Consider the following 72,089-nt stretch of genomic DNA (forward strand, 5'->3'; position numbering starts at 1 on the left):
GGTTGGGTCAAAATCTTTCTTTCCTTGTGTACTAAGATGTTTTTCTATATTTGCCTCCACAGGGACAGCTGATTCTGCTTGACAGTGTGTTTCACAGACACCAAGAAGGTATCATTATGATCTCATGTCTAGAATTCAGAGGTTGTAAACGACAGCTTTCCAAACATCCGCATTTATATTTGGAACAAAGAAGTCTCCCACCTGAACTAGGATTCATAGTTATTTTTCTTTCCCGTTGTCATAAGTCAGAACCTGTTGTTCTGTGTGGCTTTATACAGATTGAAAAATTACTTTAATAGCCTACTTTAAAACTGAATAAAAGTTGTCCTCTTTAGGTTGGCTGTATTACATGTGGTTATTGAAGTTTATCACTAATCTGCAAGTAGTATATGCTTTTGAGAGTATAATTAAAGTGCACATTCAGCAATATCCTGCAGAATGGGTAAGTGATATAAAGGAACATAATCTCTTCAAATATTACTTTCCTGATGGTCAGGGAACATGAATGAAGCAGAAGAACTTGTTTGATCATTACTTTGCTAGAACACAATTATTTTTTTTTCACAGACACACAAAATTATACAGTTTACATAGCTCTCAGGTATACTAGCCCTGAATAATTATATTACTTCTGGTATTCACTTTACTTCTCTGTCATATTTCTCTCCCCTCATGTTTGTGTGGAGGAAACAAACTGCAGAGGATAAAAATATTTTTTATTACTAATTCTTCTTACATGCTGAACAGGAAGGCCTTAACTTCTTGCAATAAGAGTAGATACTGATCATTACTGAAGTAGGAAAACCTTACTGTGGAGGAAGGCAAATTAAGATACTCTGGATTTCAAAGGTGCTGGAATTTTTCAGACAGAAAAAAAGGAAAGCTTAAAATTTGTCCAAAGGATGGCTTGTGAGACTTAGCACAGCATGTAATTCAATGCAGCAGAGCCTCACTACTTATTTTGTGATTTTGTGGAATGGTATGATCGTTTAATGATCTATGACTTTTCTGACTGAATTGGTATGTAGACTATATGCAAATTCATACCCAGACAATCTGCTAGAGTACTGAGGACAGACTTAATCTCTGTGCTTGACCATGGACCAGAACAACACAAGTACCAAAAGAAGGAGAGACAGAGGCAAGACCTATAAGCTGGTGGGCAGAAGGCACCTTTTCATTCCTCTCACCCTAGTCGTTTGTGCCCCAACTTGTGCCCCAGTTATTGGCATAACTAATGTAAAGAAAACATTTCTGTCATCAAAATATCATCAAAGATAACCTGTGTCTTACCTAACCATGATGAAATCACAAGAAGCCAGATAACTGGAACTGCCCTGTTCTTTGAATGGCATACATTCCAATGACCCATCAGTCTGGGGAACACTTTTCCCTTTAAGCTCTTCTGAAAATTGTGTCCAGGGCTTTGATGGATGTGAAATGCTGAGTATCACAAAGTGCAGTGCAGTGATCTGGTCACTGTTATCAATACATAGATAATTCTTGTAGTCCATTAGTAGATTGGCAGGATATATTAAATTCCTTTTACTTGCAGTAAAATTCATTACTGGCTTGGCAAAGAAATTGGCCTTGTCCATTTCCAAGTAAGTACAGGAATTTTAGTGCTTCAGTCATAACCCATTATATAACCTCAGCAAATTCTCTTCTCAAATCCTTTTCCATCTTGAGGGCTATTCTATCAACTTTCACCTATTCTGTAGCAAACATTTTCATATCTAGTTCTAGTTCTACCACCTCATTACCCAGGTTTCCTACACTAGTCCACAAACAACTTTGTTGTTTTCTTCTGACTTCAAAATGCTTTCTAAATCAATTAAATACAGCCAATATGATCAAGTCTCTCACCCACAGAAGTACTGCCTTTATTTCTCCCTGCTGTTCGCTGCCTTATTCTGTAGCACGGCCTTATTTCTGACTATAGCCTCCTTTACGTTGTTTTTCACTTGTTATTTACAAACACCAATTGTGGAGATAACATGTCTCTCCCAGCCAAAACACATCCCTTCAGACCTAGATTGATGTTACCTGTTAATTTGTTTTCATAATCTTGGTCACAGAAAATCAGTGCTCTAGGCAGTCAGGTGCAAACCCCCCTGAGAAATATGCCCTTTCTGTAAATGCTTCCTAAAGGTTAAACACCCCAAAGACCGCTCCTAGGACCAGTTTCTCAAAGATTGGTTTGGCGTACTCATATTCATTGCTTCAACTTCCTTCTTATGAGCAAGAGTAGGGAAGAGAGCCACATCTCACCAATGTTTAAACATCTTCATGGATATTTTTATGGTTTGATCCGTCTCACTACACTGTGTGCATTAGGGTGAGATTAGTCATGATTTATACTTGTCAGGTTCTGCCCTTTGGTCCTAAAGGGAGTCCAAAAGGCTGGATAGGAGTGGAGAACTGCTGTTTACTTCTGAGACTGTATCCCCACCACTAAACTGAAAGTGCTCAGGCATGTTTCTAGGCACTGAACCCATCTGGCAGGAGGCTACATTTACAATCTCTGCCAGCCTTGCAAAGGAGAGGCTGCTTGCAAACCTTCTTTATTTCTTTATTCTTTATTTCTTTATTTCTTCTATTGTGAAAGGCCCTCTGCAGCCCTTGAGAAATCCAGCCTTCAAGCTGTGCCTGGTTTGGGAGAGTGACTTCATAAATTTAATGTAATTACTTGGTATTCATTTGCCATCAGTTCTTGTGTGACTAGTGGAAAGTGATTAGTTCAGGATTCAGTATTAAATATTAATTAAAAATGCTTATATCAAACAACTTCATTCTCTACCATTTACTTCACTGTCTTTACGCCCACTGTGAATTTGATGGGAAAATAAGGAAAAAAATCTCCTTAATTATTCCTTACCAAGAAAAATCTGTCACTGTTAAAAAGAAAAGTCTCAAACTGTTCCTAAACAGAAACTCCTAAGTAGGGTTTTGCTGTGGTTTTGGCCACAGGTGGCCTGCATGTGGTATTTTACTTAGGATGTCATCTGGCAATTAATCAGTGCAATCATCAGTGCACTCTTGCTTTATGCTTTTGCTTTTTCTTGTCTTATACTTCAGGTTTCGAAAGGTGTGGTTTGGTGTCAAATTCCCAAATTGCAAGAGAGACCAAAGCTTTATGGCCTCAAGGAAATGTCTATGCTGTTCTATATTGTTTGAAAATCCCAGTTTGTGCTTAACTCTATGAGTGAAATCCTTAGTGCCCTGGAAAACATGCCAGTGTGCCTTATTTTCCCCATCCAGAAATGGACAGTATTGGCCACTGTTTTTGCAAAGCACCTGGGGGTTAAAAACATTGTATATTCGGCATGCATCATGACAGTAGCATTTGGATAGTCCTCATTTGTGACTTTCAATTGAGTTCAGTGGACATTAGATCAAACTCTTAAGAGGAGGATAAAAGCACTGATTTAGTTTTCAGCCAGCTAAAAACTTGACATCTGTGGACAGAATGTGGAGTGGGCTAGGCTGCCATCCGGCGTGCTGTAAACGACCTTGATGGTGAGAATGCCTCCCCGCTTTGTGTTCCTTAAAAATGACTAGCTTTGCAGCTGGGAGATAAGAGGGAGGGAGGTTTTTGGTGGTGTTATGGGAACCAACTAGCAGGGAAGTAAAAAGGTATTTAAAACCAGGCTTTGTAGTCATTAAAGAGCTGGCAGTGCTGGCAGTTGTTGGTGCAAACGCTCCTCGTCTCGGTGTGTTTATTGCAAGCGGCCGCGGGCACTGGGCTGGGGGGGAGAAGCCTACGAAGAGCTCCCGAGAAGCCCGGCCGGATTCTCGGAGGGCCTGCAACGATCTGCAACAGATATCTATTGTATTTCTAACACGTGTGATGCCCAGGATGACTTTATGTCCCACTATAACGGACTTTTTCACTATATGAGAAATTACCCAACCCTTGTTCCAGTCTGCACATACAAAAGGTGGAACTCGGCTGCAATCTCTAGGCACATGCATTCCTACTCCCACAGCACATGGATCCTTGCCAAGGCTGCAGCCCGAACCACAGCCCCTCTTCAGGTCCAATCCTCCCAGTGCAACACCCACAGGAGGACATTCCCTGGCAACAAACATACAAGGGGGAGTCCAAAGGGATGCAGACTTGCCTTGTGCTCAGAGAAATTTGTTATTCTTTGTGGTGGTGAGGACAAGGAAGAGATGACTAAAATGAGAGGCGTTTCCAGCATGGGAGATAAGTTTTGAGACAGAGCCATAGCCACAGCATGGCCCTACTGATCACCTGGGCAAGGGCCAGCTGCCGAGGCCACCTCACCTCTGCAGGGCTGTGCCTGTGACACAAAACTTCAAGTGATGCTGAGTGATAATAAAATAAACATCTTTATTTTTAATAGATGGACAACAAAACAGACCCAAACCCAGACAATATTTTCCTGAATTTCATGGGCATTACTGAATACAATACAAATGAAGTTAAAACATATATATTTATATTAGCTTTCTATCTGTTTTGTTAGGTATAGTATAGTCTTAATATAACATTTCTGGCACAGACAAAAATATACCTTTTTTTTGTTTTTCTTTTTTAAACAACAGCCACAAATACAGCCCTGATTAATAGCAGACTTACAATAACTTACTGTCTAACTGCACATGATACTTCATCAAATACACCTGAAGGGCAGAAGGAAAAATGAATAACATTTTTTTTTTTTAATGATAATTATATATGAAATCCTAAATTGTTGTACTATATGAAAATAAAAGACTAAATATTTTACTTTATTTGATCCACTTAATGTGTACATTTATTTCAGGTTCACAAAATTATGTTTTCTTTATAATACATATACCATCCTATATGGACAAATATGGACGAAATTGAACACATCTCATGCAAAGGAGGTAAAAAACCCTGTCGGATAAGTGTTATTCACAAATGTTGTTAGCATTATGAAAGTAAAATGGCTGTGATATTAATATTTCATGGAGAAATTGTAGGCTCAAGAACAATAACCTCAGTGTCTGAAAATCAGCTGCTTGCTTCACTGATTATAGATCCAATTTAGTGCACAGTACTACCTACGAATTGCAAAAGTGGAGAAGAGCATGAAATGGTCTACTGAAGGATCAGGTCTTGTTCGCATTTTGCCTGTGAAATTAACTTGGTTGTATCTCTTCCTTTTTTCTTTCTTTTTTTAAGCTTTTTATCCCCCTCCTCTCCCCCCAATGTCAATCATAGATATGGCCTTTGGTTACCTAAACAGCTTTGTATAAATATAAGGGTAGGGTAGCTGAACTAAGGCAATAAACTTGTAAACAGACTTTGCACAAAGCTGTTTAATTTGGCTTTTGGAATTGTCTTGTCCACTACACAGCCCATCACCACAACCACAGCAGTCGTTGCTGGACTCATGCAATGACATGCACAGGGGCTCAGTACATAGAAAGCAGAGTTACAGTCACACAATAAACAGTCTTCACAGCTACCTCTTTTCTTTGTGTGATAAAGCTTCCATGGTGTGCTACTTGTAAAAGTGCAATAACCTCCATACAGAGGACTGGAAAACTTTGTTGGAACCATTTTCTGCCAGAGATTGCATAATTCCCTCTAGTTCCCTCTAAACAGGAATAGTCTGTGGCATCACAGTGATTTCACAAAAAATATTTTATAGGATATAGAGTATAAAATATTCTGATGATGTTGAAACCATCTGATTTGAAATTGTTTGACTAATACATTTTAATTTTTCATTTTGAGCATTTTAAATGGATTTTTTTGGTTTTGTTTTAATGTCAACAAGGGAATACTAGGGAATTTTTTTATTTATCATTCAGAATTTCTTATATGATTTACCTTCTCTTTCCTTCCCCATCCCACTACTGGGAATTTTGAAATAAATAGCACAGAAGTGCTGTTATATTCAAAGCAACTGACCACTATGCAGTTTCTTACAGTGAAATTGTAGCAATTCCTCTACAAAACTGAAGTCAGAGAAAATTTTCAAGAAGGCCTACAAGTGACTGTAAAATGAGATCCCCTACTTAATTTGGAGTTGTAGCATAAGGCATTGGCTATGTAAGCAAGCAAAACTGTGGCCTGGTATTTTCTTGTAAGAAAGGATTCAGACTAGCAGATTTGGGCCACAATGAATAATAATTCAGCAGTGACTCTCTTTTTTTTTTTTTTTTTCCATCATAGGATCATAGGATGTTAGGGGTTGGAAGGGATCTTCAAAGATCATTGAGCCCCACCCCCTCTGCCAGAGCAGGACCATAAAATCTAGTACAGGTCACACAGGAACATATCCAGATGGGTCTTGAAAGTCTCCAGACAAGGAGACTCCACAACCTCCCTGGGCATCCCATTCCAGTGCTCTGTGATTTCCATACAATTTATTTCCTTTTCTCTTTTCCATGATTTATGAAGGAATGAATACTGATTGGCTCACATCCACTTTGTGAGATCCTCAGCACCCTGAATTTCCTCAGTGGTTTGTTCACTCACCCCACAAGAATTTTTCATTTCTTTGCTGTATTGGCTCTTCTAGGTTTTTGGTGCAGATCCTGATTTGGATTCCCTCCACCCAGAGCACACTCAGTATTTGTTATCACAGTAGTACCACAGTTCACAATGCATATTCAGAACTGAGATGCAGTATTATTTTTAAATGCAATATATGGAGGAAAAAAAATATCAACATCTCTAAAATTAATTTTTCTATGTATAAAATAGATACATGCTGTTAAGACTCCACAAAAGGAGTAAAAACATATCTAAGGATTCAACCTTGTGAAAGTTTATGTCAACAATTGAATGCACAAGTTGATGGCTTCTTCCTTTAGCAGCAAAACCTATTCTTACATCTCCTATCCTCCAGTATAGCTCCTTGTCCTGTGAACATTAAAGGAGAGATTTCACCGGTGACCAGTGACAGAAGGATATCTGGATTTCAATTGAACATGATGTCATGCGTAGATATTAAAAAGAATTATTGGAGCATAACTCCTAATTGTACAGAAATCTAGCTATTAGATCTCCCACTGTGAAAGGCACTACCAATGGGGACAGACACAATCATCCTGGACGTGGGCAAATGGAAGCAACATTGCATGCTCCCTGCTGGCTCAGGCAGAGGTGGAAGAGGCCTCATCTCCCTGCTTTGCTGCTTCTGTTCAGCACTGCCATCGATGTGTGAAGCTTCGTCTGTGCCTGGCCACTGCTGGTGTTCCAGAGTCACCAGGATGGCCCAGGAGGATGGCCAGCATTTAGTGGAAGACACTGCTGTGCCTTTCACTGCACTGGTGAGTTCAGTTTTCCTTCCAGTTTGCCTCCAAGCTGCAGCTGCTTTTGGAAGTAAACACGGTGGAAATCTGTCCAGCAAGTCTGTTTTTCCCTTGGGAAATCAGATTTTTTTGAGAAACTGTGATTTTCCATGGAAAATCTGGATTTTCCAAAGAAATTCCATCAAGACCAACCCAAAAGACTTTTTGATGTCCTTGAGAATATATTTTTATTAAGTGAAAAATAGGGATTTTTCCCATGGAAAACCCTCTCATCAATTTTTTTCAAGCCTTCTAGATTCTTCTTTCTTTTTAATACTAGTTCCACTGCTGCAGTTGCATGGTGCCAGACTGCTTTTGCTCTGTGTTAATTTTGAAAAGAAGGTTTCTTGTCTCAACATTGAAGAGTTCAATTTAGTTTATAAAAGTTTTGTGATTTCTCAGAAGCTGTGTTTCAAATCCAATTATTGCTTTAAAGATTTTGATATCCTCCACTGGTGACAGCCACTAACCACAGGAGAAAGAGAACACTTATAGTAACATACTTTTTTTAAGGCCATCTTGCACTAGATATAACATCATTTTAAACTGGTGACTTAATTTTAAAATTCATATATGATGTATAGCACTCCTATAAGGATTTTATTACCATTTGCACATTTTGCTGTCTTATACAAATAGTAAAAGACTAGATTTGTATTATTTGAATTTCTTTATGAGGAAAAAAGCAACCAGACCAAAAACCCAGGGAAGTTATCTATCTGTCTTTGCTCAAGCAACTAACTCTTTAGCAATAAATCACTTACAGCTCTAACAATGTGTTTTCACTTAATGCCAATAAAATGTTGACTCATAGTATTTCAGAGTGACTGTGTAATAGGATCTTCATATGATGTCCTAGCTAAATAAATAACTGTTGCACTTCTGCTACATAGAGTCTCAGCTGTAAATATTTTTTAATTACACAGTATATAGTTTGGGTGGAAAGAACAGGATCTGTGTCTTTTGTTAAATACTCTATGATCTAATCCAGCATCTTGGCTAGTAACAGAAAAGCATTCCTCCCATGGAATGCTCCTGCTCGTAGAAACAACTTAAAGAATTGTGCAGTGGCATTTTATTTCCAGTTCATTCTTTTCTTCTGATGAAATGCCTCTTACTATTCTTTGTGGAATCTCCTTCTTCACATTGCTGTGCCTGTGGCTACCAGATTTTTTAATTATCTTCAGTGTTGGACAGCTCTGGACTCGAATCAACATAATTGAAGGCTTCCTTGTTTGTAAAAGTTGAGCTCAAAGTTAAACTGTGCCGAGGATTCACAGGTGCAAGTTCATTTAATACAATATTGTCACTTTTTACAAGAGTTGCTTTGTCCATGTGTTCTCTACTATACCTGGCAACAACAGCATCAAGGAAGTCCAGCTTTGGTGGCAAAGTCCCACTCTCAAATAAGTATTTGGCTAAGTAGGAGACTATAATGTTAGCAAAGAAGGAGGAAAGCATAGCGAGTGTTTTAAATGGGAATCGCTGGATATAGATATTATTTTCATCTGGATAGCAGCCAGGATAGTAGATCAAGGGCTGAAGGTAGAGGTAGGGTTCTCCTCCAGTTATTCTGAGAACAATTCCAAACAAGTATCCTGCAATGGCACCGTAGGTATTGGTTCCTTTAATAAACAACACACAGAGGAGCTGGGGGAATATGACGATATAAACAAGGTCAGAGCTGAGGTACCACAGGCCATACACTGATGAAGCCAGCAGGGCCATTGTTGTGGCTGATGCTCCAAACAGCAACACAGTGATTCTCATGACCCACACGATTTCCCTGTCTGAAGCCTGCAAAAAAAAGAGAGCAGTGTTAGGTGTTTTTTTATGGCAATATATTTATGCCTACATTTATGCATCTAGACAATACAAAATACTGTGCTGTAAAAGGAAAATTGCATGACATAGTCAATAATATTTATCAATTATTATCTCAGCCCACTGATCCAGCCTGTCCAGATCCCTCTGTAGGGCCTTCCTAAGCTCAGGAAGATCAACACTCCCTCCCATTTTAATGTCATCTGCAAACTTACTGAGGGTGCATTCAATCCCCTCATCCAGATCATTGATAAAGAGATATTGAAGACAACTGGCCCCAGTACTGATCCCTGGGGAACATCCCTAACGACTAGCTGCAAACTGGATTGAACTCCACGCACCACTGCTCTTTCAGCTCAGTCATCCAGCCAGCTTTTTTACTCAGCAAAGTGTTCACCCATTCAAGCCATAAGCAGCCATCCTCCTCCAGGAGCATGGTGTGAAAGACAGTGTCAAAAGCTTTATTAAAAGTCAGGTGAAGAGCATCCATAGCCTTTCCCTCATCCTCACGGAAAGTGCCCTGGTGAACACTTCTGCCAGGTCTCTCAGAACCCTTGGGTGCGTGTCTCCATAAACTCGTGTATGTCTAAGTGGTGCAGCAAGTCACTGCATCTCCTCTTGGATTTATGGGGGCTTCATCCTGCTCACCATCCCTATCTTCCAGCTCAGAGGGCTAGGTATCCAGCAAACAACTGGGTTATGGTTGCCATTCCTAAAATTGTTAATCTTTCAGCATAAAGAAATGATTGATAATGTGTCAAAGAATAAACCAACAGTAGAGTGTTTGAAGTAATTTTAAAATATAAGCACAATATGGCTTAACCAGAAAAAAACTGTGAGCATCTGAAGTATTTCTTTTCCATTTCCCATGAACAAACTTGGACTCACGAGCCCATTCTGGTGTCAAATTGGTTTCTGCTAAATCAATAATTCACAAAGATATCTCACTTTGTTAAGTATTTAAGTAGAACATATTTGCAGCAATAATTAGGAGCTGTGTGGATAAACTACAGTGCCATGAGAACTTTATCCATGAAAGCTGCCTTCTTGAGCTAGCTTTGTAACCTCTGTTGTTGGTCACAGCCACAATTATTTTTATGACTGTTAGTTTATTCAATCTACTGTTAGGAATGTCCTGAAGGGACAAACCCCAAAACATGCTCTATCACAGACAATGAATTAAGCACCTGTGAATGTGCAAATCTGGACACTTCCTGGGGTCCAGATGGTCCAGGTAAACATGTAGCATGTGTAATTAACCTTGAAACACACCTGTGAACTGTGTGTGCCCCTGGCCATGTTTGGATATGCCCCATCCTGTAGGTTCAGTTATCAGGTTTCTCTGTTACCAAAGGGCATTAATTGTCTTGGGACAGTATTTAAACCAGGCAACAAGGCAGGCAATTTACCTTGTTCTCACCCAGGCAACAACAAGAGCCGACTGCTGCCCGAGTAGCAGCAGAAGAGTCTGCCCTAGCAGGTCAGCTATACCTGGGCCTTGCACCTGGACCAAGACAACCAACACTCCTACAGCCAGGTGACGGAGCACAAGAGAGAGGCCCCTTATCCCTCTCCGAGCCAAGGAAAAGCTCCAGACTGTGAACTGGGCAAGAGAAGGGAAAGACTGCTTAGCCCTCTCTGAGCCAAGAGACACTTGAATTATAGATACAGTGTCTGGGAAGGTACTGGACAGAGGGGCAAGACGTGAGTACCCAGCTAATTCTCCCCCTCTGCCTTTAGGGAAACTGCATGTTGCGGCACCTTTATTTCCAATTTAAGTACTGTACTGGAAATTTTCAGAGTTGTGCTTGAATCATTTAGCTGTCATTACATATGCCATGTAGAGCCTGCAATAGCAGAACCTGCAAATATACTTTGTAAATAAGTTATGGTGGTGTCTGAAGACATCTCCACCAAAAATATTAAATAGTAAAATATATAAAATTATACATTTTATTACAAGGAACAAATACAATACTTTTGCTAGTCATAGATGGGAAAGTGAAAGAGGTGTTTCATTACGAAATTACAGTTTATGCATCACCTAAAAGCTTCACCTAAAATTTTCTCTAAAAGTGACAATAAAAATGTAATCTCACGTTTTGCCGAAAGGAAAGCTGGTAAATGTTCCGAGCAAACATGGAACTTGCTGATAAAATTGAAGAGTCAGCTGACGACATCACAGCAGCAGATACAGCACCGAGGCCAAAGAACGAGATATAGACTGGGCAAAGGTACTGGAGCACGATTGGTAAAATCATATCGGCTTCTTTTTTAGACATGGGGTCAGGAACACCATACTCCGTCTCATTCCAGGCTGTAATATGGACACCAGTATTTATCAGTAACATTTGCAGACATGAGCACCTCTTGTTTTCACGTGTAGTGAGCTATTCATATTGCCTCATTTTCACCCACATTCAATGACCAAACCATTGCTAGGGTTGGACCAACAGCATTTTGAAGAGACACTGTCCTACTGGTTTCTGTTAGGCAGATTTAATTTCACTTAGCATTTCTGTATCGCTCCTAAGTGTCATTTTCCTCCATAAAACAATTTGGCTGGGTTTTTTTTGTGGTGGTTTTTTTTTTTTGTCCATATTTGTTTGTGATATTTTGTCCTTATTTGTTTAAGCATTCTCTTGGAATGTAGACTCAGAGCTCAAAGACAGGTGTTAAACATTTCTAACAGAACATTTGTAACAGTTTAGCTACACGTTCACTGTAATGGGGATCACTCTCACCAGGAGAAAGAACTTGACAAGGATGTTTCGGTCAAGATAAGAAATTCCTGATAAATGATTACAACATGTACACAGTTATTTTGCAGTTATTACTTTTAGGACCAAATAAAAGTACCAGAATCTAAATCAAACATTAAATAGAAATATTATGTTTGTAGATACCTAGAACATTCAAAATGAGTTAATCTCAGCCACTGAGGTAGGAGCAATTTCCCCTGGGAGGAGCACTCTATAATATTATTTTTTCATTGTAGTCTCCTGTTGAACAAGTCATGAGGTGATTATTGATGTCACCTGGCTAGATGATATCTAACATAAGCTTTATGGGGCTTTCACATATTTATTGTACTATTAATTTTTAATAATTTACCTGTAGATGCTCCAATTGCACCAATGAGCACTGCAGGAAGAGCCATCACAAGACAGCCAAAAGCAGCCAGAAATGACAGAACTTGAGCATATGTGGCAGAAGATGAGGAAAGAACTCGCTGGAAATACGCTTGCCATGGGATTCCTCCTAATGTCTGCAAACACAGTGGGCAGCATCCCGTCACTGGGGGCTAATACAAGGGTTATTTTTTTTGATGCTACTATGTAGAGAGCATGTAGAAGCATCACCTGAATGCTGAGTTAGTGATCTTTCATTTATTTATTGGTTATCAGTCAGTCAGTAATAGCTATAGCTATCATTCTCACACGAAATGTTAAACCTTCGTAAATCCACTTAAATTCCATTCTTTTAGAGAAGTTATTTGTTAGTGCTATTAGCAACAACATTTTGCACTTACACAGAGCCTATAATCCCTGTGTATTGAGCTGCATAAATATTTGATAAAGCTGAACAAAAGGTTATAAAATACTATTGGTCTATCTCATATTTGAAGAACTTGACCTCCAGTACCCTCTCCCTGACAAAATTAGATTATTCTCTGATGCAATTTGAAAGCAAGATTTTATCTTCCTTTATGAATGCGTGTGGCCATGAAAACAAAGCAACACATTCTGCATACATTGAACACAAGAATCTCCAAAATTTTTCTCCCACTGTCTTAATCAAATATGATATCATTAGGATTTAAAGACAAAGCAGTAAAAGAAAGTTTTCCTTTATGGTGGCAACCCTGTTCTTTGTTTTGGGTATATAACAGCAAAGATCCTGATTAGACTTTAAATTATATCTCCAAAATATGATACGAAAGTGTATTACCAAATGTTATTACCAAAAGTGTATTACCAAAAAAAAAGTGCTAACAATTCTGTCCTGAGAGCAGGATTTGAATAGTCTGCACTATGTAAATAAGTGCCTGTGACTAAACAGCATCACAAGAAAATGAAGCAAATTTCTCACTAAACAAGCACAGTCCATTTTTCCACACCAAATGAGGCAAGAGTCATTTGGACCAAATCGTGTGTATACAGGTGTTTCATATATGTTTCATGCACGCACAGGGACCAAAGGAATATTTCACAGACAACTCTAGTATCGACTTGCTATTTATGACTGTTTTCCATTAAAATCTGAATAATTTTTCTTTAGCAAAACTTTCCAAGCAAGTGTAAATTTCTTGAACTATAATGAAACAAATACAATGAAAATTGTCACAATTTGGCAACATTAGAGCTTTCCTTTGGACATCAGCAGAGATGAAACCTTCAGGCTTACCAGACAATACAGCCACTTGAGCTAATGCCACACTTTGGTTTTCTGAAAATATCTAAAAAATTTTGGTTGCTTAAACTAATATGTTTTAACAGCCCCATTACCAAAAAATTCTGGTTGAGAATATTTAAAAACACCACCGCCACCATCACCAGAAAAGAATCCAAAGTAAAACACGGTAACAGTTTAGAGTTGCTCAGGGACACCAAGGATGGAAAATATTAGCATATGTTGCTAGATCTTCTAATGGAAAGTACTTCATAACCAGTGATCCCATGTGTAATACAGAGGTATTAAATAATGAAAGCTTTCAGTTCATTCTGGCATGTGTGCACATATGAATTCATCCACCCATCTCTGCAAAGCTTTTTTTTTTTCCTACATCCCCTATACCTAAGACATATTTAATCATTAGTATAACATATTTATTGCCTTCTGCAATATATAAATTCCTCTGCCAACAATGACATCAGTTAAGTATTAACTGCACACTTCTAATTAATTTTAGCATAAGTCAACTCTTTCAGCCTGATGATATTTAAATTGCATTCCTGGCAATGCTGACTTTGACAGCTGTGCTACAATATTCTGCTGATATTTCACTGAAAGCATTCAAATGTGCAGAAATATCGAGTAGAAGTCAAGAGGGTAAAAGTTTCACGTTTTCTGGAAACTCTTAAGTAGACTCTCCATTATTTTCAGCTGTCACAGTTACACAGTGTGAGTACTTAAATGCTTCATTCTTTCATACAAGCCATCACTTACCAGTAAAAGGAAATTGTCCAGCCATGTGTAAATGTCAAGTGAATTGATAGATCCAAGCCAAGGTTCTTGGTGCACATGGTGCACAGCCGTCAGCCCAATGTCTGTTACTGCAGGGTGGGACATAGCAAAGGGTACGCTGATCCACTGCAACCAAAGACAAACACTTTGCTCAGGTGTAAAGAAGGTATTCTAAATCAGTGAGCTCTTAATATTAACATTGATCTGTTTTGCTTCTTCTTTCATACTGCAGATTAAATGCTAAATTGCTGAGTTGATTTATAGAAAAGTCAAATTATATGCTGGTGGAACACCTTCAAAATCCAGAGAGCCTGGTAATGGACTGCTTACCTCTCTCCTGCAGAGTTCCAGTGTAAGCAAATAATTAATCAGTATATATAGCAAAATCAACAGGAAAAACATATTTATACATCTTTATTTTATTTTCCCTAAACTCCACATACATTCTTTACACCGTTTCCTAGACCACACTGAAGAGAAACATGTACATATAAACTTGTGTGTAGTAGCATCAGGATTTGCCAGTATACAGAGTTGAGACATCACAAATGTACCTGAAAGCTTAGGACTTAGTTTTTAAGTCAACACAAAACTACGTCATAACAAGAGAAGGGGATTGAGGGTGAATCTCTGTCTTTCTTGCTCCAGACCACCCCATAGCCTAGTGTTACAGCACTTCTAGTGCTGATCTGGTTGAGGATGCCCCTGCTTACTGCAGAAGGGGTTGGACTAGATGACCTTCAGAGGTCCCTTCTGATCCAGACCATTCTATGATTCTACGATTCTCTGCCTCAAGGATAATTTCAGTCTGGGGTCTTGACTGTTTTCAGTCTCCCTGGTTTTTGATCTAGGAAAAAAACCCCAACAAACCAAAAAATCCCAAAACAACAACAAAAAAGTCCAAAACAATTGAGAAACCCCTTTCAGAGACATTTTCTGCCAGAGGGTTCATTTCCTTCACAAACTGACTATTTGTGCATTTACTTGCCAACTTACTTTGCTATGGTGTAACTCACCTACTTTCTATGACAAGAACCTCAGCAGCTCCTACTGATATGAAAACCAGGCTTTGTGCTGTATGGAGTAAACCATCACATACACGGCACCCTCAAGGATTCAGTGATATCCAAAACCACACAGATTACAACAATCCGACTAATCACATTTAAGTATATGATAACAGGAGCAAGGAAGGCAGAAACCAAACATCTTTCTCTACTTTGTTGCACAATTATTCCAATAATGGTATTCTGTTCTATTACATGTTAAGCTTTGCCAATTAAAGTACTTGGGCAGAAATATTCCCTTCTCACTGTTTGCTTGGTCGTTTCTGACAAAGATTGTCAAAATATCTCCACTGTCCCCAAGGTATTTTCAGAATAAAACAAGCATATTGTCAAAATTAATGGAAGTTAATACTCTTCTGGTTGAAAAATTCACAGGGAACAAAGATGTCAAAGGGATTTTTTTATTAATTTGTGAATCTCAAACTTCAAACATGTCCAAGTGATGAGCTTCTGAAGAGCTGTAGTTTGCGCATACTCGGTTGAGGTTTTCAGGACGTTAAATTTGTAAAGGTTCATCTGCAGCCTACATGCCACAGACCAGGATTTAATTAATACTGTATTGCAAATGCATTATGTGCAATCCACTCCAGTGCCTGGCAGTAACTTAGCTCTTTGTGTTCTCATGGACTGCCTCTACATTAGTAAATAAAACATGTCAAGACATTTTCTCTGGCCCTGTGATTCACTGACATGTCATGCTTTACATCCATATATCTAGACTCCTTTCCTTTCAAAAAGGACAGCTATGAACCTTTATGGGAATTATCTGGGAAAAAAATTGTTGTGGTCCAAAACAGTGGTAGGACTGTGTTAAAAATTAAGCAATACAGATAAACCTGTATTTTCCTCTTGTCACTGCTTAACTTACTCAGTATAGACATAGACCAATTTTTTTTTTCTTTGAGCCATTTCTAACAGGAGTATAAAATTCACTGTTTTGAATGGATGACAAATAAAACCAGGGCCTGCAGAATTGAAGCAGTAACTTGGACTTTATGTTGGGACTTGAGGCTTAGTGGTAGAAGTAGGAGATAGACAGAAGGATCTGGAAACCAGGAAATTAAAAAAGGACTTCTGCATGGTGGCAAAGAGTTTAGAATGGGAAATTACTAGTACAGCTGAGAGTCAGTGGGGATACAGTTCAGGATTTGTGAAAGACTCACCAGGCAAGATAAAGACCAAGAGCTGAGGTAGAGGTTTTGGAACCTTAATGAAGAAGCTGTGTCTGAAATGAGGAGCCAGGATGGTGAACAGAATCTCTTCTTCAGTAAGGAGCAGGAGGGGAATATACATTAGAGAGTGAGCAGTAAAGCTCTGTGCCTGTGGGAACACAAACTTCTCCAGAGCCTGGAGGAGAAGCTGGGATACCTCAGCCTGTGACATCTTCTGCTGTGACATCGACTGTGAAAGTGTCCCATCTCATTTGAAACTCTCACCTAGACCATGACCATTTAGATGCCCTCTGAGGCTTCTAGTCCCATCGATGACTCTTGAGGCTACGAATTACATGATTGTACATTGTAATCTCATACATTACATGATTGCTATTTCAAATGGAAAACTACATAAAGAGCCAAACCTGAATTAAAGGACTTGAATTGAAATAACACTATTGAAGCAATGGATCCAAGCATTTAGAAGACTGCTATCCCCTCTGCTGCCTTTGCCTCTCCCTATCGGGTTCATGATACCTTTAATACAACATCACATGTTATTATTCCCATTGAGTCAGGGTCTTCAGCAGTGCGTGAATGCATTCTCACTGAAAAATAATTTCTTTGTTTTGGTTTATCTACAGTGTAGGGAATTTCTGTAATGCACACCATCTGTAGAAACTTAATAGTTCACAAATATTAGCATGCATGTTAGGGAAGGAGGTAGTGTTCTCCCCACTGTGCACATGAAGAACAAAGATAGGAGAATAAGTTCTCATTTGAGGTGGTCAGCTGGAATTTGGATTTCCTTTTTCAGCGTATTTAGCACTATTCCCACAAAGTCAGTTACAACAGGGAATGCTTAACACTTCTGAAAATAAAGTCATAGGCCTCACAGTAGGATGTCACAAAGTGAGGACACACACAGGGTTGGTTAGTGACCACCTGTATGAGCACTGGCTCAAGCAGTTTCCCTAGAGCTGCCCAAGACTCTGGTGAAAGCAGAGAAACAACTTTGGATCCCCAAGGTGCCATTCAGTTCCTTCACTGTGAGCCACCCCATTTATTTTAGCTTCTCTTAGTCCTCTGCACACCTGTGACCATCTATTACTGCCACTGGCAAACAAAGACAGCAACTTCTTTGATTTCACCCCTGTGATCTGAGCCCTGCTGCCTGGATGTTTTTCAGAGTAAGGCTTAAAACCAGCTGTAAATAAAAGGCTACCCACTAGAATATCATTGATTGCCGATAAGGGAATATTCATACCACTGTATGCAAACAGCAAGGTTGTCTGGTGAGACTTGCTATGCTATGGTCTCCAAGGATGGTGCAGGGAAATGAGGGAAAAGCCAAGAAGGTTCAAGATTGAAAGCAGGAGGTTAACTAAGCTGCATGAGTAGGAAGGAGAAACAAGCAAGCCTCAGCTCTGCAGGCCCAGCGGCAGTGTTTCTGGGCTACTTTACGGACTCCTTCTTACATCTCATGCCTCCTTTCAGTACCTCTGCCACAGTCCTGCGGGACAACAGGAAAGGAGTTAGCTTGAGTACTATGCTGAATTGTAAACTCAGCAAGAAAACTGCAAATGTTTGCTCTATCAGACTGATTGGAAAAATGACAGTCAGACGTCCTGGGTCAGCATGTATGGGCTGCATGTTGATGTAAATGCAGATTCTTTGAAGTTGGGGCTGTGTGAGTGGAGATATTCCCTCTCCATGCTTTCAGTGAAGACACGGCTTCAAAACTGAAGCTGGGCAATAGGTCTCAGCCACCATCATGCTGCACTGAGCAAAATCCTGAACAAAAAAAAAAAGAGAAAAAAGTGCAAACTCACCAGTCCCAAGAAGATGCAGAAGAGCTGAACCACATCAGTGTAGGCCACAGAATAAACCCCACCCACAAGTGTGTACATAGTTGCAATCAGGGCAGAAATAATGACTGAAATATTGACGTTAATGTCAACGATCACACTTATAGTGGCACCTACAAGGAAAAACAAAGCACTGTGTGTTAGTGTGTGTGTCCCAGTATGTCTGATGAGAAGGATCACCTTTGTTAAATTGCATATACAGCTGCTGGTCTGACACTTAGCAACAGCACAAAGATATTCTCCCCTCTACCTTCTGCACACCCTTTCTGCATCTTTGAAGAGAAGGAAGGTTCACAACAGCCTTTTCTAATGTTGCTCAAGCTCTGGTAGGACTACATTCTCTTGTTCTGTCTGGAGACAGCTGAAGTCAGCCTGGGTAAGTTGCAGCTGCATGGGAACAAACGTATCATTGCAGTAAAGATTGTGCCTAGGGAAGGTCTGCTGCAACATACATTCCTTTTGTATTTCACTTACGCTCTGAGCTAGTCCCTTTTGACCAAGGAAGGAATGGTAAAGGAGGCATTAGCTATGGGGACAATTGTCCACTGACCTTTCTAAAAGTGCCCTTGAATTGTTTACATGGGACAAACACAGGTTTCTTTGCAAACTCCTTTGCTGACCTAGAAACCAAGAACCTTTCCAAGTACCGTAAGGCAGATTTCATTTGTAGAAAACAAACTACAATGTTGAGCTGACCAGACAATTTCCACAAAACAGCTCATAGAATCAAAGAGTTGCTGACACTGAAAGACAACTCTAGGGATTGTCTAGTCCAAGCCCCCACTCAAACAGCATCAGCTGTAGCAGATTGCTCAGGACGATGTTCAGTCAGGTCTTAGATATATGCAAATATGGAGACCACAGCTTGTCTAAGCCACTTGTTCCAGTGTTTGACCTCTCCCACTGTGAAATAAAATAATTTTTTTTCTTAAGTTTAAATGAAATTTCCTATAGCTTTGCTTGTGGCAATTACCTATTGCTCAGTCACTGGGCAGCACAGAGATGTGCCTGGCTCTGTCTTCTTTGTTTTACTCCTCACCACTGCCAAATTAGGTATTTCTGCATATGGATAAAAACCTTCTGAGCCTTCTCATCTCCAGGCTGAGCAGCCCCAGCTATCCAAGCCTTTCCCTTATATGCCAGATATCCCAGTCTCCTAATGGCTGAATTATTGACATTAATGTCAATGATCTTGCTTAAATGGCTTTTCACTGTGCTTCTCTGTTATGTTCATGTTTCTTGTACTGGGGAGCACTGGATCCAGTACTTCAAATGTGTCTCATCGGTGCTGAGTAGAGGGGAAGGATCACCTCCCTCAATCTGCTGGCAATGGTCCTTCTAATACAGCCCAGGATGCCACTGGCTTCTTTGCTACAAGGGTGCATTGCTAAATCATGGTCAACTTCACAGCCATCTAAGACTCCCAGGTTCCTTTCTGCAAACCTGCTTTGAAGCTGGTCAGCCCCAAGCCTGTCCTGGGACATCAGGTGTAACCTCTCCCCAGGTGGAGGACTTAGTGTTTCCCTTTGTTGAACTTCATGAAGTTCCTGTTGCCCCATTTCTACAGCTTGTCAAAGTCTTTCTGAATGGCAATAAGACCACTGGTTGGTCTGTCAACAATTCCTTGCAGGCTTTATTTTCTGCAGGCTACGTGAAGGTGCATTCGGTTCCATCAGCCAGGTCATTAATGAAGTTGTTACACAATATAGGACTCAGTAGTGCCCCTGGGGTACACAGGTGACTGGCCACCTGATGACTTCCATGTTGCTGGTCACAACCCTCTAAGTCCAGTATTTCAGACAGCTTTCAGTCCTTCTTACTGTCCATTTATCTAGTCTATACTTCATCTGTTTGACAACAAGGATATTATAGGAGATGGTGTAGTAAGCCCTTTCTGAAACCCACAACATGTGCTGCTCTCCGTTTGTGAACCAAGCCAGTCAGTTGATTATGGATGATGTCAGGTTGGTCAGAAAGTATTTCCTCTCCATAAATACATGCTGACTCCTCCTAACCCTCTTCTTGACCTTCATTTATATGGAAATAGTTTCCAGGAGTATTTGCTTCATCAACTTCCCAGGGATTGAGGTGAGTATGACCAACCTTTAGTTCCTCTGGTATGGCAGTGACATTTGTTTTATCTGAGTCTTCAGGAGGATCCCTGATCACCATAGTCTTCAGAAGTTACTGACAGTGTCCTTGCAGTACTATCAGCCAGCTCACACAGCACTCACAAGGTGCATCCAGTGAGGTCTCATGAAATTTTGTCTGACCAATATATTTAAATGTTTCCTGACTTGACCTTTCTCCAGCAAGTCTTACTCACCCTGGAATTTCCTAGGGTTCTCAGAGTCTTAGGATTCCTGAAGGCTGGTTTTACCCATAAAGAATGAAGCAGAGAAGGTACTGAGTGCTTCAGCCTTTTCCTTATCCTTTGACACCCGGTTCTTAGTCCTATTCAACAGCAGTCCACATTTTTGCTAGTTTATGTACTGACAAAAGCCTTTCTCGCTGCCTTTCATGGCTATAATCAAACCTGGGTTTTTCAATACCATCTCTACATGCCTGGACACTTTCTCCTTATTCCTTCCAGGCTAGCTGTCCCTGCTTCCACCTCTTTTTGCCTCTTCCACCTTTTTGTGCTTGAATCTAGGTAGGAGCTCCTTTTTCATTCATATAGGTGTCCTGCCATCTCTGCTTGCTTCCCTGCTTGTCAGGGTGGAGGAAGTGATCCCTGAATATTAACCAGCTCTTCTGGACTCCTCTCCTCTTCAGAGCTGTCTTCCATGGAGTTCCTCCAAGGAGATCACTGGAGAGGCCAAATTGTACTCTCTGGAAGTCTATTGTTACAGTCCTGATTTTTTCCTTGTTCCATCCTCCCAATACTCTCCACTCCATCATCTCATGACACTGCACTGCAACTAAGTCTGCCCCTGAACTTCACATTCCTAACTAGCTCTTCCTTCTTTATAATAGGTTCAACAAATCACCTCCCTTCCTAATTTTTTTAATTTTTAAAAAAAAATGTAATCCTATTTTTTTCACGAAGTTGTTGCCAGTGCACTCAAGAAACCTCCTAAATTGCTTATGCCCTCCTGCACTGTTCTTCCAGCAGCTGTCAGGATGGTTAAACATTTCCCTTAGATGTATTAGCTATTTCAAGTGATTGCAGTGTTTTAACACCATGTGGTTGTTGTTTTTTATCTGTTTGGGTTTTTTTTGTTGTTGTTGGAGTTTTTTGTTTGTTTCTTTTTATGTGTTGGTTTGTTGGGTTTTTTCCATCTCCTTCTAATTAGGAAGATTTAAATCAACATGTTGCCATAACTGTCAGACCTTGCGAGTATTTTAGGTGGACATTCTTGATCACAGAGGTGGTAAAGTTCTAGCGGTAGATTACAACATGATGTTGCTGGGAGCTGCTGGGTGGCTCTTTGTTGTACAGTGAGCCTTCAAAGTTCATGTGCTTAAGGATTATAACCTCAGGCCTCTTTCACAAGAGGGAAGCCCTGTCTTTCCCTTCTATACCCCTTCCAAGCAAGAAATCATGAGGAAGATAAAGAAGTGGAGTACTGGGATTAAATAATTATCAGTGAGGATAGGTGTGCAAATTAGGAGGTATAACATAAACAGATTATGAACCCCCTCAATGACCTTCACAGCCATTGACAGTCTTTAACTGTCTGCTAATACAAACCTACTAGAAAGGTACTTGCACCACTTGCTTTGAAATATCACAGATTAACTTGTCCTCAATCAAAAAGAAAGTATACTCCAAATACTCTGAGTGGTCTTCAAGTTATTCAACTCCTATCACCTCAGCATGCAGTTTGTTCTTAGTCCTTTAAGGGTTTTGTGATGAAATGTGGCAAACAAGCTCCCCATTGCTTTGCAGTTCATCAGAGCACAGTTGGAAAGTACCTTCAAAGTTTATTTTCCATTTAAAATAGCTTGTGCTAGAAAGCATTACCACATGCATATGCACTCTGAGAATGATTAGTTGGTAAAAGTCAACTACTGGTGCTTCAACACAAGGGCCTTCTCATTTCTTGAAGGGATTGCTAAATTCAGGCCTGAAATATAATTACAATCCCTGGAAACTGATTTGTTTTTCAGGACTGGATGAATAGTTGGGTGATTTTCTATTGACTCATAGTTCCATTAATTCTCTGATTCCTTTCTTGACTTCCAAGTATTTTCTGCATTTTGTCAATTAGAAAGCCATTTAGAATTGAAAAATACTTCAATTTATTGATCAGCATCTGTTTTACTTCTATTATTTGTGCTATGGAAAGTTCTGTACATGTAGGTCTCCTATGTGCAAAGGATTATTTTGTTTAGATTCATTGGCAATAATGTTTCATATCTTGTAATTTTGTCTGGCTTCTGTAATCTCAGTGGTGCAAAAGAGCAACCTTGATATAAAAGAGACATAATCACACCTGTTACCCTCACAGTTAAAGGAAATTTGTTGCTAAATATTTTCATGCTCTTTGAAAAGGGACAACTTAAAGGTACCTGAAAATGAATACATACTTTGCATGTCTTTCCATTACCAAGGTATCATTACCAGGTTTAATTACTAGCTAGCATGGGTCTGAGACCTGTCACACTTTGAATCATTTTGATTGGGTAGTTAGCATTTGAAGCCAGAATTCTAATGCATTTATGATTTTCTTAATCCTTTCCCCTTGTGACACTTTAATACTTATACAGCTTATTCCTTACCTAAGGCAGAGAAGATGGCAGCAGCCCAAAACATTTCTCCCATTAAAGCCGGAATAAACAGCAGCCCTCCCATTCTCTTTCCATAAAGCTGCTGAAAAGGGTCTAGCATTGTCACATAGCCTTTGGATCGCATGGGTTTTGCAAAAAAAAGGCCACCTGCAAAGAAAAATAGCATAAGACACCAGCTGCTGCGGAGAAATGCATTGCCATAAAGGGGTACAACACTGATTGTTATTTAAGGGTTCAAAAATATCAGTATTACTGCTTGGTAAAAGAAGTAAGCGCAGTTAAAATATCCTCTAAGAACTCTTACCTTCCATCTGCCTACAGAATTACATAAACACATCCGCACCACTAATGTCTACGATCTGATAATGAAAAATAAGTCTGTCTTATTTTGTCTGGTTCACTTTACTTAACCTGCCTTTATGGACGCTGTCAGTTTTGTCTAATTTTGGATCAGCCTAAGGGAATGGCTTTTCTGCCTAACCCTGTTCATTGTTAGAGCAGAATCCAGCATGAATTTTCACATGGCCCTACACAAAGAGAAAACTCACCAGGATTCTTGGGCCAGACACATGGTTTAGTGCACACACAGCAAATCTGATTCTTTCATGACAATTCAGATTTATTGTGTGTGCTTAAATCAACCTTACTACACCTGCAGGGTAGGTCAGTTGCCTTCTGGGCTCTGCAGGTGTCAGGCTCTCTGAACATTTGTCATACATTTATTTCACTTGTGCATATTCAGGAATTTTGATGTATGGCAATTCTGCTCTTCCTGGCTGGCATGTGGCCTAGATATGTACATAAATGTGCAAAGGCCTCACTTTTCTAATGTACAATCCTCAAATTCTTTCTGGCTAGGGAAAAAAGAGGACATATCTCAGGAAGGATGAAAGAGCCCCTGATTGGAAACCTGTGTATTTGAGATCTGCACATGACTATATATAAACTAAACAGATGTCTACTCCAGTAAAACTGCTGAAAGGCAGTATTTGAGGTCCAAAAAAAAAGCTAAAAACTTGGACAACCAGTCAGTTCCCAATAACTTCTACTGTGCAGTATTTGGCAACGTTAAGTATTTTGTCACAAGAAATACAATATATTCATTGTATTGTAGAAAATATTTTCCACATTTTTATTTATTGCCTTAGATCAGGCATATTTCTTCATTTCAATCAGTTCCCCAAACAGAAAGTACTGGTTTACCAATCACAGTTTGTTTATTTTGCTCATGCTATGCTGTCTTTAGGCAGGTCATCTGGATGCAGAAACACCAGTGTTTTTGCACTGTTCTTGGATTGGTCATGGATCCTGTTTCTATTCTACTTGTTATGTCATCATTACAGAAGACAGCGAAAAGAAGGAGAAAAGTGTCACTGGTATTATAATTTGCTAGGAGGCTAAAGCTGCCGTCAAAGGAAATCAGAGATACTCTAACTGCTAAATTACTTGGAAAATTAGGAAAAGTGGTGTGCAGCACATTACATCAATCTTAAATCCTCCTAGTCTGAAGCAGTAATGTTTCTTCTAGCCTTATATTTATAATTTTGAGAGATTTGTTTGTTTGTTTTGTTGTGGGTTTGGTTTTGGTTGTGTTTTGGTTTTGGTTGTTTGTTTTTTTTTTTCATAAGAAGGATAAACAACTCCTTTCACCAAACCTGCAGGTACAGATGATGATACAGCAGTGCTTTCCTCTCTGTGCTCTGTGGATATATATATATATATATATATATGGTCACAATACAGACTTCTGTTCTCTGTAGTGGTCATCAGAATTTCCAGGAAAAAAAAAAAAAAAGCTTGGATATCTTTAAAAACAGCTGAACATGATGGCAGAGTCTCTGCCTCTTCTGGGCTACTATAAATTTGTGTCAATTCTAGAAATCAATGGATGTTGACCCTTTTGACCTCAAAATCACATCATCTGATCTCCAGGCAACTGGAGACTGCTGATCTATTGTTATTTTTTCCTTACAGGAAATAGAGCTGATCTCAGAGATGGGAACTACTAGTGGAGATAGAGCTGGTTGGCACAGGCCAGACAGGAGTGTCTGTGACGGGGAAAGTTTCTGCCTAGGAAGAAAGGAGAACCAGGACAGACCGCAGGAAAGCATTTCTGAGGAGAAAAAACAGTACAGGAGGGCAGTCAAATTGTACAAGAAGAAATGAAAGGGGTGAAAAGACTAAATGTAACCAAAAAAAAGAAAGAGACAGACTAGGTGGAAGAACCAATAGAAAAAACTCAGAGCAAGAGGTCAAGTATTATTAGAAAGGCTAATACACCAGTCACGTTAACGAAATATCAAGACCACAGGACCTTTTTTGTAACAAGAATATTTTTAAACAGTTCCACCAGCAGTCACCTTAAGGACACGATCTGTTCACAAATTAGAGAGGTGTTGTTGACAACTTTGTGGTGTATCATCATGGCTTGCAAGGCAATACTGTTGTGAGTTGCTTCATGTGGTTGAGACATGGTGAGAAATTTTTTATTGATGTTATTTTAAAGAAAAGTAAGGACGCTCTGAGACTATGTTTCAGGAAGTGAAGGCCACAGCATTAACATTTTTGATGTTCCCTCTATATTACACTCTCACTCTGCATACAGTAGCATTGTGTATTTGTAGTTTGACATGTGATTTGGATTTTTGTATTGCATTTAAGAGGACGTTTGGCCCATTTTTAAGACTGATTCTACCACAGCCTTCCTACACAAAATTAGGCGAGTTACGTAGATGCTTAGTGAAGACCTGTATAAGTATCTAAGTTCTTCAATAACCCAATAGCCTGAAAGGGTATTTGCCACTCTTGATTTCCAATATTTATAGATGCCCTGATACTATTGTATTGCAAATCATGCAAGTTATATAGGCACTTAAAGAAAACCTGAATGTATAAAACATAGTATAGATAATTTTAAAAAAATCTAACACAAATCCATTCTTACTGTGACTTCTGTAGACCACTGTGGTTGTAATAATCAAATAGGTCTTGCCAAGGCAGTCATGAGACCTAAGATATGAAACTATTTGTAGTGATTCTCTGATTTTCTTTTTAATAGCCAAACCTATCAGCAGAAGGGATCCAGTTTACCCGAGTGTCCTTTTATCAGACTCTAGTTATTTCATTTCAAATGATAAACTTGTCATCAGAACTGTTTAAAATGACAGACTATTAGCTTCAGTTCTTTGCTTACCTAAAATCAGACTAAGGGAATATCCAATAGGTGCCTGAGCCCAAGCTAGACCATAGCCTGGGACATACACAGCTTCTGCTGTCCCGTTGATGTAACCTCCTCCAACCCATGTGGCTGAAAAAGAAGAGATGTAAAAGTTTTTAATGTGCACAAAGAAAGAAAACCTTCTATGCTGCAAAATGAATTTGTCATCACTTGTGATATTACTATTTAAAATTTATTTAGTGTATAAATGCCAGCCTTGGTGTCCCTCTATAAAAGATAACCATAATTCAAAAAACCTACAACCTACGCATGCTAAAAAGTCAGATGGACCAGGACAATCATCAAGGTGTCTAAATCTCTGTAGTCAGTGAAAATGAGAGGGCTGAGTCTCCCACTACTTGTTTACAGGTGAATGAAGCACATCAACTCATTAACTTTTACTTTTTCAGTATGTTAGTCCAAATGAGGGAGAGATGTAGAGGGGGGGGTGGGGTTTAGGGTTAGGGTTAGGGGTCTGAAGAAGAGCAATAAAGATACACTGATAAAGTCACCCCAACTGGGAAAGTTCAAAGCATTTAAATTAAACAAGAATTTAATGAATTCATCATTTACTAGGGCCTCCATAAAAAAAAAAGAAAGTCCTTAAAATTCTGATAAATTTTAAATTGTGGCTATATAAAGTACATTTGGTAAACACTAACTTGACTAAATGATTTATTTCCATATTTGGTTGTGGTGGTTTTGTGTTTCTATTTAAGTTCTAAATTTTGACTAATTAATTTTTTTGCTTTGTGAAGACATATTCCAGAGGTTAGTTGATCTATCTGTAATATTTCTGATTTTATTAGTCTAAAAAGAAGCACTTTCAGTATATCAACCTCAGACACTTAATGAATTGCTTCTCTGCCTTGAAGACAAGTTTTGATATTTGAAAATTTGGCCTCTACATTACATATGAAAGAAAATCTCCAACACAGAAATGTATTGTGATTACATCTGCAGAAATAATTCATCACATATAATAAAGTTTACCTCTTCCTGTTTGCAGATTTCATGCAAAAAGTTCTTGATTTTCTCTAGTGTATAATGAGTAAGTCTTAGGAGTCTGGGTCTGTAGTTTGAACATGGGCAGGCAGGTCACATCAAGTACCAGATTTTTGTAATGCCTTTTTGATTTGTCTCAGAAGTTTCTAGCTTCTCATATAAGAGTAGTTCAATCTTTCTGTGCAAAAGTTCACAATTGTAAGACATTTATTTTCCTCCAGTATTCCTCAGAATTTTTCCAGCATCCACTGCCACACAAGTAAACTTCATTTTATGTTTAAGACCAACAATTGGAGACAAAAACGTATGAGGATAATTTAATTAAAATTCTTAAATAAATTTAATGAAAATCTAAATGACCACCCTTTTTTGTTTAACTGTGATATTTCTCAAATACTACCAGAAGGCATTTTTTTTGAAAACTCAATGTTAAATTATACCATAGCTTTAGAATCAAAAATCTCCAGCAACCAGAGCATCACAGAAGCAAAAGAATGGGCCACTGTTGTTGGAAATACTATAATGGGGTTGTATGGGGAACATGCAAGCAGAAAACTTCTGCAACAAAAGAACTGATCCAAAGAACTCTGCTATTGGTAGACTTCCGGATATTGAGATCTACTGTGTACTACAGAGACAAGAGGCAAGCAATGTTCATGTGGGACTACATGGAGAAGATAAGCGAACACTGATCCTTGATGGGAAGAACAGGGATGCAGAATCTACGTAAAGAAGTTGTTAGACATTTTAGATTTTTCACTTAGTAACAGTGTGAATTAGGGTAGATGGGAATAGGATACTTTGTTTATCAGAGTCCTAGAATCATGAAATCAGTAAGTGGTTTGGGTTGAAGGGACCTTAAAGATCATCTAGTTCCAACCAAGATGCCATGGACAGGGACACCTTCTACTAGTCCAGGTTGCTCAAAGCCCCATCCAACCCCACCTTAAACACTTTCAGAGATGGAGCATCCACAACCTCTCTGGACAACATGTTTCAGTGCCTCACCACCCTCACAGTAAAGAATTTCTTCTTTACATGTAATATAAAACTACCTTCTTTCAGCTTAAAGCCACTACCCTTTACCCTATCATTGTACTCCCCGATAAATAGTTCCTCCTCATCTTTCCTATAGACCCCCTTGAAGTACTGTAAGGCTGCTATGAAGTTTCCCTGGAGCCTTCTCTTCTCTAGGCTGAATAACCCCAATTCTCCAAGCCTGTCTTCACAGGAGAGGTGTTCCTGCCCTCTGATAACTTTTGTGGCCCTCCTCTGGATCCACTTGAGCAGGTCCACGTCTTCTTCATGATGATGGGGGTGCCAGAGCATAAAACAGTGCTCTGGATGGGCTGTCATGAGTGCAGCATAGAGGTCAACTCCCTTGAACTGCTAGTCACACTTCTTTTGATGCAGCCTAGGATGTGATTGGCTTCCTGGGCTGGTAGTGCACATTGCTGGGTCACATTCAGCTTCTTGTCAAACTAGCACACCCAAGCCCTTCCCTGCAGGGCTGCTCTCAATCCACTCATCCCCTAGTTTGTATCTGTGCTTGAGCTTGTCTTGACCCATGTGCAGGACCTTGCAACTGGCCTTATTGAACTTCATGAGGTTTGCACAGGCCCACCTCTCAAACCTGTCATGATCCCTCTGTAACGCATTCCTTCCCTCCAGTGCATCAACCACACTACAGAGCTTGGTGTAAACTGCAAATTTGCTGAAGGTGAACTCGATTCCCACTCTCCATGTCATAACACTGGTCCCAATATAGACCCTTAAAAGACACCACTTGTCACTCATCTTCACCTGGACGTTGAGCCATTGACTACTGGAGCTCATGACTACCTGGGATGTGTGTGGCCTATTGTGTTTCAGGCACCACAGAATTATGGAATAGGTTGTAAGCACCTGTATACAATAGCAAAAGCATATATTGAGAAAGGGAATTACACTTGTCTCCTTGCCTGGAGAAAAAGCGTAAGCATGAATTCTGCATGAACAATAGTTCCAGATGCGAAATAGTATTACATAGCCAAGGACAGATGTCCAGCATTGTTGCAGCTGTGGTGCAAGGAAGCTTCAACATCCAGCATCAACTTGCCTAAGGTTGCTACTGAGGTGATAAGTGCTCTCCAAGAAGCACTTCAATGTTGTGCCTAACTCCCTTTCTTTCTGGAGGGGTTCAGGTTACTTAACTTCTGCGTGACATTGCAGCGGCCATTGCCCTCCCTGTGCTGAAGGGAAAGAAAGTCCTATGGACCAGTATTGTTGAGTAAGATGGCATGAAGGATTTAACACATATTTTCAATTTGATTTCCTGATTTCTGTAACGGGGTTTGAAAAACACCTGCTGACTTATTTTTATGTCCATGTGACTGTTCTGAAACATCTGTCAAGGAACCCAGAGCTCTAGGAAGGTGCTACATGGCTTCTTCTGTGAGAGTGAATGGGTAGTCAGAACTTACATTGATATCAGTAAATACATTAGAAAAGAAATAATGGGGTATGATTGGATGGGATTTCAACCTTAGATATTAATTTCATGATCCTGTTTGCTAAGCCACAATCTTTTTTTTGTGATATCATTATTTTTTGTTTTCTAAATAAGACAAAAGGAATATAAAATTTAATAATCTATGGAAACACTCATGTTGTAATCTATTTTAATCCTCTCTTTGTCTGCCATCTGAAGGAAAATGCAACAAATACTAACATCCCTTTAAAACATACACCCCCAAAAATTACAGAAAAATACTGAGGGCATGAAGTACAATTCTGCTCCTAGTTCATACGAAGAACACAGAAATTAATCTCAGATTTCTTTTCATATATATTGACACATATTAGAAAATCAGACTGTAGGCTCTTCTTTTTGAATGATCTCATCTGACCACTGAAATTACTGAATCAGCTCATCAAGTTCTGTAAAATAAAATCCTGACCTAAGGATTATATGCCCCCCTCCCCAGTTTTGTAAGTTTAAATTGGTTTTGGGGTTTTTTGATGTTCGGTTGTTTGGATTTTGTTTTGTTTTGTTTTTGTGCAAGTGTATGTATGTCCATCCAACTAAAATGGGAAAAAAAAAAAGACATTAATACACTATTACTTTTTCGATCATGTTTGAAAGCATTTGATTACATATGGACATGAAGTACTTCAGATTATGACACAAAGCCTAATTCTGCCTTTCTTGCCTAAGACATTTGGTATTGGTACCAAAATGGTAGCAATTTCTTGGGCTGCTTGGTGGGGATGATGATAGAAATTAACCTATAGATTTAAAATAAGAATCACAGCATAAGCATCATGAATGACTTCATAGAAATGGACTCAATATTCCTGAGTAATTATAGCTGATTTTCTAAATAGCATTTAACAGCCTTAGAGCAAGTGCACTACCTATGAATAATGGCTATGTACATATCTGGATGCACACTATGATCCTGAAGAAGATGTATCAGCTAGCTACTGAAATGCCTAAACACAAAGCCTGTTGAAGGCTCAATGTATCTGCAGTTAGAAAGAGTGAGAAGCTTGAATTATGGATGGATCACAACAGTTAACACAGCACCGCAGCAGACAAGCCTTTAATATTTGTATCATTTTTACATAATTATAGTTAAGTTATTCTATTAAATACTAGAACTTTTTTATTCCGTGTGTGAAAATATTGAGAAGTGTTATCTGTGACAAACTTGAGTCTACTAAGATTTTGGGGATTGAGTTTAAACACCAAATTTGAGATCATCAAATCTCTGGAGGAATGGTCATGAGGTGCAAAATCCACATCCAGCATATTTAAAGAAGTAAATATGCCGTAGAACAATGTGACCATTTAGTACAAATTATAGCAGATTTTGATCAGCTTACTTTCACAATTATTTTGTTACAGTTTTACAAACTCAGTCTCCTAATCAGCCTCACCAAACGAAACTCAGACTAACCCCTGCATTCAGTAGAGCTGTGCCCACGATGAACTGTATGTGCCGGGCATGGCTCCCTGAAACTGAAAGTATGATTTACTTGCCATTTCAAGCTTTAGTTGCCATATTTACAGAAGGTAAAGATGAGAAAATATATGAACCCTGACAGTATAAAATCTATGAGCGTTTAGCTGTGCAATGGCTTTAAGATCAGCTCAATACCGCAGAGATGCTACGCTTCGCCATCTCCAGAGCTTGCATGAAATGGGACGAGCGCGTGCAAGTGTGAATTGAGGTGGTTGTTGAGGTGGTTATTGAAGTTGCCTGCAATATAGGAAGCACCAGCCCAACTCTTATCTCTGCTTCATCTGTTGTGAAAAATACTCCTGTAAAATAGTATCGAGGAAACTAGAATTTGTGTCTTCTTCCACAGGCAAAGATGTTAGTCATAATCAATTGTGTGGGCAACATTCTGTTTCATCTCCACTCCCCCCAATCTAATGATTACAGTCTTGTGGCAGGCAATACCCCTGAAAAATATTCTAGTTTCAGTGTGCTGAAAACATTTCATTCAGCAGAAAGCAGTCAAACCAGCTCTTGCTGTGAGCACAATCTTCTCATATCTAATGCTTTAGTAGCTAATGGATATATGATAAAGTGCAAAAAGTAGAACATCTACCTGTATTATTAACTTTTACAAACATTCTTCACTCAATATCTGAATATTCTCTCTTTGAATAAGCAAAACGCCTCTGCAAGGTGATGGGAATTTCTCTTGATTAAAGAACGTAGAATTTTAGCCCAAGTTTTTATGTGCCTCTTCTTTATTAGATAATTGTGAAACCAAGACAGGACAAACCAGTAAAACAGAAATATAAACCAGTAAGTTAGATCTGGCAATTGAAAGGGCTTTTCCTGAACAGGACTTAGAATTAAAAAAAGGAAAACAAAATTAAGGATACTTAAAAATTAAATTACTTATACAAAAATGGTGGGCAAATTCACTCTTCTTATAATGCATTTCTCTTCCAATTCCACGTTAGCTGCATGACTTGAGATTTAGGGCCATATTGTCAGTATATTGTTTACCCAGGTAAGACACCTGATTAGACTGCCTCTGGGAATCTGACAACACAACACTGCTTTCAAATTAGTAATTAGTCCTTCACACTCACACAGGCTTTTCCGACTGATATTACTATTCGCAGTAATGTATTGCTATGTTAAACTGCTGCAAAGGAAGCTAAAACAATCCATAAAGCAAGTTTGCCGAGATCAGTGAAATGATGAGTTTGGATTTATATCCATTTTCTTTTAGAAATGTATTCTTAAATGATGCCATATCCCCCATCTTTTGCATAAAATTTTTGGTTTACTCTGTTTAAAGAAAAACTAACTCATCCAACTGGATGGCTTTAACAGTAACAGCTCTTCTTAAACTGAATTATTTAATAATATAGATAAATCTGATACTTTTGTTCCAAACCTATGTGATCTACAGATGAATATGAAAGCAATGATTAAGAAATATAATATCTTTTTCCTATTTGATTTAAAAATATTTGTTGTTTTTGTACAGATGCTACAATTGGCTGTTCACTAAACAGTGGCAGTAGCAGTTGGGGAAAAAAAAAGTATATTTTTTCTCCATTTTACATTATTCAACATGCACTTTTTCGTTCAGATGGAAAACTGAGAAGTTATACACCAGTCAGGAAAAAAAGAAAAAGTGGTTTGCAACATACCAGTCATTGTAAATCCACCAACTAGCAAGCCAATGTCTCTTCCACCGACTATAATAGCTTCGCTGCGATCTCCTTCGCTGCCGGTGTTCTTGGTTTTCCAAGCAGCCCATATCCCAACTGCCAGGATAGCCAGGTAGAATACAACTATGGCCACCAGTCCCTCTGCATGGAAAGCCATGTTGATGTCCCGACTGTTTCTTTGATTGCTATTTCATTAAGACCTCTGGAGACAAGCAATAATACATCTGCTTTTAACAAACCTGGTAAGATGCTTTTTAGAATCAGTATGTAAAGAAAACTGAGATGGCTATTAAATAGACTCTTCTGGTGGATTTATGAAATGAGTATTTCAGGTGTAAAGGAAATTAAGTTTGCACGCCAATTAAAATGCCTGTGGAGCAACAACCACCAATTGTAACCTGCGACTACAACGGTAAACAAAAATGTGGCTGAAAGCTGCACAACTCTTAGAAATCAGTTACAGAGCACAACATTATTTTAGTGTTCCCATGTCCCCAGTGCCTGTTAACTCTTCCTTCAAGAAATAGTTTGGAACATGGAGCAGGACAGAGTTCTTGGCCACGCGGGCTATTTCAAAAGTCTCTTTCTAGACAGAAGACAAGCCACAGAACAGTTTTAAATGAGATAAGAACAATGGCTAAGAAATAAGTACAATAGGAAAGCACATCTTTTGAGTCGTTCTGTGGGAGCACCGTCTTTCTATCACCTTCCGTATTAAAAAATCTCTGCTTTCCTTTTGGGCAGCATACGGTCGTCCAGCATTTGAAAGTATTTAATCTTGTTCGGAATGTGAGAAGTAACCGGAAAGCTTAAAAACTGTCGTACGGCGGAAATTTTTTCAGGCACACCAACTACAGTGCGGCGAAGACTCCCGGGCGACATAAGCAGCCGCTGGCCCGTACCCAGCCTTTCCCGGAGCCCCCTCCCAGCCCTCTCCCCGCTGCTCCGTGATCGCTGTCAAACGGCCGCGCAGGCAGGACCCGCCCGCGCTCCCGACGGCTTCTGGAGAGCCCAGCGCGGAGCCAGCTCGCGGAGACGGCTCTGCCTACCTGGGTGACTCCGCACGCCGCGCACCGCGGAGCCTCCGCGCCGCCCAGCGCGGCCGCACACCCCCGCCCAGCGCCCACGGTCCGTCCCCGCCCGCCGCCTTGCGCCGTCGGGGACCGGCTGCTGCCGCCGCCCGCCCCACCTGCGCTCCGTCGCCGCGCTGCCCTGCAGCCCCCGGGCCGCACCCGCCCATCCCGCGGGGCGGTGTCGGGATTGAGCTGTGGGGGGCTTTGCCCCCGCCCCGGGGTTTTGCCGCTTGTCGGGGGCGGGAGGGGGCGAAGGCGGAAGGTCTGGGTCCCTCTTCCCCCGCGGCGCCGGCTGTGCTCCGAGTGCTGAGGCTGTGACAGGGGGCTCGTAGATTTAAAAGAGGAAAATCCCTTTATAAAGGAGGAGGGTTGAGTGGGGTGAGAGGACCGTGTCCGTCAGAGCTGGGGGGAGGAAGGGGGAAAGACGTCAGAGTGCTGGGGGACGTTGCGGGAAAGTAAGGATGACTCAAGGGAGAGTGAGTGTCTTGTCACGGCAGGGAAACAGGGTTAGGAAGTGAAATTGAGGTAAGAAAAACAAAAAGGAATGAGGGAAAGGAAGGAAGAAATAGGATAATGCCAAATCAACAGGAAAGATAAAGGAAGGAAAGAAGGGGAAGTGCTGCAAGGAGGGCTGGAGGAAGGATAGACAGACCTGAGGAAGGATAGACAGACCTGAGGTAGGAAGAAGGAAGGTGAGCTCATTGCTCGCATTGCCCTCCCTCATGCCGTTCCCATGTCACCATTGGGCCTAGCACTGGAGAAGCACAAAGCCGAGGCACAGCTGCGAGGAGCTGGCCCGGACCATCTTTTCCCCTCATCTCCCTTCCAAACCTGGCTGAACATGAAGCTATGTATCCCAGCTGCAGGGCAGGGAATTCTAGGGGGTCTCTTTTTCTTGCCACACCTGTTATAAATCTCATCTGCAGAGCTATGGTGGTACCAGCTTTCCCATGAACAGATTCTCTGTCTCCAAATGATGCTTGACAATGAGTGCTGAGATAAAGGTGCACGTGCAAAGAGGACACACATGTGCTCTTGCCCCAATTTTGACAAAGGGAAGATCATGCCGAGCTGTAGCAGTCACTGTTAGATCTTGAGGCAGGCAACATGGGCCATTGGTTCATGAAGGATAGAAAAGTAGAAATAAAAATCCCACAGGAGTGTAGACTTGAGACTGGCAAAAGAACTAATTTAAAGTTGAAAATATAAAATCATTGTAGACTCACGAGGAGTGGGAAGATGTAAAAGCAGAGAGGAGGAAAGTGGCAAGTCAGCAAAGACTGCAAAGAACGACCCAAGGGCTGGCACTTTCCTGCCCATTTGCTGACTGCTTGTCTGACAGAGTGGCTTTGGCTGCCTGCACATGGACTGCTGAGTGTATCACACCAAGAAGCACATTAGCCCTAGCCATTTATTATGTACACCATGTGCAATAAATTATGATTGCATCCCTACACATTGTGTGTGTAACGCTGCTTTCAATTCCCTGGATTCGGTTGAAGAAGCCCAAATAAAGGTGGCCAAAGAATTAAAGGTTATTACTGTTACTATTTTTGTCAGCCATTCTCCTGGGTTGTTGTGTGATGCTGGTGATGCAACATTTGCTTTGGAAGTCTGCAGAAAAAAAGGCCTCCTCCCAGTAAGAGGCAACAGAGACACATTTTAGACATGGGAGCATCAAGGTACCATATAAAGAGAAATCCTGTCATAAGTAAACACAATACAAACAATAAGTCAGAGACCTTGAAATCAATATTGAGGGTGTCTCGATTAGGAATAATAGTAAATAAGTTCCAGTAGTTAAAATGTGATAGAAAATGCTGGGTACTAAAATTCACGTTAAATTAAATGTGTAGAAAGTTTTAATTGCATTTTAGCCTGATTTTCTCCAAATTAATACAGGAAGTCATGACAATGAAAAATTCTAGGCAAAAGTGTTAGCCAAAGACCGTCTTAGGCAAAATTAAAAAAAAAAATACTAGATTGATGAAAAAAAAAAGTTGCAAATTCTTTCAAAGAGTAAATCCCAGCTTCAGTATTCACTGAAGACTATAACAAATTCTTCGTGTCCTTAGTGAGCTTAATTAACACCTGTGTATGGTGCTGGAGTGGGGAAACTATTTTTCAATTTCTAGAAATTAACTCTAATTATATTTTGATGACGTTAATTAAAATTGATCCTGGTTTTTATTGTTACTTTATTTTTCATCCTCTTTTGATGGATTTCATACTTTTGATATTCAAGAATGCTTAGCAGCCTTCCATCCAATGAATCAAGTGTGCTGGTCAAGTTTTGCCTTACATGTATATCTACTTCTGTAGTTACTTAAGCACAAATAATTTACATCACAGATTGTCTCATTTAAGCTATAGGTTCCTTGAGCTGGTATGGCTTTGAGTTTTGAAGCTGCCTTGACCTGGATATAGCTGGGAAAGACCAAGCAGTTGATTAGTTGATTGAATAATTTACTGTCCCTCCTTTGCTCATCCTCTGTTGCTATTTCAGGTAGTTTTTATGGTACTTCCTCTTGGGAAAGGACACTGCTACTCTGGATCTCTGTGTACATTCTACTAGCTGTGCCCCAACAGCATCCATTAACCACAGATGTACACAAAGCAGTAGGGACAAGGGGCAATGGTTTTAAACTAGAGAAGGATCAGTTTAGATTAGGAAGAAGTTTTTTACTATGAGGATGGTGGAACACAGGTTGCCCAGGAAGGTGGTGGAGGCCCCATCCCTGGACACATTCAAGGTCAGGATTGGTGGGGCTCTGAGCAACCTGATCTAGTTGGGGCTGCCCCTGCTTACTGCAGGGGGTTGGACTAGATGACCTTTAAAAATCTTTTCCAACCCAATGCATTCTATGATTCTCATGATATCTGAGGGTGTGCACAACTAAGGACCAGAAAATTTTGTGGTTCTTTGGAAGAGATGAACAGAAATACTAACTGCAACTGCAAGGCAGATTCCTTGCTAGACCTGACTGCATTTCCAAAGAGAATTACTTTTGCTGTTGAAACACCAAGGTCATCTTTTCCAGGAAAGATGCAGTCCGTTGTCAGGTTGTGGCTTCTAAAATAATTATTCTTCATTTGAATATAATTTTTTCCCCACTTTTTAAAAGAACATAGTTTAAAAACATAGTTTAGATAAGAAATCTCAAAATTTAGTTGTCATATTAAAGAAAGCACAGAAGCCTGCATTTGCTTACTTTGAATCATGTTCATTTTTTTCTGTCCTCGCTGGTAGTTTATAGCTCCCCATTACAAGTGGCTGCCTCTGCCTCTTGTAGAAGTCTGGCTCTGAACTGTAGCAGTAATCCCACAGTGAGACAGTCCAAAGCTGATAGGTAGTGGGGGTCAGCAGAAGGTCCCTTACTACTCTTTCATTTTAGGTAAAGCTTAGATGAAACAAATGAATCAGTGTGAAGCATTGAAGAGTAATCTCATGAATACTGATAACCTTGATAAATAAAATTTGGCAAATAACCTTTGCCCTCAGTCCTGCCTGTTACAAGCTTTCAAGAGTGGATCCTGCATTGGGCTACCCAGCTCTCAGTTTTACCTTACAGGCTTTATGAAATACTAATGAAGGGGCAAGCTTTACTTTATTTAGCCTCAGTGCAAATCTGTAACAATTCACATTAAGTTACTGAATGCACTTGGCATTTACTCCAACAGAAACTGGCCTAAGTCCTCTTCCTTTTGTGTGGCAATTTTTCAAATACTAAACCAAATGTTTATTTCAGTTTCAGTCAAATTCTTTCTGTCTTTTTGTGGAGAGTTTGTGCAGAGGTGGGATGCCTATCAGGAAGCACAAGACTGAAGATACAGGTCCCCACTCAGATAGTTTCAGAACAGTTTGTCATCCCAAATTAGATGAATTAACTTGAGCTTTTATTTTCCTACCGATGCTTTCTATGTGGCTGTATCTGGTACTCTTTCCTCCTTATTTTCTTTACACAGTTATTGAGGAATGTTTTGTGGAAACAATGGAAGTCAATATCCGTAATTTTTAAGCAAAGATGTTACAATATTTTGAAAGATTTCATAATCCTACATATAGTTATTTGAACTCCCTCTCAGGAACAGTAAAGATTTTCGCACTTATGTCTATCACAAAGACTTTGCTTAAAAAAATGTCACCTGGATACAACTCATAGAGCTTGTCAAAGTAAAAATATTTGTTTAGGGCCAGTTAGGCCTAAACAGTTTCTCTTTCTTAATACTTCTTTCTAGTTGGTCTTTTTTGGAGGAGTCTGAACAATAGGAAATGGAAGGAATAGAAACTGAAGCCTAACCCCTGTGAAAATCTATGTCAGGGACTGTGATTCACAGTGTTCAGGGAGCCACAGGTTTAAGTAATGATATAAAACCTCTAAAGAAAAAAAAATCTATTTGGCTAAATGTGTCTTTGGGGTAAAATTCTGTTTTCTGATAGATTTCTATGATTTAAAATTTGCATGGTGTAAAAATGCATTTTATAGAATTGAATTACAGGGTTACTTAAAACCCCACTAGCTTCCTTTAAAAAAGTAAGAAACCTTTTACTACAGCTTAGTTTAAGGCCTGTAATAAAAGCTTTCCTGAGACAGATGCTACAGAAAGGTTTATGGTAGAATTATTCTTGGAAAAAGGGCCTCTTGATCAGTTTGTGGTTTGGGGGATAGTATCCGTCTTAGATTCCCTTTGCAATTTCTTTATTAACCATGGAGTCCCCAAAGAAATTACCCATCCATTTGCTCAACAGCTCAGAAAAAAACACCTGGATGAGAACACTTTTGGAAGATATATTTGATAGGTATTAACAGTCCCTGGTTACCTTGCAGGCAGATACAGATACAGCTGCAGTTCTGAGCTTTCAGGATTCCAAACAGCGTAGATCACTAATGTGACTCTTTTTATATGAAACTGGAAACAATGTTAAAGAAACAGCTCTTTTTTCTTTCTACCATAGCAAATACCACACATGGCATGTTGTTTAATACTGTGTGCCATAGTTTCTGTCAACCTACAGTATAAAAAAAACACCAAAAAATGATAACACTCAAGTTCAGTGCTTAAAAACATAAGGAAAGCAGTTTTAAGACTGTGTGAAATCTTAATACAGCCCTCATGTCTAGGTACTTTGTATGACAGCCTTTAACTACATAATCACATACTATTTCCCCTCTGATATGCCTGTCTCTTTCAATATGAGTAAATCTTCACTATTTCTTCCTCATTAATCATGTGGCCTTACTCAGTAACCTTCATGCAGACTTTGCAGTCAAAAGAAAACTGGTGATTTTCTCCAGGTATTTCTGCAGTGCACCTCACAAATATGGACAATTTCATCTACAAAGCACACTGAGGGAATAGGTGGCACTTTTGTACAGATTTATATATTTAAAAGATAGGTCTAGGCAATTTCTGTTGCTGCTTTATTCAGTGTTTATGCAGATATCAGAAGAAACTAAATTTCTGTTTGCTGAGATGCTAAAGAAAGGAAAATCAATATTCAATCTAAGTCAGACATCTGGCAAGAAAAATTTCAGCTGGTAGACTGATGTGTGGCAACCTTGCCAGGTTTTAAGGTACTGCTTTTATTGTCAGACTTTTCAGGCAAACTGAACTGGGTTTTCAACACCTGTTGTAGGGAAGCTGTTATAAAAAATTTGAAATGAAAGGATCGAAAAAGCAAACAGAAAGTGTCCAATATCTTAAATTGTTTTACACCGGCTGTGTTGCATTATTTCTGTTTTATTTTGCTGTAAATAACAGTGAATCATATTGAAGTTATATGCTGCCTTATGGTGAACTGTTATATCTGATCTGTACTGAGCATATGATTAAAAGGAACCAAGGAAGCATGTTGTGTATTATTATCATTGTTTAAAATTGGTATTGCCAGCCACATCAGAGCTCCATTGCAATAATTGATGTACAAGCATAGAACCAAGTGAATACCCTGATGAAGAAACTATGTATTTTCCTTTAGGCTTTTCTGCATTGTGATCAGCATCACTGAACAACAACAGGAGTAAGCAAAATAAAATCACTGTAATGAAATATAAGTATAAATCACTGTAATGAAATATAAATATGATGTAAATAAATATGATGTAAATTAGTGATTATTATTATTATAGGATGCAATGCAAAATTGCTGTTTGGCAACCTGTTTGGAAGTAATGCTTGTCAGTCAGTGATTTTTGAAAAAGGTGACAAGTTAGGGCTGACAAAGAGGAGTGGACAAACCAAGGATCCACCTTGCTTCAATGTGCCTTGAACTAAACGAGATAAAGCTGATTGAAATACTTATTGGATTTCTGGGGAAACCTGTCCCTGAGCAATAAATCTGTCTGAATGGGGACCACCATTTATCAAGCTTACAGCAAAAGGCCTTTGAACTGTTGGACAGTATCATAGGAACACCCTCATCTACACTAGCATCTCTGCTATTTATAATTCTGCATTCCATCATGACTAACAGTGCATCAGTAACAAATTGCATACCAAGAAAGTAAGGATCATGCCTATGTGGGCGTTATGATCTTGAAACCAGAGTAGTACTTCACATGCACATGGGAAAGAGAAATTCAAATATAACCCAAGGCTGAAAAAGAGGAGTGTGGGGAATTCAGTCAACTGAATATGAGTCAGCAGGTGGTCAAGAAAGCCAATGGCATTCTGGCTTGTATTAGAAACACGGTGGCCAGCATGAACAGAGAAATGATCACCTCCCTGTAGTCAGCACTGGTGAGGCCACACCTCAAATACTGTGTTCACTACAGGAAAGACATTGAGGTGCTGGGGCATGTCCAGAGAAGGGCAATGAGGCTCATGCAGGACCTGGAACACATGACCTACGAGGAGAGTCTGAGGGAGCTGGGGTTGTTCAGTCTAAAGAGGAAGCTGAGGGGAAACCTCATTGCTCTCCACAACTACCTGAACTGAGGTTGGAGCAAAGAGGGGACCAGTCTCTTCTCCTTGTTGTCAAATGTCAGTACTAGAGGAAATGGTTACAAGCTGTGCCAGGGGAGGTTTAGGCTGGATATTAGGAAATGCTTCTTCACTGAAAGGGTTATCCCTGGAGGTGTTTAAGTAGTATATGGACGTGGTGCTTGGGGACATGATTTAATGTTGACCCTTCAGTGCTGGGTCTGGACTGGATGATCTTTGAGGTCTCTTCCAACCAGATGCATTCTGTGATTCTGTGATTCTGTGAATGGAGGGTGCCGGAGCTTTACCCCAGCAAATAAAGTCATGAAGCAATGAGAGACCTGATGCAGAAGAGGGTAACCATATTGCCATATCACAGAGAAGAGGGAGTCCAGAGCAAAAAGAGAGACCAAAAGAGGGAGAGTGGTTTCTGAAACACTTTTGGATGTGTTACTGTCTATGTGATTATTCCTAACACATGTTGAAAACGGTGTGTAGTCCTAAGTTTGGCTTTGAACTGAAAGGGATGCAAGCAAAAGCAAAGCCTAGCAGATAAGTTTAAGTTACTTTGCCATCTAGTGCTGGTCACGAGGGCTTTATAATAATCTGACTGAATTCAAATTGCCCATTGTTAACTGTAAAGTTTCTTTTGCTGCCTTGGAAAAAAAAAGAGGCAGGCATTACAAAAATATTTCAAGAGCATAAAGTTTTCAAATTTAGCTTTGGCAGGATATTTTTGTGATAGCATGGAGATCTTACAAATGCAGTTTTGGGAGAATTTAGAAAAAAAAGTCTTTCTGTACCTTCACTGAACCCCTCCACCCACCTAGCTTTATGCTGTTTCAATCTTTGCTCCAATAGGACTTAAGTATTTAGAGGACATCTGTGAAAAGTCTTGGTAAAGCCTCTGATGACTTTTTCTTTTTCATTATGAGCTTCACATGAGAAATATATGTTTTATAGATCCATGGATGCTACTTTCTACTAAGAAATTAGAAAGTAAACTGAATTAAAAGCAAAAAATATAATAAAATGTTAAACACTAAATGGAACCATACAGAAAATGTATTTTGTTAACTATGATGTAAAGATACTGGGTAACTTTTACTTTAAATGCTATTATTATTAATAGGTCTGGTGCTCCTGTTCTTACTATAGACATATTTAAACAAACTCTTTGATCATTTACAGTGAGTAATTTTGACTAAACAGGAACTGACAAAGTATTTTAAGAAAATCTCATTGAGATGTAACTGAGGGAATTTCCTTGGAAACATCTAGTGATGGCAGTGTGGAAAAAGGCCTTCCAAGCATCACTACCAGTACAGTAGAGATCCTAAACAGTACAGATCATTTTCTGTCTGCCACTGAGCAGACTGATATATCAAAAACGGATGCTGTTTGGACTCAAATTTTCTTCACTCACTTCTATACATTTTGACTAAAGAATCAATGATTTCTTGAGGGATTTCTTGAGGGAAAACTTGAAAATATTGTTTTGATTCTGTGAGGATTTTAGGATTAGATAAATCAACCCTTTTTAAAATTTATTGTAACAGCAGTAGCTTCTGAGCAGCATAGCTGAAATATCCACATAGCATAAGTCAAATGGTCCTTATATGGGCAATGATTGAATCTGTTGCTATGTGCATGGTCTGTAATAATGAAAAAGTTGAAACTAGTGTCAGCCAGTTTCAAAATACTGAAAGAGAAAAAATAACATCAGCTTAAAATTATTTTTTAATGGAACCCTCGCCAGAACAATTTACAGATCTCCTGTATAATAGTTACAGAAATCTAATTGAAGTCTGTATCTGCTTAGCTTGCTGTGAAAGTCACATAAAATGTGATTTAAGATAGGATTATTTTTTGAAATAATGAAATTGGGGCATGTGTTGATGGTCAGTCATAGACAGTAGCTCATTAAACTGTGATATCTTTGTTCTTGTTACACTTCTAAAGCTTTTAGAGTAAACATGGCACATGTCTTCTGCAGAGGTTAGAAATTCATTCTATCTTTAAATTTAGTTAGCTTGTATATCTTCAAACAGCCATATTAGTTCATTTGCTCCACTGTTCCATTCCTTGAGAAAAATTAATCTATGCTCATTTACTGATGTCTTAAGAAAGCATACACAAGGCAAATCATGTGAGCAAAGAAAGAAGAACCAAAATGGTAATTTTCACTGTAAAAGCCACTTATACTAAAAAAACAAAGGTGTCAGCTTCTCAGCAGCCAACAAGCTGCATACAGCCATCAGGGCACAATTTGCACCTGTTTTATGAATTCTCTAATATAATTTGTAAAGTGATTTATGAGAAATGTAATTTAGTAATTTCAAATTAAATCATTTGTCTAAATAAAAATGGAAAATGTCTCATTTTGCTGCCACTAAGCCAGAGAACTTCAAATAGTATTTGCAGCCAAAATGAAAACAAACAGTAAAATTATTCTGATTTTATCTCCTTTGACCTTATTTTTCTCATCAACTTCAACTGATATAAGATAATTTTACAAGCACATCTACCAGGAATTTGTAAACAGCGTTTGCAATTAGTATGGGAAAATAATATTATAGCAGAATCACAAAATGGCTGAATTGTTTGGGTTGGAAAAGATCTCTAAGATCATCAAGACCAGCCATCGACTAACATCACCACAACCATTAAACCCTGTCCCAAAGTGCCATGTCTACATGTTTTTTTTAAATCTTCAGGGACACTGACTCCGCCATCTTCCACTCTTTCAGCAAATAAATTTTTCCTAATATTCAATCTAAACCCCCCCAGTGCAACTTGAGACCATTTTCTCTTGTTCTATCACTTGATACTAGGGAGAAGAAACCTACTTCCACCTCACTACAACTTCCTTTTACGTATGTTTAGAGAGCAATGAGGTCTCCCCTTCTCCAGACTAAACAATCAAACAATCCCAGTTCCCTCAGCAGCCACCCTGCATAAGATTTGTTCTCTAGGCCCTTTGCTATCTTTTTCTCCTTCTCAGGGCATGCTGCAATACCTCAGTCTCTATATCCCTGGAGGACTGTGAAGGACTTGTTTTTTTTTTTTTTTTTTGAGGGAGTTTTATTAATAAGCTTAGACAGAGCACATAGGAGTTTATATAGACATTTTTAAACTGCAAGTTCTACAGTAGTTGAATCTCATTGAAGGTGTCCTGAATTTATGTAAAATTGTCAAACTGGAGGACCTGCACATTTAATAAAAAGGTTCACAAAGTCAATACTCCTAGCCTGAAATATTGTCCAGTTCCACCAGGACAGTCATTTTTGGCCATAAGTTATTATTTTATGACTGCAAAATGACTTCAAATTTCACAGAAGTACGTTGGTTTGGTTGTTTGGTTTTGGCTTAGTTTTCATTAATGCACATACATAAATACTTTCTAACATAGTACCATAACACTTGGCCAAAGCTGACAGGAGTATTTCTCCTTGGTTTAGGACAGACTTGTTGAAATTGATGAGATTAAAAATGTACCTCTAACACTGAGAAAAAAGTCTTCCTTTTGATATCATCATACAATAATTTCAAAGGATTTGGATCAGAACAGGAAGATTACTGGATTAACATGATAATCTTGGCATTTTTAAAGATACAGTATAAATTTTTTTTTATTAGTTAGAGGCTTCAGTTTAACTTATACCTTGCTTGGCTATTGTGTAGGTCCTTGTACTGGCTTGTTAGACGCAAAATATAGTGTTTGATTTTGTGTTTATCACTTTACCTTAGTTTCATCCATTGCTGCTTACATACAAAAACCTTGTTTACTGTATCTATAATGAAGTCTATTTTTAAAAGATGTTATTTCTTTGTTTTTATATAAGTCCATTGCCACTACTTAGTGTCTGGGCTCTGTTTTCAGTAATTCAGGTTATCCTATGAACAACTAATTGCTAATCAGGATAGTCCTGTGGATTCAGTTGTTCCACTAACAGATCTACAAAAGTCTTTAAATCAGAACCTCAGTATCTACCATTGTCTTGAAACTGAGAAGTCAAAACTAAAAAATAATTTCAGTGAAAAGTTTTTGGCTGTGGACAAAAGCATTTTTGTTTCCCTTTCATTTAAGAATGTTTCGTACAAAGAGCACTTTTTTCTTTGTGTATTTCTTTGATCTAAGCATCTATACTTTAAATGCAGTCAGAAAACATGTGACACATAAACCTATATTGATAAAACTAAGAATAATACCTTTTTTAGCTTCTATCTATTAGTAATGGTGTAATCCCAATTCAAGGGGACTGCCCCAGTGCCTGGCAGAATTCCTGCAGTTGACTTTATTGAAACTTGGATCAGGACATTAAAAAATGTTGAATTAAAGAAACAAACCTGACTCTTAAAATTATATAGATTTATTACAAGAATCTTTGTGTGCAAATCAGAGTGGAAATGACAAAAAAATACTCCAAGTTGTGAGACAGAGATGCTTGACAAAAGACATCTGATCACAGCAAGAAGGAGTTTAAAAGAAGACTTTTTGATTCGAATGGCCAGAGTTGTTCAGAAAGCCTTGCACCTACTTATCTTCTTGGGTTCTTGGTACTGTTTGCAAGGTGTTCTGGGTTCTCTGTGCATCAACCCCCACCTTGCCCCCCCCCCCCTCCCCCCCCCCGCCCCGTCATGGTGTCAGTTGCTAATCTTGATGTACTCAAGGAAAGGAGAAGGTAACCTTTTAAGATCTGTGATTCCTGCACATCTGGATCGTAACAGATCATGAAAGAAGGAAACTTGCATAGCCTTGCTAAACCTGTTTGTGGATCTGTAAGAATCACAGAATCACAGACTATTAGGGGTTGGAAAGGACCTCCAGAGATCATCGGGTCCAACTCCCCTGCCAAAGCAGGATCACCTAGAGCAGGTTGCACAGGAACATGTCCAGGTTGGCTTTGAAAGTCTCCAGAGAAGGAGACTCCACAACCTCTCTGGGCAGCCTGTTCCAGTGCTCCTTCATCCTCACAGTAAGAAGTTTCTCCTCACATTGAGGTGGAACTTCCTGTGCTCTAGTTTATATTCATTGTTCCTTGTCTTATCACTGTGTGCCACTGAAAAGAGCCTGTCCCCTTCCTCTTGACACCCACCCCTCAGATATTTATGGACATTAATACAATCCTCTCTCAGCCCTCTCTTCTCCAGACTAAACAGTCCCAGTTCTCTTAGCCTTTCTTCATAGGAGAGATATTCAAGTCCCTTAATCATCTTTGTAGCTCTTCATTGGATTCTCTCCAGTAGATCCCTGTCTATGGGGCTTCAGTGCAACTGACAGTGTCAAAACAACTTTCTTTGCCAGTTTTGATTAATTCAATTTTCAGTGACTTCTGTTGTTTTATTTATGAAAAAAATATAATTAAGCAAGCTCACATTTGCGAACTAGTCCTTAATGTATTAGCGCTTTGACACATCGGGGAAGCAAATGCAAACAGCATGAAAGCTGGTATTTTTCTACAAGTTGTTGTTCATTAAACTTGAAGCTGGGAAAAACTGATATTAAAAATTCATGTAAATCTGGTGACAATTCCATAGATGCATTTCATTTGTGGAATTTGCTCAAAAAAGTGCTTTGAAGCATGATTTTGGAAAGGGCTCATAAATTATCTGAGGTGAAAAATTAAGAAATAAGAAAATAAAAGAAGCTAGGCTTCATTACCGAGTACTCTAGCAGATTTATTGGGAAGTCACCCTTTCAGCTAGTGTTTTTATAACTTAAACAAATTACAAGTAAGCATCATATTTGTATGCGACTTTTCATGAAAGCAATGTTTTGAAGTGATTCATTAGTTATTACATGCTCTGTGGTATACACACTATCCATCCTGCAGCCTTTAGACATAATGAGAACAAGAAAAAGATCTTGTGTGCTTTAGCAGGATGTGGCAAACCCAGAGTAACTTTCAAACAATATAAAAAGAAGGCTTTTATGTACAGAACTCCTGGGCATTATTTCAGCAAATGAGAGAGACTCTTTTGAAAGTCTGTAGCCCTTCCCACTTGCCTCCTGACTCTGACTTAGTGCTTCAATATATGCCCTTTATGGTTATGTAGTGGCTTAAATTGCATTTGCATGTAAATATTCAAAATTCAATCTTGCCCTTTCTGCTTATCAAACAAACCAGAAAGGCACATATTCACCTTTGGTTATGAATTTTCTTGAATATGTCATCTTCTTTATATAATTTGTAGATAGGTTTTGTGCTGTAATTCCAAGACATGCAAATTGGCACGAGGAATCATGCTAATATTTACATCATTGCGTTCATTACTAAGGATTGTAGTGGTTATTAGTTATTACATTTATAAAGAATAAATAATGTATATTATTTAAATTAATTGATACTTGTTAACTCCCATAGCTTCAGTGTATTTCCAGTATTTAGTTGGGTTTTGTTTGTTTGTTTGTTTGTTTGTTTTTTGTCTCTTAGGGGAGCAGGAAGCCGGCAGACGTCCGAGATCAGCACCATGGACAGACACCGCTGTGAGGGACCGGCAGCAGGGCTCCTCACAGGTCAGCGTCAGTCAGGTCACGAACAAGGAGAAAAAGATTCCTGATTGGGAAGGTCTCATGAGTTCTAAGAACTCAGAATACACACTGCAATGAAAAAGGAAGTAAATCATGCTTTACCAGCTAACTAAACACTTTGACATTATTAAGTTCTTGAAGTAAGAAATATATATATATATATATATATATATATATTTTAGACAATATCTGGCAGATTGCAGATAGTCTTAAAAATATGATAGGGAGCATCTTTGAAAATCAGTATGAGCAAGCAATATTAGTTATAAACCTCTCTACTTGTTAGATAACAGCCATTAGATTACTATGAACTAAATATCTGCTGGGTGACTGAACTGCAAAGTTACATGAACAACAAAACCCAACAACATTAGTCAATTTAGCAGACTGTTTTGTTCTCTTCCTCCCTTCTCAAGTAAAAGAGAAACACTGGATGGTCTCACTGGGAGGTGAGCTAGACTCCTACACAGCAGAAATGTCAAAATATATGTGGCACGTGACACTGAATTTATTTGAAACAAAACCAAACCCCAAATCCTGTCAATGGCATCAATTTTGATAATTTCTATCTACAAGTCACTTGGGAAATAATTACATTTTCCATTAGATGATAAATCCTGTATCAAAACCAGGTACTTGTGGTGTCAGTTGATAGTGTCTGTGGTTCATCTGTGACAGTCTTAATATAAAAAGAAAGCCTTTTTGCGTAACTTCATACATCAACATCATAGACATCTTCATGTCAGCTAGTCAGTCCAGACTCCCTTTATAGTCAGTGAAGCATGTGTTTACCTGAAGAGAAGGGTGCAGCTCACCTGAATCCTTGAAGACATCTGCTAAGGACAAGACAAACTGCACGGATTCTTTCCAGTGGTTAAAAAGGGATACTGGAGTAACCACTTCAGAAGCAGACACATGCAGTGCAGATGCCTGTTTTTGCCCACATAGCACCTGAACACTAAGCAGTATGAAAGCAACTGGGCAGGCACCCAGAAATGCCAATATCTTTGGGAGGATTAAGTGTTTAGGGGTGGAGAGGCTGCTGGGAGACCCCACACAACCCCACACTTGCTTGGAGGAGGTGCTGTCAGGTGACCGATAGTATCTGACTTGTTCAAACACTTCCACTCATACTGAAACACAACCTAATGGTGAAAGTCCACACATTAAATTTCCTCTGCATGCATTTTATACCTGAATTATAAGCCTCTGACAAGAGTATTACATATGAGACCATAACTAATTCAGCTTCACATTCTCCTTGCTGTCTTGGATGCTGTTTATACTTCATTAGTTTATTTGATTTTTCAACACCTCTCCCACTAAAAATTTCAATCAAAACAAGTGAAATGACTCGATAGACACTGAAAGCTGAAAAATGTGTCTCAATCCAAAGACTTTTTTTTTTTTTTTTTTTTTTTTAGGTATCTACTATTGATAGATAAAAATAGAGTGAAAAGATAGGTATATGATTTACATTATAGAATAGAGAGGATTAAAGTAAAAGTATCTCAAACTCCCTCTTTTGGATTTAGGGCCTGCTTTTAATGATAACTCTTCTTTCTGTTAGTCCAATGAAAAAGTAATGTCCTCTTGAGTCTGCAGGCACCCTGAAACAAAGTAAGATTTCTGCTTCAGGAAATCGGAAGGGTGCTCTAAACTCGTCCAGTGAAGTGAATGAATGATAATAACTGAAGGCAAAGGCTGAAAATACACTACCCATAGAGCTACTTGAGCCAAAGGTTGATTTTTTCCTAGGGTGTATATATAACAGAGGTAGACAGATGGTTTCTTCTAGAGATGGACTGAAGCATCTATTGAGGTCTCTGTCTCACTCACTCTTCTGGGAAATTTTGCATGATTAAGCTCTTTCTGTATGTACTTCTATTCACTGCTAGATGTCTTTTCATCCTCCTCTCTGTCCCTCTCTAGCCAAATTAGTGAATGAAAAATTATCTCCGTAGACGAGGACGAGGCTGTTACGCCACAGGTCAGAGCTGTTGGCTATACTCCTTATCTTCCAGAAATGAGGCTGTACAATTGCCATAACATCCATCTGGTGGGAGTGTCATTTCTCTGATGCATCCATCAACTTTTCATATGTCATCAGATTTTGATTGCCCACTGTCTTGATTTAATTCTGTTCAGTGCTACTACATTTTTAAGATCAGTCTCTTCTAAGTACCTGCACTTTTCTGAATTTAACAGCATGTTTTCACAGTGTCTGCTTCTGGAAATGACCACACTTGATGTTTATAGTTACTACTAAGGACTGGTGTGCCAAAAGGCTCTTGCTTATATTTGCTTCTATGGAGATTAAGGTCACTGCTAAATCTTGTACATCATGTTGAGGGTGCAGAAAGTAAAAGACCACACCTGCAGGGAAGGGTGGACAGTCAGGTGACCAGGGGGCATTCCATTCCACATACATTATATTCAGTATAGAGATGAGGGATAATGAGGGTCAATCTCTCTTCTTCAATGGTTGGCATCTGAGGAGGACTCTATCTTTTCTGCCTTTGATTCTGATCCATGAGTTCCTGAATCCAGTTCCAGAATCCAGCTCCTGAATCCAGTTCCCATTCACTGCTGGGTCCAGTCTGAGGCTTCCCCAGTTCCTGCACACAATATCAGTGGTGGTGTAATTGCCATCTGGGGGTTTGGGTTTAGTATTGGTTTTGCATATATTTGTGTATATTTAATTTTGTAGTTGTTATTTTCATTAAAGTAGTTTTAGTTTTCTTTCCTGCCCACAAATCCTCTCCTCTCCTCTCCTCTCCTCTCCTCTCCTCTCCTCTCCTCTCCTCTCCTCTCCTCTCCTCTCCTCTCCTCTCCTCTCCTCTCCTCTCCTCTCCTCTCCTCTCCTCTCCTCTCCTCTCCTCTCCTCTCCTCTCCTCTCCTCTCCTCTCCTCTCCTCTCCTCTCCTCTCCTCTCCTCTCCTCTCCTCTCCTCTCCTCTCCTCTCCTCTCCTCTCCTCTCCTCTCCTCTCCTCTCCTCTCCTCTCCTCTCCTCTCCTCTCCTCTCCTCTCCTCTCCTCTCCTCTCCTCTCCTCTCCTCTCCTCTCCTCTCCTCTCCTCTCCTCTCCTCTCCTCTCCTCTCCTCTCCTCTCCTCTCCTCCCCTCCCCTCTCCTCCCCTCCCCTCCCCTCCCCTCTCCTCTCCTCCCCTCTCCTCTCCTCTCCTCTCCTCCCCTCCCCTTCCCTCCCCTCCCCTCCCTCCTCTCCTCTCCTCCCTCACCTGCAACACTGTAAATTGATTTGATGAAGTAAAATGGTATTAGGCTGCCCTACACCAGTGCACTATGTCAGTGACAGATGTATTAAAAAAAAAAACAACAAACAAAACCCAAAGAGTCAGGTATTTATGGTTTTCCTAAATACCACCCACAGCACAGTGAACTATGTAGTTATGATTTACAATTTAGTGTCATAGATAACTTACAGATTAACATGTTGCCTCTCAGGGAGTTGAATACTGATTATTTGTTTAAGCCTGCTGAACTCATGCCTTATGGGTCATACTATGAGCATGCAGGCTGCTTTGGAGCAGGGCAGACTCACAGGTGCCATCATGGGCCACAGCAAAAGGAGGGAATGCTTCCTCAAACAGAAATACTTCCTCTTTGGCTCTGCCTTTGCTCCTCACTGCAGTCTATTACACACAATTTTGGTTGTTCAGGAATAAGATGGCAATATTATTCTATTTTTTTTAAAGAAAATGTCAAATAAGTAGGAGTTGAATGATTTAATTTCTTTTTTTGGGGATAATTTTCAGTGCATTTTAATGGTAACTAAAATTAAATACAATTTTGGTTTTTCTTTTTCTAAATAAAATTTTCTTTTTTCTTTCTTTTTTCCCCCAAAGAGAAATACAATCTCAGCAATTCCAGATTGAAATAAAGCTAAATTGTGGTAATGAATCACTGAAATATGACCCCACAGAAACAATTAAATGCATGCAACTGTGAACACAATTTTTTGAAAGACTGGACAAAATCATACAGCAAGGAAATTACTTCATACAGATCTGACACTGACTTTTCAGTTTCTTGTATCTTTTCCCATACTCCCTCCCTCCTTTTTTATCTCTTTTGAAATGGCTACATGGAAGCTGTAGCTCATGGTTAAATGATCTGAGAAAATGAGCACAAAAAAGAGGAAAGGGCAAGATAATTTCACATGTATAGAAGAGCAGACAAAAAAACAATAACAAAGCAATCAACTGAGCAAAGAGAGGCTGTGGCAGTAACATAAATGATTATGTACACATCATTCTGAAAATACAAGATGCGAATAAATTTGTAGGTGAGACATTAATCAAGAGATTATTCTTAACAAATAGGCTTGCTTACAGAAGGGCTTTTATCTGTGCCTATAAAACACTAAAATGATAAAGAAAAAAGAGTAATTCATTCCAGTGTGCCAGATTTGTAAACCAGAGCAGAGGCCTTTTCTTCCATTCAATTACAGTTGCAGACTAGACATCCACTGCTCTGAATTACCATGCTTCCATGGCATTCATTGACCTGAAGTTTGGGTTCTTTGTACACAGTTTAGTGACAGTGAAGATTTCAGAATAAACTCCTGTGTCACTAGATCTGATTTGTTCACAGGATATTCAATACACAGATTCGGTCAAATTTAGTAGCTGATCACCTAATTCCTTTAGTGCTACCTGAAAACTGCATTGATTAGGAAATCCTCAAAAATGCTCTTTGATATTGAATGCTTTGCATTCATAGGTTCAAGTATTAATTTTTCATGGTCTGTTTCAATTTAAACTGAAGAAACACTGAAACTAGAAAATGTTAAGATTATGTTTAAAATTAAGAATACAGAATCATAGGCCAAAATTAAAAACAAAATCCTAAGTGTTTCTGGAAGGTAGGATTAATTATACATAGATCTCTTAATTATACGTAGATCTCTATTTTGGCAATTCCTGCCCAAGGGTCTGCAAATAATTTGACAATGTCTGCAGGAAATCTGTGCCAGGTCTTGTCTCTACTGTTAGTCTCTTCTCTAATATCTAGCCATAATCTTAATTTTGTTATTTAAGCACATTGCTGCCACTTATGAAGATGTGATTCTTCCTTCCCAAGACAACTTTTTATCATCCTCTAATTCTGCTTTTATAATTATTTTTACACCCCCCCCCCCCCCCCCCCCCATTTTTTTCCCCCCTTGTAGGTAAAGTCATGTGTCCTTGGTGATTTTCTGTTTTTGTCTCTTTGATGAGTGGGAAAGAATGCCACTGGCAACAACAAGTGTGTTCAACAAGTGTGTTAAAGGTGGTCAGTAAAGTTGTGTTAATAATAACAGCTGCTAACTCTGTTGTAAATAGCAATCTAGCACATGATATTGTAAGCATTCCTTAGTCAAGAAAACTATCCTGGTGATTGTGGCAGGAAGACTCAAGTGACTTTGAGCACAAGCCCTTTGAGGAGAGGCTGAGGGAGCTAGGACTGTTTAGCCTGGAGAAGAGGAGGCTCAGGGGAGACCTCATTGCTGTCTACAACTACCTGAAGGGAGGTTGTAGCCAGGAGGGGTTTGGTCTCTTCTCCCAGGCAGCCAGCACCAGAACAAGAGGACACAGTCTCAAGCTGCACCAGGGGAGGTTTAGGCTGGAGGTGAGGAGAAAGTTCTTCACAGAGAGAGTGGTTGGCCATTGGAATGTGCTGCCCAGGGAGGTGGTGGAGTCACCATCCCTGGAGGTGTTCAAGAGGGGATTGGACATGGCACTTGGTGTCATGGTTTAGATAGTCATGAGGTGTAGGGTGACAGGTTGGACTCAATGATCCTTGAGGTCTCTTCCAACCTTCTTGATTCTATGATTCTATGACTGTGGATCCCCAAAGAACTGACAAATGATAATTGTTAACTCACAGAGAAATGAGAAAGTAGCCCATTTCTGATATGGACTGTCAGGAAAGCATTTACTCTAAGGTGGTTAAGATATACTTGATGATTCTCAAATTCTTTGAGATATCTTATTCTTCACAATGAAACATGCTTCCTTAATTTTAGTGAGACTGAGAATCAATAGAAACATGCATCGAGTTATATGTCCAGGAGTTGATTGTGGTAATCTGTTTAATTCCAATTTAAGAAAGCATTGTAAGGAGATGCATTGATGGTCAGATGGCATTTATTAACGCTTCTCAGTTAGCAAGCTGTGCAAATGGAAATGGCCTTACAGAAGTTTAAGGAAGATGCTCATATAATCCTTGAAATAAATAGAGCAAAGTTTTCATCCAACACAGTCTAAGGTGACTGCTCCTGTGGTATGTCACTGCTTGCCTTCCATTGCTGTACTGAACTTACCCAGCTAGAATGACCCATCTTCTCTGGGCAATGCCACGTTTAAGAAGGAGCTAATGAGCAGTATTGTAATGTAGATTTTAGAGCAGTTGTGAGAAGAAAGAATCAGAGATGAAAGCTTGTTTTACTTTTTAAAAAATCACCTTTGATTCTTGAGCTTTGTAATATTTCTCCCTCTCTCTCTCTCTCTCTCTTTTTTTTTTTTTTCCTAAAGGCATTTTATTCTGGAAAACTGAACACACTCCCATTAGCAACATGTTCAATCAAGAGAATCTAAGAAAATATGTTTGTTGCATGAAAAAGACATATAAATATTTCCACATTTTCTTTGTGGGGGATAACACATAGCAGCTGTATTGCAAAAACTCATGCACTGAAGAACACAGTCCATCAGAAGAGGCATGTTTTGGTTCATCTGAGAGAGAGATGGCTATAAATCACCAGGCAGTAATAGGAATTGTCTGGAAAAGCTTTCCTCAGCAGCAGAGGGATTGAGGCAGAAAGAAGAGCTTGATGAGAGAGTGGCTTCTTTGCCCACCTGTTTCTCTGCTATGGCACTGTCACCCCCTCCCTGTGCCCCTACAGCCATGCAGGACAGCTTCCCCGTGCCTTTGGCATGGCTTCTACCTGCGCAGGCAGAGATGCCTTTTGCTAAAGCAGAAGAGCTCCCCATCCTTTTACTACTCCCCACTTCCCTGAGTAGGCTGCAGTGTTATTTTATTTACTGACACACTATTAGAGATCTGCCTGCCTGTTAATAAGTGTGATCTCATCAGCCAAGTACCTCTGAAAAGCCTGTCTGCTTTTCTGTGAGGGACATGCAATGCTCAGCATGGGTGAGAATGAGTGCCTTGGTATCATAAAGTGATTTCCTAATGGAGGGTTTATTTTGTCTTCTATCATGACAAAGAGTCGAATTTGAACCCAAGATTCATGGTGTTAAGATAGAACACTGGGTATTAGATGTTTTTAGAAAGGCCAGTCCCCTTTAGTAACAGTACTGAGTGATAAGAATAATTTAATGTTTGTTTCGAGATACTGAAAATTAATTAAAAGAGAGATGGGGTAAAAGGGTTGTACTGATGTGATTACTAACCAGGTCTGTCCATCTTGTTTAAAAATATTTCTGGATTTTGGGTGTACTTTTAGGGAGCTATACGGTGGTTGTCAAATACTATATTTCCCTCATACAATACAATAATTTCACCAGATTTGCCACAAATACTTGCAGATAAGGCCCTGCATAGTGAGGCAATGAGGAACTAGAGGCACTGGAAGCAAGCAGATGCCGCTAAAAATGCTATCACCGATCCCCTCATCCTGCTGTTGGCTTGCATTTTGGACCCCAGAGAAGATTTCTGTGTGACAGATTGGAGAGGGTTTTCCATGCTATATTATCTAGAAGTGATGTTGCAGAATGGTGACTGCAGATGATGCCAGCTATGCATCTACAGTCTTGAGCCTGGGATCAAAGTGGATCCCTTACCAAGGACCACAAGATGTCACTGCATCTGACTGCATCTCATAATCCTCCAGGAGTAGAAAAAAAGAAAGAAGCAACTTAAAGGTACTGTGATCCCAGACTTATGTGAAAAGGGCTATTTGAGACTAGTAAAGATTACAGCCAAGTGTATGATATCTTCCAGAGTGTGAAAAGCCTGGAATTAGCAAAGGCAATTACTCACCAAGCAGCACCTGCGGCTCAGGGAAGGGGAGCTGCTTCTGCAGTGTCACACAGTAGTGACCTCCAGCAGAGCCACTGAGGGAACAAAACACTTGTCACCACTCCTCAGAATCTGGTGGAAATGGGGGTTCCTTTCCCTGAGTGGATGCAAGGGGGCATGGATAGGAAGTTCACTCTTAATTCTCTTACCAGAGATCAGTACTCTGACATGGCTTCTATTCCTTGGCTAATTCAAGGAGAGCAAAGAGGAATACAGTTTTCACTCTTTTCTCAGATCTTTTATTAAAAGAAATGCTGTGAAAAATAAGACCAGGTGTTTAAGTCCTTTATCCCATCTGGTACTGGGATAACAAGCTCATACAGACATGCCATATTGTATCTTGTGGGAAAAACAGAGGAGACTACTGGAGAATCAAGACTGTGATACATAAAGAATGTAGACTTTTTCTCATAGGCTGCTTTTGTTACACTTTTACTATGGTCATTTTTAAACATAAAGCTTGGTGTCCCCTTCTAGTAAAATGTTATGAAGATTAGAACATGGTTATCTTTATGGATAATGCACACAACATGGTTAGTGAAGGGAAATTAATCTAAGATAGCATCATTCTGGTAGTCTGCTGCTTTGGAAAGGATAGAAATGTACACTTGGCTGGACAAAAATAACAGAGTTACAAGCAGTCTGACTTCAACAGGTTACCCCACAAGGTTATCAGCATTTTCATTTCTTCAGTCAGTCACTGGGCAAGGGTCATGGCAGCAACAGCGTTGTAAAAGCACAAGAAGACTGTCCACATCTCAAAGTCTGCAATCCAGGGAGGTTTCCATCTGCCTCAGATCTGTATTTCCTTCACTAGTCCTCATTATGTTAAATGTGCTTCAAAGCTGGAAAAAACTGACTTCTTACAGACTTGTAGCCCAGCTGTTCCCAGCAGCCCTAAGTGTCATTGTGACAGATCTGGATCTGTTTAGATCTCAATTTCTGGGAGTGAGTATTCACAAGAGTGGCTACAATAGGAACGAGCACTGTTTCTGAGGTATGTTTCTCTCCAGCACACACAACAAAATCTTTGGTGGTGAGGTCATTAATGTGTGCAAACACGGTGCAGAAAGCAGCTCAACCTCAGCCCAAGTCTGAGCAGAAGCCATCAATGCTGCTAGTATTTCCATGGTCATTACAAAGGTGCCCAGAGCTCTGTTGTGCACAAGCACTTTGACTGACATCTTTAGCTTTCCACACCACAAATTCAGCTTTTCACTGCTTCTGTGAATAATGGGTTTGGATATCATCTACAGGTGAAAAGGCAAAAATAACAGAACAACACTATTTACTTTGTCTGTTGCTTCCAAACCTAATCACAAAAAACAACTATTTACATCAAAATAGGCTAGTAAAGAACAAGAGATAATCTGGGAAAATTATTTTGCTTCCAATTCACAATTAAGTCCAAACATAAGCAGAAAGTATTAATGTGTTGCAAACATCAAGAATCTGCTATAAATGAGATGATGCACTCAGTATAAATCTTCACTGACCTCAGAACAAATCTATATCCAGATCTGGCTATTGAAGATGGACACTTGCTTCCAGTACAGATTAGACTTCCATGAATGCTAATCATCAATGACTTTGTATATACCTGAGAAGATTTTGCAGGCATGGACACCATATTCAGGAAGGAGTGGATTTGCTATTAACTATTCCACTGCTGTTGCTCATTGGCATAACCTGCCTCATTGGTAAACACAGAATCATAGAATCATAGAAGTGTTAGTGTTGGAAGGGACCTTAAGGATCATCCAGTTCCAACCCCCTGCAATGAACAGGGACACCTCACACTGGATCAGGTTGCTCAGAGCCACATCCAGCCTGGCCTTAAAATCCTCCAGGGATGGGGCTTCCCTCACCTCCCTGGGCAACCTGTTCCAATGTCTCACCACCCTCATGGGGAAGAATTTCTTCCTAACATCCAATCTGAATCTACCCATTTCTATTTTGGCTCTATTCCCCCAAGTCCTATCACTACCTGACACCCTACAGCTTTCTTGTAGCCCCACTTAAGATACTAGAAGGCCACAATAAGGTCACCTCGGAGCCTTCTTTTCTCCAGACTGAACATCCCCAACTCTCTCAGTCTGTCTCCATAGGAGAAGTGCTCCAGCCCTCTGATCATCCTTGTGGCCCTTCTCTGCACATGTTCCAGCATGTCCATATCCTTCTTGTAATAGAGACTCCAGAACTGGATGCATTACTCCAGGTGGGGTCTCACCAGAGTGGAGTGGAGGAGAAGAATCACCTCCCTTGACCTGCTGGCCATGCTTCTCTTGAACCAGCCCAGGATCTGATTGGCTTTCTGAGCTGCAAGTGCACACTGGTGGCTCATACTGAGCTTCTCATCCACCAGAACCCCCAAGTCCTTTTCTTCAAGGCTGCTCTCAAGCCAGTCACTGCTCAGCCTATATCAGTGACTGGGATTGCCCCGACCCATATGGAGGACCTTGCATTTGGTCCTGTTAACCTCATGAGGTTGGCTTGTGCCCACCTCTCCAGCCTGTCAAGGTCCCTCTGGATGCCATCCCTTCCCTCCAGCTTGTCTGCTGCACCACACAGCTTGGTGTCATCAGCAAACCTGCTGAGGGTGCACTCAATGCCACTGTCCAGATGAGATGCTGAAGAAGACTGGTCCCGGTACTGATCCCTGAGGGACTCCACTTGTCATTGGCCTCCACTTGGACATGGAGCCATTGACAGCTACTCTTTGGGTGTGGCTGTCAAGCCAGTTCTTTATCCATTGAATGGTCCTTCCATCAAACCCAGACTGCACCAGTTTGGAGACCAGGATGTGGTGTGGGACAGTGTCGAAGGCTTTGCTCAGGTCCAGGTAAATGACATCAGTTGCTCTGCCCTCATCTATTAATGTTGTCACCTGTTCATAGAAGGCCACCAGGTTTGTCAGGCAGGATTTGCCCCTGGTGAAGCCATGCTGACTGTACCAAATCACTTCTTCATTATTCTTCTGCCTCAGCAGTGCCTCCAGGAGGATCTGCTCCATGATCTTACCAGGCACAGAGGTGAGACTGATTGTTCTCTAGTTCTCTGGGTCATCCTTCTTACCCTTTTTGAAAATGGGAGTTATGTTTCCCCTTTTCCAATCAGTGGGGACTTCCCCAGACTGCCAGGACTTTTGGAATATAATAGAGAGGGGTTTAGCAACCTCATCTGTCAGCTCCCTCAGCACCCATGGGTGTATCTCATTGGGTCCCATGGACTTGAATGCTTTCAGGTTTTTCAGATGGTCACAAACCTGATCTTCACTCACACTGGGCAGTTCCTTCTTCCAGTCCCTGCTATTATCTTCCATTATTCTGGGAGTGTGGCTGGAGGCCCTTGCAGTGAAGACTGAGGTAAAGAAGTCATTGAGAACCTCAGCCTTCTCCATGTCACTTGTCACCAGCTCCCCTGTTTCCTTTCTGAGGGGGCCCACACCTTCCCTAGTCTTCTTTTTACCATTAATATACCTATAGAAATTTTTACTGTTCCCCTTGATCTTCATGGCTAGATTTAATTCTAACTGAGCTTTAGCTTTTTTTATCCAGGTCCCTTGCTCCTCGCGCAGCTTCCTTATATGCCCCCATTCTAGCTGTCCTTTCTTCCACTCCTTGTAGGGTTTCTTTTTTTGTGTGACAGTGTGTCCAGGAGCTCCTTGCTCATCCAGGCAGGTCTCATAGCATTCTTTCCTGCTTTCCTCTTCGGGTAAACTTTGCTCCTGGACACAGAAAAGGTGTTCCTTGAATACTGACCAGCTGTCCTGGGCCCTCTTCCCTCTAGGGCTTTGTCCCATGACACTTTGGCTAGCAGATCCCTGAAGCAATCAAAGTCTGCATGCCTAAAGTGTGGAGTCGTAAGCTTGGGATACGTCTTCCTAGTTGCCCTGAGGATCTTAAATTCAACTGCTTCATGGTCACTGCAGCCAAGGTTATCCCTGAGCCTCACATTGGTCACCAGGCCTTCCCTATTGGTGAGAACAAGGTCCAGCATAGCACCTTTTCTTGTGGTTCCTCTACCATTTGGAGGAGGAAGTTGTCATCTATGCAATGCAGGAACATCCTGGAATGCTGGTACCTAGCTGTGTTGTCCCTCCAGCAGATGTAAGGGTGGTTGAAATCCCACATGAGGACCAGGACTTGTTAACGTGAAACCACTTCCATTTGCCTGTGGAGGGCCTCATCTGCTTGGTTCTGCTGGTCAGGTGGCCTGTAGCAGACCCCTACAGTAACATCTCCTTCCCCTGTCTTCCCTTTAATCTTCACCCATATGCTCTCAACCAGCTCATCATCCTTCCCCAGGTGGAGCTCCACTGATTCCATCAGGTCACTGATATAGAGAGCAATACCTCCTCTCCTCCTCCCCTGCCTGTCCTTCCTACAGAGCTTGCATCCATCTATCCCTACATTCCAGTTGTGGGAATCATCCCACCAAGATTCAGTAATAGCCACTATGTCATGGCATCCCAGCAGCACAGTGGCCCTTAATTCATCCTGTTTATTGCCCAAGCTGTGTGCATTAGCACAGAGGCACTTCAGCTGGGCTGGCTGTGTCACCCTCTTAGGTGAATCGCCCTTGATTCCCTTGGGGTGTCCCAGTGCTTCGTCCTTGGCTTGTCTCAGGGCAACAAGTCGAGAGCCCTTGTAGCACTCCATCCCTCTGCCTCCGGTGAGCTGCCCCAATGTTTGTCACAGGCAAGCATGAGATTAACAACCCCTTCCCCCTTCAAATCTAGTTTAAAGTCCTATCAACGAGCCCTGCCAATTCCTGCTCTAGAATCTTTTCCCCCTCTGGGACAGGAAATTAGTTGCTTGCAGCTCTGCTGCCTTGTAAACTGAGCCATGATGATAAAATCCAAACCCCTGTTGACAACACTAGTCCTGAAGCCATGACCTATTGGCTCTTCCTAAATGTTCCCTCGTCCATTGCCGATGTCAGAGGGATGGAGGAGAACACAGCTTGAGCTCCTGATCCCTTTACCAGTTGCCCCAAGGTCCTGAAATCTCTTTTAATTGATTGTGAGTCTCTCATTGTTGCATCATCACTATCCACCTGGAAATCCAGAAGTGGGTAATAGTCTGAAGGACTCACGAAGGGCAGCTTTATCTCACTTTCACTTAAGGATAAGCTGTCTCTCAATTATCTTGTGGTAAACACAAGCAGTTACCACAATGGAGCTGACATGTTACAAATCAATATCCTACTTTATGCAATGGTATCTTATTCTTGTGCTAATTACCAAAATGATGTCCCTACCATCTGTCATGTGTGGCTTTCCCTTTCCCTGGCAAGTGACACGTGCTTCAGTGGACATCATTACTTTAATGACGTATTCATAGAATCAAGACTGGCTTAAATTAGAAGTGACCTTAGGGATCATCTCTTCCAACTGACCTGCCATATTCTAAGGTTGTATTTAGCTTTTGTGATAGGGAGCTCTGCATTTTATTTGCTTGCATGGTGCGTCTGTCTCTGGAGTTGAGACGATTTATACTTTGGCATAGAAGGTGGGGACTGAATTGTCTGAGGAAAGGCTGAGGGGTTGTTCAGCCTGGAGAAGAGGAGACTTAGAGGGGACCTTATCATTCTCTACAACTACCTAAAAGGAAGTTGTAGTCAGGTGGGGATCAGGCTCTTCTCCCAGGAAACTAGTGACAGGACAAGAAAGTGTAGTATGAAGCTAAGCCAGGGGAGGTTTAGGTTAGATATTAGGAAGCACTTCCTCACAGCAAGGGTGATTAGGTACTGGAATGGACTGCCCAGGGAGGTGGTAGAGTCACCATCACTGGAGGTCTTTAAGAAAAGATTGTATGTGGCACTTGGTGGCATGGTTTAGCTGATGTCATGGTGTTAGGTCATAGGCTGGAGTTGATCTCAGAGGTCTTCTCCAGCCTCAATAATCCTGTGATTCTGTAAGTCTGTGATTCCTACAGCAGACCCAGAATCAGAGCAGCACTGGTGCAGCTACACATGCTAGGCTTGTTATGTGGATAAATGCAGATGTCCCAGTTCTGATGTTGCCAGTTAGAGACCTTTTAGAAATTCAAACTTCACAGAAATGTCAAAAGGGAAAAAAAAAAAAAAGGCAGATAGAGGGTCAGATCTGGCTATATCCACAAACATCTGGAAGCCAAGTGGGCAAGAAATCTGGCTATAGTCATGTTCAGAGACTTCATTTGGACTGGAGGATAGTGAAGGTTTTCTAACTCCCTAGAATGTAATAATTTCAGACGAATGATGATACAACTCTTGTATGTCTTGAGTATATTTTTTGTTTTGTTTTGTTCTTCATGGAATACACGTCATATTTCATTGAACATACAAATGTGAATATATATTTTTCCACCAAAACAACCCCGTTTTGCGTTTGAGTAATATTGGTAACGTGAGTTTTTTACCGCTGTTTCTCCTGAAATACAGTAGGAACTTAGGTCCAGTGATCAGTCAGTCAGAAAACATCAGACACTGGAAGTGAAAAATTTTAGCTATAACATCCTCCTCACCCAATGATGAACATGTAGTCATATTATTTCAGATTTTAAAGTTAAAAAATAAAAAAAGTTTGGGAAATGAAAAAGGCAAGATTGTCAGAACAGTATGAAGTTATGTGTGCTGCCTATCCTATAGGCAAACATAACAATTTGCAGTGATGAAGTAAAAAACATCATAGTAAATTAAACATTTGAAGAGAAAAGAAGAATTTTTATATAAGGCTATATAAAACATACTTCTATATGGTATGTGGTCAGGTGTAGATGTGGAGTTCATCTGAATTTTAATATCTAAAAATGAAGTGTTAGCTCATGAAGAACAATGAAGAATGAAGCAAAAATTCTAAAAGAGCTTAAAACTCGCATCTCTCAGTCTTTGCGTTATACTCTTCTAAGGGAAGTCAGGAAATAACAGATCTGTCTCAGAGAAGAAAGTTAAACAGGTAAAGAATAGTAGGAGCATTAAAGAGTGATGCCCTTAGGAGTGATAGAGCTTCACAGAAGGGAGACTGAGGAGCATCTCTTAAGTACTCATGGTGAAGGAGTGATGCTGAACTTGGAAACATGAAGCTAATCCTTCTGCAGAAAAATTAAGCTGACACACATGAACACACGTGAGAAAAATTAAGCTGACACTTGTGTGTCGTGCAAGGCCGCCCTTCAGAAATATGCGTAACCAGCACCTTGTCTTGCAGACCTTGTCTTGCACTGTGCTTCTGGTTGGGGATGTGATGATTTTCAGTGGGGGCTGTGTGCTCAGAGGGCCACTTCCCAGCTGCTGCATATTGATATGGTCACTGCAACATCTCCCGATTTGACAAGGCAAAACATCCCCTATTGTAGGACGGAAGGAGGTTCTGTCTTGTTTGTGGGAAAAGAAGCCTGAGAGACATGGAGCTAGGCTGGGAAAACACCAATGAGGTCAGTGTGAATCTTTTCTGTCTAATAACATACAGCTTCATAAATGGTGTCTGCACCTGTAGACAGAAAGGAAAACAAACACACAGTTGTCTGAAGAACTTAAACTGTCTTCATTCTCGCTTGGGCAATGAAATGCAACTCACAAGAAACAACTTTATCTCCATTTTCTTACAGACCTGGTAGTGACGGTGCGAGCAGAGATGAGAGAGAGCAGGACACTGGATGAGTCTGGGCTGCAAAGCCGAGACGGTACGGGGAGGGGGGCTGCCTGTCTTTTGCTGTCGAGTGAATCTGCAGGAGGAAAAGAAGTAGGAGGGTTCCACCTGCCGGACAAACAATTAAGTCCATGTCTCATGGAAAAAAAAAAAAAAAGAATACGGTTTCCATCATGCATTCTGTGTTTAGACCTGTATGAGGCAGAGAGAGACTGGCAGCACAGGTTTGACTGTTTGGCTGTCCATACTCAACAGGCACAGCTGGGTATAGATTACGGTAATGTCTTCCTGCAATGATTTTCTCTTGGGTTTAGTAGATTGGTACAGAAGTTTCCAAATTTCCTAATTAGCTACATGCCTAAAAGCAATCATCCCAGGTCTATTTACATGCAAAACTCCCAAGCTATCCTGTTTATTCTACTGCAGATTTTTGACAGGTACTGTAACTCTTCAGGAGTTCTCTCTCTCTTGTGACAGGTGCTGAGAGATGCAGGGCAGGGTTTTCATTGCCTAATAAGATATTCGGGTTTTGTTAATAGTGAGTCAGACCTAACCTGGTGCCCTGGCATGGAAAATTGAGACACGATGTTTATTGTCCAGAAAACAAAAACCTGCCATTTTTAGAAGCTGCAATTTGAAACATAGATAATAAACTACTGCTTTTCTGTCTCCTTTCAAATACTATCCAAAGTGCCACTTCAGTTGTTTGAGCTTGTTGCAGATCTCACCTGATCTGACTCAGGACCTTGTCTGTTGACACAGTTTGGAAATCCAAAGAGCACCATTTTTGCCACCTTTTTTTTTTTTTTTAAATCTTAAATTTTATCCTTTGTCTTTAGACACCCTGGGACAGGAATTTGCCACCATATTGGGATTCTCCTGAAAGAAAGAGGAGCTAAATATATACATGTATAAAACCATCTGCTAAATATATACATGTATAAAACCATCTATATACATATTATGTGTGCATAATATATGTAACATACAGTATTGTAATTTGTAGCATTATTTCCACTGATTTTTTCACCCAGTTTCTTGCCTCCTCTGGGATATTGAAGGTAAGGTAGAAAATATTTGAGAATAGGGTACAGACTGCTTGAAAGTAATGTATTTCCTTTTTCTTTCTTTCTAAAATGTACGTTCTCACAGTACACCTTGAAGCAGAGCAAATGAGTAATGCTAATTAGCGAGCATGTTTATAACAAATCTTGTGCACGTCAGGAATACATAAAGCAGAGAGAAGCAAAGAAAAGAAGAAAAAGAAGAAAAAAAAGAAAAATATTATTACCGCTGGCAGATGAGTCTTTTGCTTCTATAATGCCATGACAGTACCAGAAGGAAAAAAGCAACAGAGATCTGTGAAATGCAAATCTGCAAAAGTCAAGGATGCCTGCAGTTATAGTATGTAAACAGTATCTAGTTTTGTGGTGGAACTGATTAGAAGCACCACTTGCTCTTGAAAGCGCCAGCTAACATATTCTAAAATCAATCTGTAGCTGAATAAATGTAGAATTGAAAAGGGTCATCAAATCTCCAGGCTAAATGGATTCTTGTTACAGGTTAACCATGATGTAAAGATAGCATTAGTCTTTCCTCATCACCCTCTTGGGACTCACTTTCTCACCTGCTATATATTAATCACATATTTGATCAGGGAGAGAAATATCACGTTGTGGAACCCATTAAGTATTCCCTCTTGATTTCAAATTTATTGTCTTAGAAAAATACTGCTCTTCCGTAGGACCTAAAGGCAAAACTAAATGTCCTCTATGTAGGACTATTGAAATATGACTGACAGCCATGCTCGTTAGAATAAGCAACTGGCAACTCAGTGCACAAAAGAAGGACCAGTCCAAAACTGAGATCTGGACCTCACAGCAGCTGGGGAGTTTGCAATTTGGCTTCTTCCTTTCCTGCTCCAGAAAGAACATTCATCAAATGCAAGACATTAGATTCTGCCTTTGGCTTCACGGTAAGAAAAAAATTTGGATCTGGAGATTATAATGAGTGTTTCATTGGTGGAGGATGGAAAATGTCTCCTGTGCTGGTTACATCTGAAGCTTTAGATTAATTTTAAAGTAACCCTGGCGTTAAGCCAGTAGGACTTCAATAGTCTGTTTTAGGGTGCTCTGTGACCATAAACACATACCATCTGCATTTTAAAGGGAAGGCATATGACTCACCTAATATGAATTATTTTTTTTCTGACATGCTGTTGCACCAGATGATCATGTCAGGAAGATGTAAATAATTGCATTGGCTTCCAGTCTCCCTACTGCTACTTTCTATAATACAAAATTAATTGAGATGCAGCTGACTGAGAGACCTGATCCAAATATCCTCCTAGATACTCTTTAAAGTAGAATAACTGTAACCCATTTACCAGTCAGAGTTAATACAGGGCTGACAACAGCTGCCTAGATGCTGTCATCAGAATTTATTAATTCATTCATCTTGCTTACATTTTGTTAGGAGAGCCATGGAGTGATTTTTCTTTTTCAGAGACCTAGAGTCTTCCAATCACCAGGAAACACTTGGTCACTCCTCCTTCTGTCAGCTGAAAGAAAAGTGTGAGAGAACAACTACAGAGCAAAGTCTCTGCGACAGTGTTTTATCTGCTGTGCGGATTTTATCATACTGCGGGTATGGCTGTCTGTGTAATGAAGATAAGAAAATAACAACAAGAAAACCAGCTGTGGCCGGCGGATTAATTGCTGAAGATGCAACAAACACGGACATGAAGTGATAGCGACTGCCCATCTCATCCCGTCCGGTTCCATCCGGTCCGGTGCGGTCCCGGGCGCTGCCGGCGCTGGCGCTTCGCTAGAGGGAGGCAGAGGAGCAGCATTGCGGTCGCTGCCGCCCCTTCCGCGCCTGGCGCTGAGCGATGCGAAGCCTGATTTAATCTGCTTTTAGTCTCGGCAAAGATTTTCTTGTTGCCCGGCCTTCGAAATCCTCCCCTTCCCTTTTGCAACGGCCCGTGGCTGATTAAAGAGAGCAGCACTTCTGCCTCACACTGAAACGGTTGGGAGTCAAAATATACAAAACTCAGGGCCACTACCTATAGTATGTGGATCCTTCGGGAACCTTGGCAACGTGCCAGACGCCGGCATAATTTCTCCCTTATTCCTGCTAGGGAATGGATGACTGGGCATTTGTATGCTGCTTGTGAAAGGAGAAAGTTTGTCTTCAAGCCGGGCAGGGAGCTGGCATCTACAGTTTGCCTTTCCTTGTGTTGTTTTGCCAATGCTATCAATCTACACCACCCTTTATGGGAGTGAAAGGCAATCTGAGAACAGTGGAGTAGCTCCCTTAAATCAAAATAAATCCACAATGACAGATGAAGCTCACTGCACAAGCCTCACTTGTTTCAGCCACATGGTAACAATCATCTTTTTAGACTGCTGTGCCCAAAGGGGTCCAGGCAAAGAAGGGCACATGGATTTATGGAGGGGGGTCCTGGTTTTTGAATAACACCGCTGTTCAGGGAGTGAAAGTGTAAAGGTGTCCAGCACAGTTGTCTGAGACAAGAGTTGATATGGAAAATCTGTTCCACCATCCCTGGATGTGGAAGCAACACCCCACTGGAGAATGCTGTGGGCAGATCAGGGAGAAGGAACAATAATCTTGGGATTGTACCTGAGGAAAAAGGATTCCGAGATGGAGGAGTAAGAGGGGGGAGGAGGAAAAAATGAGGAAGTGCATAGTGCTCTTCGGAGAAGTGGGAGAATAAGGCGATAGAAGTGATCTACAAGGAAAATGAGCAGTCAAGTGTGTCATTGCAGCCAGGATCAGCGAGAGATGTCTTTTTCTTTCCTTTTTTTTTTTTTTTAAATTACAGAACAATCAGTATTTCATTCCATTTTGCAATGGAAAGCCATTCCTTATTCATTAAAAATGTGCGTTCCATAAAATATGGATCAGCAGCAGGCCCCTCTGGTGAACAGTGAGTTACAGTCCTCCAAATTTGAACTAAATTATTTGTGTTGTGTTTACGATCTGGAATGCAAAGTCCTGTGCTCTAGTGCTTCTTTCCAATGATTTTAAGCAATTTTATTATAATGCTTCAGCTTTTTAATGACTGAACAAAGTAATATATTCAGGAGTTATGAGAGGAAAAAGGGAAAGGAGACCAGAAAAACACCCCTTCTAATGGAAAATAATCATAAAAACGTTGTAAAACACTCCTGTGTAGGGGAAGAGGGAGCTGGAAGTGGGACTGAGTAATGGAACCTCAACATATAATCTCTTCAAAATTTTAAGTGCTTCATACTGAATCATTTGACTCAAGTCTGAACCTACAGTTATAATTACAGGTTAGCTCTGGAACACAAAGGGCCTTGTTGCCTTGTACAGATACAGACATTATTGCTTAAGGAACCTCCTTTCAAACCCAGTCTTGCTTCAACACAGGCTTGTATTGAAACTCAATTAATCTTTCATGACATAGACCATTACTTGTAGCCCTGAAAGAACATCAGAAGATCACAAAGAAGATCATGAAGATTTTGTATGTTTTGCCATTACACAGCAGAATCAAGCTGAATCTTGCCTTGATCTCCAATTTGAATATACATTTTTTTCCCTGTAACCTCAAAACCAAACCTCTTGTGCTGTCCTGAATTGAAAGCACTTATAATATCTGAATTTTAAATTAGAACCAGGATGCAAACCGTACATTTATTTTTCTTTCTAAATACTTTTGTTTTATAGGAGTGTGCAAAATCTCTGTTGTTCATTGTAGGGGTTCTGGGAAAGAAATCTCATTTTCACTCTCAACCTAAAATGTGTAATTTATCTTTTTCCTGCAAAAATTGAAAACCTGTTGAAGATAACTCCTCTTTTGATTAATGAAGGCATAAACTTGAAACCCATCTGAAGATGAAGGGCACTGTCTTCTCTATGGAGTCATACTAAATTGAATGTTATTTATAATTTATAGGAATGCTGAATAGGAGACTCCAGCAATATATAAGCTTTCATACATTAATTTAATGAATATAATTATTCCCCAAATCTCATACATAATTTTTGCTACATTGAAACAGTAGTCTGTACAGATTTTTATGGAGTATTACAATCATACCTCCTGAAACTCCTCTCAACTTACTTTATTTAAGATGCACTCAAAATTACCTCCTTCTGCTTACCAATTTGCTACACATTTTGCAGGTTTCTACCACATATATTCATAAATATTGCAGTGCAAAATATTTACTATATAGAATTACCCACCAACCAGATGTAAATGGATTTATTCCTGGGGCCTGAGCTATGTCCTGCTGAGCTCCTCTTCTCTAGCTGAAAAATTGATTAAATGTCTTTGAACTTTAGAGCTGGTCACCAGCATCTGATGTAGCTCCCACTGAAGTCAGTGTGGGTGTCTCTGTGATTTCAGGAAGGGTTGGTTTTGCTCTTGAAAGTAAATATTGCTTCTCCTACTGAAGGGGAATACCTGCTGGGCACCTGTCAGAGCTATTGCTGAGCAACAATGCCAGGCTCACACCCACTGTTGTTCTGCCACCTTGATTTGAATTTGATTTTTTTTTTTTTTTTTTGCACCATGACATGAAGACGTAATGCATCCTGAAGAGACAGTTTCCAAAATTCAGGGCCAAAATTTGCCTATTGCAATAAGCACAGTATAATTCACAAGCTCTGGCAGAACCCTGAAGATAATGACAACAAAAATCTCCATGAGACTCTTTCCTTTGAATGTCACAGGTATCCAAGAACAAACCTGTTTCATAATTTCATCGTAAAGTGTAAGCCAACTAATTACTGTGTGCTCTCCAACACAGTTAAAACTTTGTCTTCTAATATTTGAGCTATTGACCCTGTGATTATTAGAGATTCATAGGCATAACATTCTTAGTATAAACCATTTTTCAAAAACAATGTACTTTGAATAGGGAAAATTGCTGGTCTGTCAACAAGACTAATTATCATTTAAACTTTGCTCCATTCACAGGAACCTGTAAATTCTCCTTTTAGAATAACACCTTTTGCATAGTATTCCTATTTTTTACTGTGCAGACTCCTGTTGATGTCTCTTTGAAATGCCTCTCATTTACATATTTAATCTCCTTATCAAGGTTTTAACACTTGGGTCTGTGTACATTCACAGCTGGGATAAATTTCACCTCTAAGTCTTTTTTTTTTTTTTTCCCATCAACATTTCACAGGAATTGCACAGTTGTCCTTAATTTAAAGGCATGCAGAAGAAGCAGCTTATGAAATCCAGATATTTCCTGGCATTTCTGCAATCCACAACAGAGGCCTAGGTTATTCCAAGAGGATACACAGAGACAGGCACAAATTTCATTGGTAGGTCTCTGCCAGTGTGCTGAAATTTACAGGGACTGAACTGGTTTGGTACTTCTGAAGGTGTGGAAGGGAACTTTCTACTATTTATCATTTTTTTCCCACCAGCAGTGATCAGCTGCTGAATACAGAGTTTGGGAAGGGCAGAGCCTCTGACTCCCTTCCTTATGATAACTGAGAAGGTATGGATTTGGTGCATCACTGCAACAGAAAATATTTCTTACTCCTCATGGGCTTTTACTGGAGGTAACAAGTTCAGTAAGAGTGTCTCCTGGCTCTTTGCTACTTCTGCCTTACATTGCCAGGCCCCTCTCTTGTCCTGCCAGGCTTGTTACCAGCTAGCTGTGGGAGTTTTCTGTGTCAGCTGGAATTGGCACCAGGGCATGACATGCAGTTTAAGCATGGGATCACAGTGGAGGACCTGAAAGTTGAGGCAAGCACGGGTTGTAAACAGAGGCTGCACAGTCCTAGTTGTACAAAGCCTTCCAGCACTGGGAGGGCATGACTAGGAACTGAAAAATGGTGCTGCATCTCCCACAATATCTCATGAGTGTCTTGTGATTAAAGGGAGTGCTGCAGTGGAAGCAGTGTTACTATTTAGCTAATATATTTTTTGTGGTATAAATTGATGTAACAAAAAAAAAAAAGAAAAAGAAAAGTCTGGGTGCATTATCAGTATGTTGTTCTTATATTGAATACTGATAATGCATCCATACTTTAGGATAGTGTTTTTGAGAAAAGATTTTACAAATAACATGAATTAAAAATGTGTGGAAAATAAGTTCCTAAAATGGGGACTTATTACAAAATACAAAAAAGTGGGGACAGAGAGGGGAAGAAGCAGGTGTCTGGATACACCAAATTGTATTAAAATAAAATGGTACAACAAACCTTAAATAAACAAACATAAACCAGCCCCAAACCTCCTTTATTTGTGGAGGAAATACATGGAAACACTTCTTAAAAAAAACTGTTTAAAATTTAAACATTCAAAAGTAATCTAGTACATGGCCGCAGGGATGCTCAGAGAAACATGATGATGGAACAGAAGGAAAGAGGAAAGAATGGGAGCAGAATTAAAATGGTGCAGGCAGGCAACTCTTTGAGTGGCAGTGTCTTCAACTTTCTTTCCTAAGCACATCCACCCCAAGTTTCCAAGAAAGTGGAAGGACATATAGGCAAATTGCCACGTATAGCAATTTGTAAGCTATAAACAGCTCTGTGATGGACAGTTACTGGCTACTGGAGAAGAACAGCCCTGGGAGCTGAGAAGAAATTGCTGTATATCTAAGCATATAACAAAGAAGAGAAGCAACAGCAAAATGTGGAAGCATCCCAGCTGATCAGCTGGATGCCATCCCTACAACCAGCCTGGGAAAACAGTACCCTTCAGTGTCATGCAGTGCTTTGCCCAGGGTGCATGCCAAACCATCGAGAAATGTAAACATCTTGCAAAACCTCCAGGTTCTGAATTAGGAGAGGGGAGTGGGATTGCTGCCTGCTTCCTCTGTGTGGCACTGAATTCAGCAGGAACCACATGCTGAAGAGCAAATGGGTGGAGATGTCTGTAGGTGTGCGCAAACTACGTAGAAAGGATTAACATAAAATAATTACAGAGGTAGATTTAGGATTTTATTATTAAACCCTGCTGCACAGGTACTTACATGAGACTAACTACTAGGTGGATGACAATATATTAACATGAAATTTTGTATTTAGAATATCTATATAATTGTTCTGTCAAGATTTTAATGGTAGAAAATTGAGACAGGTATGAGCAACCATGTTTATGACTGAAAAGTTATTGGAGGATAAAAAATGGAGGAAGGAAAAGCTGTGATCAAAAGATCTGAACCAAAACATGCAACTCCCTTCCAAGTTATAAACAGTTGCTAGAAAAGATGTGGTTATTCTATGGAGAAATTCCATATGAAATTGTCTGAAATCCAGACAGTGAAGAGTTAGGTCCCATCACATTCCTCCCACAGTCTTGGTCTAGTACTTCACACCTTTCAGTGTTTGCCCAAAGGGAAAGGAAACCAGGCTGGGATGTTTTGGGGAGAGAGATTTAGTGGTTTATGTAACACTAGAACCGAGCAGCTGTGCCCCTTGGTTCAGAGCCTGCCCAGCCTAAATACTAAGAGAGAGCTAGATACAGTCAACTGTATACAGTTAGGCACTTAGATTGTTAGGCCTAATGAATTTAATCGGCTTGTCTAAAAAGATGGGAACCCAGAGGAGCCAGGTCCATGTTATGGTTAAGATTTAAACCATACTCTCAACCCATTTCTTGAACATTCCTCACCTGCCTTCTGGTTTTGGTGAATAACTTTAACAAAGTTTGGACTTGTCCTAATGCCAACACAAACACAACACTGACATCTTCTGGTAACTGAACCATACCTGTCTTGGTGAAGCAAAGCATCAGGAGCGTTGATATAACAAAGATCATAAATTGCCCCTACTCTGTAACCTGGAACAGGCATTTCAAGAGCAAATACTCTGAGAGTG

The 72,089-nt window shown here is 40.0% G+C and overlaps 1 protein-coding gene across 1 annotated transcript; it reads right to left on the reverse strand.

Annotated features, from left to right (window-relative positions):
- Positions 1–8,475: 8,475 nt before the first annotated feature.
- SLC5A7 (solute carrier family 5 member 7) lies at positions 8,476–33,201 on the reverse strand. The gene is made up of 8 exons (XM_054388843.1): positions 33,024–33,201; positions 26,330–26,443; positions 23,128–23,283; positions 18,367–18,515; positions 14,296–14,439; positions 12,241–12,394; positions 11,226–11,443; positions 8,476–9,099 (listed from the first exon to the last, which is right to left on the reverse strand). The coding sequence occupies exons 1-8, from the start codon at positions 33,199–33,201 to the stop codon at positions 8,476–8,478; spliced, it is 1,737 nt and encodes a 578-aa protein (XP_054244818.1).
- Between the last annotated feature and the right edge of the window lie 38,888 nt (positions 33,202–72,089).

This window comes from Indicator indicator, chromosome 1 (genome assembly GCF_027791375.1).
Source record: "Indicator indicator isolate 239-I01 chromosome 1, UM_Iind_1.1, whole genome shotgun sequence".
NCBI classification, from domain to species: Eukaryota; Metazoa; Chordata; class Aves; order Piciformes; family Indicatoridae; genus Indicator; species Indicator indicator.

Coding starts and splice junctions, on each gene's coding strand:
- SLC5A7 (XM_054388843.1), bottom strand. CDS start 33,201: ATGGCTTTCCATGCAGAGGGACTGGTGGCCATAGTTGTATTCTACCTG. Junction 12,395..14,295: donor TGGACAATTTCCTTTTACTG/GTAAGTGATGGC, acceptor CTGTGTTTGCAG/ACATTAGGAGGAATCCCATG. Junction 11,444..12,240: donor TGCAATTGGAGCATCTACAG/GTAAATTATTAA, acceptor TCCATATTACAG/CCTGGAATGAGACGGAGTAT.